The sequence below is a fragment of the Oenanthe melanoleuca genome, chromosome Z (assembly GCF_029582105.1).
Source record: "Oenanthe melanoleuca isolate GR-GAL-2019-014 chromosome Z, OMel1.0, whole genome shotgun sequence".
NCBI lineage: Eukaryota > Metazoa > Chordata > Aves > Passeriformes > Muscicapidae > Oenanthe > Oenanthe melanoleuca.
Genome location: NC_079362.1, coordinates 17,747,082 through 17,818,372, shown reverse-complemented (window position 1 = coordinate 17,818,372; position 71,291 = coordinate 17,747,082). Strand labels below are relative to the sequence as shown.

The window sequence follows — 71,291 nt, the reverse complement described above, 5'->3', positions numbered from 1 at the left end:
GTGCATGACAAAGGAGAGAAAGATTGGAGGAAATGTGCACAAAGACTGAGAGGACGAGAGAAGAGAGATTAAAAAGCTACTCATCCTTTTCCATTATTCCACCTGAATGAACAACTTGCTGTGCAATAATTACAGCATAATATAACAAAATGATCAGCCACAGCATTAGAGATTAAAAGGTTACTTTATTTTAACAATACACTGCTGCTGTGGGGATGGGGCACATTGTCACTCATTATTTCAACTGGATTCTGTCCAGTTGTGCGTAGTGTGCACTGTACTGTGCGAGATAAGTTGAGTGGTCATTGCTATTTTAAATAACTTCTAGTGTCAAAAATAGCAGTAAACTTCTGGTACCATTTTTATTAATCTTTAATTTCAACTTGTCTGTCAGATATTAGCCTCCTGGCCCTGGAGATCATTGAAAAACATCTTTTGATTGGATCAGAACAACTGACTCAACCATCATAAGACTGTTTGCCCTTGACCTCACATTCACTGCAGAGTCTTTGCAGAGCAAAGGCACTGCTGCCTAGCAACTATTGGGTTCTGGTTTAGGTGCTTACAGACTTGAACAATCTATATCAAATTAGCTCACAAAACTGCAAGAACTAAGAAGTTTAATGGAATCCTATTTCTCCATAGGTTTTTTTTGCTTCTTGATTCAGACTTTCCTTTCACAAGCCAAATCATATATGAAGCAAGATTTTCAAATGTGCTTGCATTTAAGGATGCCAGACTCAGCTACCGAGGGATTCCAACATTCATAGATTTATTCAGTCTTCTGGCTCTGTAGGACTGACCTAATGGAGACCTCACAAATGCCTTCTGGAAGTCAGACCTGGAAAGGCGTAGTCACTTCCCAAAGGCGTCGTGGACTGCATTGGCCTTGGATGGGAAATGGGAAATGAAGGAAGAGATGAAGTTTCATTATGTAATCTGAAATGATGACGAAGTTCCCTTAGGGCTGCAGGGTTGAAGTCAGTCCCATCACAGCCTCTTGCTGGGCTGGGAAGAATCCAGAGGCCTAGGGGCCTTCCTCTTTTGGGCACATGGGGTCACCCCAGACAAGCAGCTCCTGCCCTGACTGAGAGCAGAGGGGCCTGCCATTGCTGGCTGCTCCGGCTGCTCCGGCTGCTGCTGGGGCTGGTCCCCCTCTTCAGGGTCAGGCACAGGTGGGCAGTGGCTGGGAACCCCGTGCTGAGTGACCTCCGAGGTACCAGCGTCTTCCTCCACATTGGAGCCACTGGCAGGGGTGCTCTCCTCACAGCTGCTGGAGCCGAAACTGCTGGAGTTGGATCTGCTGGAGCTGGTGCTGTCTTCGTGGCTGTTGTCCTCATCCCCAGCACGGCGAGAACGCAGAAGCCTCTGGGCCTCCTTGCTGCACTGGGCTGCAACAACCTCGACAAGGCCGTGGACCAGCGGTGCTGTGTGCCCGCCAAGGAAGACCAGCAGCCTGCGGGCCAAGGCCTCTGCATCCAGACCACAGATGCAGAGGTAGCGCAGGATGCAGCTCTCCGTGGCCTCAACCAGCCACCACCGGCCCCAGTATATTTGTTCCAGCCTCTGGCGCAGCCAGGGCCGCATGGGCTCCAGGAGGTGCTGGTTTTGCTGGAATAGTCTGGCCCACACCTCGGGCAGGAGGCCACCCATAGGCTCTGGCCCTGCAGCCCCCTGCTCAGCTGGGGACAGTGCTCCCTGAGGAGAAGGCGGAGGGGACACCTCAGAGCCATGCATGCTGCTTTCATCCACGTGATTGGGAGTTCTCCCTGCCTGGCCACGGCCTTCTGGTGGCTCTTCAGAGGTGGCGATGACCAGTTGTACGTAGTCCCATTCACCCTGCTCAGAAAACCTGATGGTCTCTATTGGTGTCCTGCAGAGTGGGCACGAGGGATTCCTGTGTGCCCAGCGCAGGATGCAGCCCAGGCAGAAGCGGTGGCGACAGGGCAGAGCAGAAGCCACATCCTTCTGAGAGTCCTGGCAGATGGGGCAGTTGCCTTCTGTCTCTGTGGCCATTTTTGTCTCAAGCCAGGACTGGCCCACACTCTGCTGACATCCAGATACAAGCAGTGAGGTGTCACAATAAATCACTCGGAGATGTCACAATGTGACATTCAGTGATGTCACCACCCATGACTCAGTTAAATCACAATGAGATGCCCACCCCTGCAGACATACAGCATCAGGAAAAAATGAAAATACCAATTCCTTTTTTCAGTTTCTATATTTGCCTGTTGCTTTGCCACATCCACCAGCATCATATTTCCTTGGCCCTGTGTGTCATCCCACTCCTGATACTTTGCCTAGGAGGTGGTGGGGCCACTCCACAAGTGTAGATATGTCTTTTCTCACTGTACTCCCAAATCCACTCATCTGCAGTGTGCAGGGAGCTGTAAATCAGTGCAGTCAGGCTCCCAGCAAGGTCTTCTCTGCCTCCCTGGCTTGCTGAGTTTTCCCACAGCTCAGGGGAAGTGACCAAATGAGTGACAACTGGAAGCCTGACTTGGGAGGAAGAGAGTGTTTTAAGTAACAGGAGAGTGTCTCTACCTCTCCATTACTATCTTCTTTGATTTATCTTCTCAGGAGAAAGCCCTGGCCACATCACAGTAATCTGAACAACCCCACCCTTCTCAGCCCTAAATACCTAACTTCTCCCAGTGCTGCCAAGCAGGTTCTTTCTGAGGTCAGTATGAGCTGAAAATTCTAAATGAGAGCTCCTACTGCTTTGAAGAATGAGCCTGTTATCTCAGGTTCTGCAGCAGTGGTGTGGTCAGTCTGAACATTGCCTCTACTCCTTCTCTGGACCAGCCCCACACAGTGCCAAGGGCAGCACTGAAAATGTCACCTGACCTGTTCTGGATCATTCTCATTCCTAAGGGCAGGAACTTTTAAGAATCCATAGAGGTTCTGACTGTTTAGGGGAGGAAAAAACCAAAAACCTCAACCACTTGTCTCCTCTCTGCAAATCACTGGAGATGAGGATCTCAACTGCCAGACCCTGGGTTGTCCTGTCCAGCTACCTGCTGTTTACAAGCAGGATGGGATGCATTTGTCTGGGAAAATTTGCATTTCCAGCAAGATATTATTTACTGAGCCCTGTAACTGTTGGTTCTTCTACTTGTGTCTGTCAGATTTACATCTACATCAGGTGAGGGTACTCCTTTTCAGCTTTTCTTTCCTATGTGATTTTTTACAAATTTGAAAGTTCAGTTTGTAGAGAATTTTGAATCATAGAATCAAGCTAGAATACAATCAGATTGTCAAAGATCGCTAAGATCATCAAGTCCAGCAGTGCCAAATCATCAAGTCCATCACCAAAACATATTCCCAAGTGCCACACTTAGGCATCTTTAAATCCTTCATTTATGATGGTGACTCTATCACTGCCCTGGGTAATTTTTGACAGGGTGAAGATATTTTCCTGCTTTTTGCTCTGGTGTTGGGAGGACATAATAGCACTGAGTGTCAAGGAAGTTTCTTGATTGGGAAAGGAATTAAAATACCATTTCCATTTCAGGATACAATCATAATCCTTCAAAATCACTGGAAAAGGATGTGACATCTCCCAGTCAGAACACTGCAGCAGAGTTGCTGTTACATACTGTTATTTTCAAGACATGCAACAGAACCCATGACAATATGTCTGAAGCACCATGTTGAAATGAAGTTTTCCATTCCAGAATTTGTTTCTGGAGAATACCTTCCTGCAGGTTATGATACTCATGTGTAAGAGCAATTGAAACCCAAAATCTGCCCTTAGTTATACTGTGAAACTTTAAGAGGTGAAGGTTAAGCCCATGGGCAGCCAAGAACCCTACACTCACTGCAGTCAGCAGGAGAGGGAAACAGTTGTGAGTCTCCTGGGAGTGCTGAACCCTTTCTGGCAAAATTTTAATAAATTTCACTACAAGTAGTGGTACTTCAGGGATATGTGGGGATAAACCTACTTTTTTCCTCCTTTTGGGGTTCTTTGGATTATATACTTAATTGTGCTCTTTTGGGGATGCGAACGATTTGCCTAAAGTGCACATGAGTGCAGAAGGATGTGAGGAATTTTTTCTCTCAATCCCATTATATGTGCTCATGTTCACTGATCTGAAAAAAAATGAAACTTTCATCCTTTATTGGCATGTATCACTTAAGTTTTGATGTTTTGTGGTGTTGATTGTAAACATGCTGCTGCTTTTGTGGGAGGTCAGGGGAAATTAGATGCTTGTTGAAGTGCCTAGCACTGTTACCGGTCTTGGAGCAGCATGGCACTGAATTATTTCACTAAGTGATTACTGGTAGTGTCTGCAATTCATATGTGCTGACAGCAGGCAAGCCTAAGAAAATAAAGTGGGAACAGATGCAGAAATCTCCTCCTGTGGTGGTGAGATGGAGATGCTTGGCCTGGTTACAGGGGATAAGTAGATTTTACTTTCTCAGAAAGCCTCCACCTTGCATGAGATCCCTCTTCTCATTAAAAGATTAATGTTCATCTGTAAGCAAAAACCACATCTGCTCTTTGCTCTGTTGTTTAAAGGAAAAGGTATGAAAAGAAAACACATGATAGTTAAAATCCTTTCCAGCTCTTGTTATTATATGTCCTACACATCCCTATGCAATGACTTCTACAGTAGATACTGGGAGAGTGTCAACTCCTGGTGGCACATCTGCTCTTTTTCCCACCAGAGGTGACAGCAAAAGTGCCCTTATTTTTTTCCCCCCATCATTAGATCTGAACTGACCACAGAATGCAGAAAGAAATTAAATCAAAATTCAGAATAGTCTGCTTGAGAATATAGTCTAGTTCTTCATTGAGTTGGAATATTTACCACATCTGTGGTTTTAGACAGAGGAGTTTTGATTCCTACATAAAAAAAAAAAAATAATAATAAAGCATTGTCTAGCCCAGAGTCACAGTCTGACAGCAGAGAGCATCAACAAAATGCTTCTGGAAAGATATAAAAAAAACTTGTAATAGAAAACTGTTGCTTGACTTAGGGTTGAGCCTTGCTCTGGGTCACACCAGATCTTCCTGTGGGGTGCCCTGACCCTTCCTCTGACTTTGATAATATCTGGTAGAATACATTTTCAGCTGGTGATGATGATATATTGACAAAGTCCTCTGAACAGTTCTGAGTGGTTTCCATGCTGGATTTCTAGAGGGGAGCTGGTTTGCATCCTTTCTGATCACAGCAGCTAATGGTTGGTCCAGCAGTCCTCTGGAGGAACTATGACTGTTTCTGCAGCCATCTGCAGAAAGTAAATGATCATGGCAGCAAGCTACTAATGCTTGGTAGCCTGAAAAAATACATGGGTGTGCAAAAAAGTGGTGTGGTAATACCCAGCTGTAACCAGAATTTTGATAGTTAAGTTAGTGGTTGGTTTGGGATTGTGATGACTTTCTTCTACGAAAATAAACCACTTCTGTTGCTGTTAAGTAAAACTGCTGAAGACATATGAGCCAGGGACATAAAGCAAGATTAAAGATTGTGTGATAAAAGACTCTCAAGAACTGCAGTAGCTGATTACAGCAAAAAGATGCTTTTGAAGTCTACATGAGTATAATTTCTGCATGATCAGATTCTGTAACTGGTCACATAAACTGCTCAAATTGCTCTTTTTCCCTCTGGAAGCTGGATCTTTTAGAGGCACTTATGGTGCAACTTTCTTCATGTTCTATGTAACGCCACAACAGTCTTATTTGGAGTTGAAATCAATGCAAGTTAAAATCTTCAATTTGTTTTCAGTTCTTAAATAAAAAAAAAGGTCTTTCTAGTCTTTCTAGCTAATTATTTAGGAACAACAAACAAATTAATGTACATCAGGATGTATTTTTTTGCACACTGAAGACAAATGCTCCTAGAATGTCTGTTTAAGTCTTAACATAATTTGCTAAGCTGGTTTTTTTGGGTTTTTTTTTGTTTGCAAGTCAAACATATGACTTCCTTCTGGTGGTCCTGGGGAGATATTACCTTGAACTAGTACGATATTGCCTTGAACTGTAGCACGACCTGTGCTTGTTCTAATTTCTCTACTTTAATGACTTCTTAGAGGACTCATTCACATTGTTAGTGTATTTGGCATATACCCGATCAAGACATAAATAAATATAGTTTTCCCTGACACTGAACTTTACAATGCGGTTGATATTCCTCCAAGCTGATGAAAGAGTTTAATGCCTTTGGCTGACATTTATTCATACAAATGCACTGATTTGCCTTGTAAAGAAGAAAGGATATTCAAGCCATCTCATAGGCTCGATGGCAATGCCAGTCAGACTGGGATGCTTTGGAAAACGTGTCTATCACTTGATGTGACTCATTATGCTCTGAGGAGACATTCGAGCATCTGTTCTGCAATGTAACCATAATTCGGGTCTACTGGCAACTCAACAAGAATATCAAAATAGCACTGAAGCCAGAGGAATTAAACGTGTGCTTTATTTTATGCTGTGTACAGTGATTCCATTGAGTTAATTTAGCCTCTCAGTGCATTAATCTGTGGAAGTCTGGTGTTTGTTTTCAGGATTTAAGGACTACTTGTGTGTCAGCTGTTGAGGTGTGGGAGGCAGAATCCCTCCTCTTTGGAGTTCTGACCTATGGAAAGGGTTCTCCACCACATCTCCAAGTCAAACACTGGTACTCCTGGATGACAATGCTGCACAAAAAGCTGTTTGCCAAACTGTTTAGGACATGAATATCCTGTTGTTGAATGAAGGACCCTCTGTGGGGGAAGTCTCTACAAATGCACAGCACAGCCATAAGCTACTGATTTTCTATTTGGTAGAGGCTCTCCCATGGCATGCTGGAGCCTCAGCTGCTGCATTTGCTGAGGATGGAGAAGAATAATGCTTGGATCCAAGGTTACAGAATTAGTTTCTCTAAATACAATTCCTGATCTCTCTGCTGTCTGAGATTCAGCAAATAAAACACTCAGCAAATAAAAAAATATTCTCTCTAAGTTAAATATTCAGAATATTCATTTTATTTTAACAAAAAATAAAGCATATTTGTTGGGATGAAGGCTCAAAATTCCTGCCAGTATACGGGAACATCAGTGGGGTTCAGTGACCAAAAGAGCAGTGCTGAGATACCCTCATTGCTGAGATACCCTCATTGTCAGGAGCTCTCATTCCCTCATTGTCAGGAGCAGAAAATGGTCACAGAGGGGCCAGTTTTGTCCTATCACCTTTATGTACTACACATACGGGTAAGAATATCAGGAATCAGTTTATAAAACCATAAAAAATTTAAACAAGCAAAATAGAATGTCACTGGCAAGTACTATTAACTGCAAACAACAAACAAACAAAACCTGATGCAATTTAAGTGGCTTGAGGTTGGTTTTGTATGACATGCCTTCAGTAGGTGGTTCTTTGGTGGGAAGGTATTGATTTCCCTGGAGGAAGGACCAGGATATGTCTCTGGTGATTTTCTCCCTCTGTCCCAGCACAGCCATGGTTGTGATCTTGGGATATTGAGGGTATGAGGATTTTGTATTCTATCATGACTAACACATGTGACCTTCAACAAATCGATAGTAGTCTTGGGCACCACCCATCCAGGGATAAACTATCTGTATCTCATTAACACTCTTAGCATAAATGTGTTAATTACAGGAGATGCTAGATACATGAGAGAAATATTTGACACATGCAAACCACTCCTTTATAGGACTGAATTCCTCCTTCCATAGCTTGGCTTTATGCCAGTTATGATCATAAAAGAAACACCTGTTTTTATGACCTATTCACTTTGACAATAATGCACAACAGACAATAATACACAAATTAAAACAGGACCTCTTGGGCTTCAGCTTTCCTGTAACATGCTACAGTCTCTCATTTATGTCTTCATTAAATAAGAGTGTAGCAGGTAAGTGAGCCAGAAATGCCACAAGATGTCATAGTGTCTTGCCCTAAACCAGGACAAACATGCAATTAAATAGTTCCTCTTCTTCCTTGCATCCTGGCAGAAGACATGTGAATTTAAAGCAGAAGTGATTTTTCAAGGTTTCTAATTTGATATATGCCTTGCAGTAAAATTTTTGTGATGAAAACCACGGGATGATGTGATGTAAGGTGAAGTAACACTGAGGTGGATGCTTAAACAGGTCTGTCCAGACAGGAATAATTTCAGTCTAAACATTTACATGGTGCTTTGTGCTGTCTCTCTCTACTCAGACTCCAGCTTTCCTTCAGTCACAAATTACAAAAATTACCAGTGAAGGCTATTTCATGGAATTATGTGACACTTTAGTCACAGGTCTCTTGATCCCAAATTAACCAAGGGTCAGATGATTCTGGCAAATTTTGAGTGTCATGTATATGTTGTTGTGCCTTGAGCTGATTTTGGACAGTTGTATCCCAAAATCACAAATTTTCTGTTTATAGAAAATATTATTATTGGCAATTCATTGCAGCATATCACTCCTGCCTTTTTTCCAAGGCCCCTTTGCTGAGATGAAGCCACAAATGGTAAGATATAAATAATTATTTCTTCTTGCTTCTTCCATTAAAAGAGACGTAAAACTCACAAAACAAATACTGGCAAAATAATTGCTCATGAAAAAATACAGTGCTGATGCAGGAATGTGTTGGTAAATCAATCTTTTTTGTCCCCAAACCAGTGCTTTGAGAGAAAAAAGAAGAAATCATTGAAGTGTTTTTTGATGTTAGAAGAAGCACATTGAAAGAAAAATGTTCATTATATATTATAAGGGCTGTGAGAGTATGACTCATAGACAATACTCAAAATCAGTAGCCTGTCTGACTTGCTTGAAAAGTTCTTTTTCAGGATCTCTTTTCAAGAAGCAGGGTATAAATCTTAGGTGAGAAGTCAAGGAAAAGGATAATTTTTTCAGCCCATTCTTTGTCCTGACACCCCACAAACAGTGCAGAAGCTTTGTAGAGCTCATCAAATACTGAGGCTCTAGCTGCATACTCCTCCCTTTCCGTATGGTTCAACTCTGTCACACACTTCTCAGTTTTCCATGGATAAAAGGATTTAGGGGGAATCTTTTCTTTTAATGTCACTCAGGTCATGATTAAGAAACCTCTTTTCTCTCTCAGTATTTAAAACACTAACCAGCTTGTCAGTCATGTTTTTGAGCCTCAATGTCTAGGCTTAGTTCTTAAAAAGAGAGTTTTGTTCAGCATACCTTTGCTTTATGCCTTGTTTTCCCATGCTGAATTCCTGATGAATTATGAATGCTCAGGGAGCAGAGAAGATAATTACAGGGAGTTTGGTGTAGCTTGGCAAGCCATGTTTCAGGCCACTATTTCAGTGACTGGGAATCTCAGAGCTACACTTAGTTTTACCTGGTGAATTTTTCTAGCAGAGATATTTTTCTGTGATGCCAAAGTGCTGCTTGAAGAGAAAAGCCCTTTTCTATCCACCCATACATCAGGATCAAGAAAATAAATATGCTGTCATCACATAAGGGAACTGGTCTGGGTTTGTAACTCCTGATACCCCCAGTAAGTTTGGCTGGTAACTGGGATTTTAGATACTTAAGTGCAATACCAAGTTATGACTGCAGTTATGAGGAATTCAAATTATTCAAGATCTCCCCAGGGTGACAATTAACCAGAATGACATTAGCAATGGACTGTGCAAATCTGGGTAATGGAAATTAGATGATAAAAAGCAGAAGAATTAGCAGAGTGGTGGTGCTCTCAAAGGTTTGATTGCCAGGTTTTATTTTTTCTGATTAGAAATACCATGTGTAGATTTTGGAGGAATCGAGACCAGCAGGGTTGAGTGCTGTTCACACAAAAATCTATGCAAAAAGATTGCAATTTGTAAGGACTTGGGAGAATGATCTCACTCAATGGTGGTGCGCAAAGTAGTGGGTTCTGTGAGCAGCTAACAAGCCTCACACAGGTTTGTATGTGCATCATAACTTGCCACACATAATTTAATTGTTCATGCTTTTGTCCTCAATGACATCCTTAATAACCTAAAACTTTGGATACCTTAATGTATGTCCCAGATCTGCTGGTGGAATATTAGCATATTCTGAATAAAAGACATGAAATGGCCTGCAGGTAAAAACAAGGGCCTTCTTGCTCCTGAACAAAACACTTGTGGCTTTTATGTTGTCTTTTTCATTTCATAATACACCTGACCATTTCCAATCGCATCAAAATATAGGAATGATACCTGCTTCTCTTTTTTCCCTTTCTAGTTAATCAAATCTTCACCAATAATATGCTAACTGTAGAATTCCAGAGTTAGAATATGTTTTAGTATGTTCTAGTCTTTGACAAGTGCCTGCTTTTTCAAGAAGTGTAAGAGGAATTCAAAGAATCTCCTTGGACTATGCTGAAAAAAATGTCAAAATCCCAAAATGCCATAGGTAGAACATAACTGTAATTTCAATGGTAGGTAACTAAAATATTTAAAGAGTTCTGTGTTTAAGTGAAATTTGGAAGTCATTTTCTGTTAAAGAACTTCAAGTAAGAGATGAGAAGAAACTTTTCTATATTTTGAAAGCTAAACATACTCACTACAAAAGAATATTCAGTAAGAAAGCTTGACTGCATAAAAATTAAAATAAACTGTTCCCTCACTGCCATAAAAATAATAGTTTCTGCTCCTCTAGAAGGGCTACAAAATCTTCTTAAACTTTCTGCATTAAGTCTGAAAATTTAAACCAGAAAATTATCAGAAACTACTGCCTCCTTCTGAGTAGTTTGCTGATCTATAATTGGAGCAGTAATTGGAAAAGAGGCTGTAGAAACTTATGCTGTTCTAATTAAATGCAAAGTTTACATATTTCAAGGCATTAAGCCCTAAATGAAATCTTTCTGACAGAGAAACAAATAGTAATGAACTTGGAGATTATCCCCCTCAGTCTATTGTGAGTTCCACTTAGAAAATAAATGAGAAATGTTTAGAGTAAAGCACTTCAATAGGGCAAATCTGGAAGCTTTTGGATAATTCATGCTTGTGTATAAGCATACATGCTTTAATTTCTTTGTTTCCTTGTTTTTCAGAGTTTCTCAGATCTCAAGGGGAGCTTGAGTGCTTTTTAAATATTGATGGGTCAGTTTTAATCCTGTTGTTGAACACAGTGTGGAGCTGGTCTCAGAGTGCAGCCAGTGGAGATCACAGCACCCAACAGGTTTGTCCTTGCCCCAAGGCGACCAAAGCCACTCCCACAGGTTGGTGCAGGTTGATACAAATGGATCCCTAAATGTCCAAAGAAGTGCAACATTTTCCATGTCTCTGTAACCCTTATCATTGTAGGAGTCACAGAATTTTGCAGCTTGAGGGTTTATAACTTTCTGGCTCCTGAAGCTGTACACTTCCAAAATCTGCTTCTTAAACAATTGATGTTTCTGCATCTACAACTGCCAGAGGGAAGGAAAGCTTTTGAACAGCAGAAAAACACAGAATTGTATGTACTGCCTGGTATTTGACTGGAAATCCTAAATTTGGTAGGAGCAAATTGAAATAGTGACTCGAGGCTGCTGGTTTTTCATGGGATTAGGTTGCCTGTAACACCTGTAACCACAGGAGACTGGTTTCATCAGTGCAGGCTTCATAATTTATGTGAGCAAAATACAAATTAATTCTACATTCTACATTTCCCTTATATTGTACACTCTGAGAGTAAAGCAAAAAAAGTGCACTTAAGCATGATTATTGAAAGACCATGAGATTAAATTTATTAAATTTATTTATTTTTATTTGATGAAACTGAACCCACTTTGGGAATATGAATGCCAGGGAGCTCGGCCATTGTGAAAAGCCAGTTACAGCATTTATTGTTCAATTCAAATTGTTAGGCACTACACTGCCAAACTAAATGGTAGAATGTGCAGTGCAGTTGGATCTGTGCTGCAGCATTACTGTTGCTTTATTTTTAATAAAGAGCCTCTTAGAGGTATCAGTGACAAGTGATGAAGGGGGAAGTGTTCCTTCAGCTGGCTCTTCCCTGGAGCCTCAGCCATTGATACCTCTGCTGCAGATCCCTGTCCTGAACGGGGATTGCAGCCTTTTAAAGTCTTTATAAAGATACAAGGCCACCCAAACAGGCAGGTGTTCCAGGATCTCTGTTCTGCAGAGGAGTTTCAGAGCTGCCTCTCCCCACCCTACCAGAAAAGAGGGTCTGCTGAAAAGAGGGGTCAGTGCTCATAAAACTCTGCTATTGCTGGTCAGTGACCAGAAGAAAGAGCAAGGTGTTACAGCTTTGCCTTTGCCTTTTTCCAATACCTATTTACAAGTTTTTCCTCCAAATGCTAAGCACTCCAAAGTGTATGGGAGTGTTCACTTTGCCTGTCAGGACAGGAGCCAAGCAGAAAGCTGAAGAGGAAATGTCTGGAGCTTACCCCTTCTGTTAGAAAGTGGATGTTTATTTTGGGATAGGTTGAACAAGTGCCTGGATAGGTTTATATTAGCACATGAACCTACCTACCTGCATTTCCATGGATAAAAGAGAGGGAATAAAAGCCCTCCATTGAATTTGTACCACTCTGCCAGAAAGACCTGCCTTTACTTTGTACCTTGGGAATTCGGCAGAAGTCTGAGGATAATGTGTTTTGCTGTAGGTCTCTAAGATATTCTGATTTATAAGACATGGGTTAGCTGTGCTTACTGTGTTTGCAGGCCTGGAGAGTTCTTGAATGTTGTTAAAGGAGATCTGCAGTGACACTGAGTTAAAGATCTCATGTACAACATCTGCCAGGCTGGAAAGACAAATAAATATATGCAAGATACAGAGATAACTAGGAAAATGTGCAGAAGGGCATGATTGGCTTTTTTCATGCACCTTCAGATTACCATAAAAGAAGGCAAACCCTTACTATTATAATGGCAGTTTCTGGAGTCCTGGAACAGGGTGAGAATTTGGAGTTAGCTTGCAGAGGTAATCTTTGTGCACCTGTGCACAGAATTGTTGGGGTGGACATTGGCAGATAAGGGGACTGAAAAAAAGGTGGTGACTATGACTTGCTAAAGATCATGGGGAAAGTCAGTAGCAGAACTCTTCCCACCCCAACATGAGATTTTTCCACTTTGCTGGAGGGTCCTAAGGCTACTTTGTCCCAGCAACATTCCCATTACTTTACTAGACAAATGACCTCGTGTTGAGAGAGTGGAAAAAAGCAAGTTCCTGTCAATTAGAAGATCACTGATGAGGGACACAGTTATTACCGCCAGTTAAAGCAACATCATGCAGGAAACATTTTTCAGTGGCCCATCTGCAGCAACAAGAACCTCAGCAGAAGGTTCTCATACCTGCAATTGATGAGTAACTGTCATTGTCTGATACATGGTGAATTATTAACCCTTGAACATTCTGCTGCAGCATGAGATAAAAGCTGGGGTGTGCACAGGTGGGACCCACATTGTGTCTGACGTGTCTCCTGCAGCTGTTCAGCCCAGACTGGCCTCCTTCACTTCACACACAGAGGTCATGTCACCTGATGTTTTAATCACCCTTAATCTCCTTGATTAATGACAACTGAGTGTGCTCTGTGGCAAGGGGAAACAGCCAAGAGGTTGGTTGCAAGTCTGTTTCTAACTTACCAGGAGTCAATCTTATTGAGTATTAAGGAAGCAAAAGGAATGGTGAAAGTAAAAGAAGAAAATGGTAAAACTGGACCAGGAAGAGGTAATATTTTGAGACCTCATTCTCTTGTCTCAAGTGCAATCAACAGTTCCCAGCTGGGGCTTTGGAACTGGAATTTAATTTGTGTTGTCAGAGCAGAGTTGTTGCAGATAGCAGAAATTATTCTTTAACAAGTCTGACTTTATTTCCCCTCATTTTTTAGACCCTGCTTTCACTGGCAGGAACATAGCAGAGGCCATAGTAATGCTCATGATGCCCCAATAGTTTTTCATTACCATCCAGGTATGAACCTGAGCCCACAGCTTAAGCAGGGTCTGGAGCAAGTGGCTGGCACTGGGCCACCTCTTTGGGCCAAGTCCACAGAGAAAGTCATACTGCTGATTTAGATCTGGGGGAAAAGAAATATTCTAACGGTCACTTGGATTTTTCATTCCTGCAAATCATTAGGGTTTGGAAGGGCTTCCCTCCAGCAAAACAGAATAATTTATTGATCTGCAGGCTTTAAAAAAAATTATTTATTTATTTTTCCTCTTCAGAAAGGTAGTGATTTCTTGGGTTTGGCTATTGTATGCTGGTGCATGATGAATAGGAACATGACTATTTTTGACAGTAACTAAGCACTACGAACTGAAATGTACCTTTTCTCTCTCTGTCACTGCTATATCCAGTCCAGCAGGATGAAACAACAGCAGCAGGTGTTAGGAAGCCCATTATCAATTTCTCTAATGCTTCATGGTGCAATCACTCATCTGTCTCCTCATCAGCCAGATATTAATGTGACATCTGTTCTACCTAATTCCCACCCCTATCCATATTCCCTGCATGTGAACAATGCATCCTGCTTACAGTGTCAGTTTCACAGAGAATGTGCCATTTCTGTCAGCATAATGGCGTTATTTATTAGAAGAAAAAACTTTAAAGGTTAAGGATGACACCCTTACAGACTTCCAGCAGTATTTCAAATGTATGAAGCCATTTTAATAGAATAATCAAAACACAGAATCCCAGAATAGTGTGGGTTGGAAGGGACCTTAAAGATCATCTTGTTCCACCCCATGCCATAGGCAGGGACACCTTGCACTATCCCAGGTTGCTCCAAACCCCATCCAACCTGGCCCTGGACACTTCCACAGATGGGGCAGCCACAGCTTCTCTGGGCAACCTGCTTATCCAAATGTGTTTTTCTAAATGCATTTATCATCTCCCCCATGTATCTATCTAAATAATTGCCACGAATATTCAATGAGATCCCTGACTGCAGCTCTAGTGGTGAGCTCTGATGAGTCTCTAAATCAGCATCAAGCAGACGGAATTACAGTTATGTCTTACGAACACATTAGTTTGCAATATCTGATTAGAGCAAAACCATTATGCATGGTCACTAGGAGCCCAGCCATTCCACTTCAGTTGATTTTTCTCATTATATCTTATAACTAATATGATAGGTGCTGGTAGAATACTTCATCACCAGCCTTTCCAGAGGAAGTTATGTCTGGACCGAAAAAGTGTCACATAAATTCAAGCACTATCCTCTTTGCATAAATATGCAAGGACTCTTGACCCTGGTCAGCATTATTCCAGAGCAAAAAAGAGAGATGTTTTTCCAACCTTCATGTTTTATCTTCTTATTTTACTGCTTTCTTATCCCACAGAAGATAACTGAGGGGAGCACATCAAATGTGTTTTCTGGTAAAGTGTGATTTTTTTTACAAAAACATGTTTTGTCTGGGTTGCAGCACACTGAAAACCTTCTGTACAGGGAGTTACAGAATCCAGCATAGGACAGGCCTTTCACCACAGTTTTCTCTCAGTGTTGTTTGTTTTAGAATAACTAAGCTCTGCCTAGACCAATATCAAAACTGAAACAATTTTTTTTAAAAAGAGCACTGTAAGGTTTTATTATTTTTCTTTCATAAGTTTGCACGGTATATATAAAATGATAGGATGATATGCTAAATATATACATTGTTTCAATCTATCATTAAAAGATTCTTATGCAATACTTAAAAACTACTGAAGCTGTGATTACTTTCCCCCATTTTAAAACTGTCATTTTAGGTGATGCATTCCTGCAGAGTAGGCCTTTTAATTTCAAGTTATCTACATTTTAAATAGAAACTGTTCCATCAAACTGAATTAAAGACCCTATTAAAGAGATCTGTCTCTCCAGAAGAATGCATAGAAAAGAAAAAATGGGTAAACTATTTGAAAGCTTCCTTATTCAAAAACTGCTGTGCTTTATTTGAAAATAAGTTTATTTACAAATACTTATTTACAAGTCTGGTGGATTTTCAGCTAGATCAAAGATATTAAGCAGTATGTCGCTTGCCACATTGTAAGACTTTGTCCCTTATAATATAGGATGTAGGAAATGGTTGTCTCCTTGAGGCCATGGGTATGTAATCAATTAAATTCTCCTTCATTTTCTTCAGTGAGACAAAGGTTTCCACTGTGGTTATTTATCTATTTACAGCACTTTTCCTCCAGGCAATAATCAGTAATCAGAAGTTCATTAAAGGTTTAATGGCTGTTTAAGGACAAGCAAGAGGCTTAATTAATTTATTCTGATTTAAATATTGAATAATGGAGTGATTTATAAAATAATCCCAGAGGTTTACCAGCTGATAGATCTTCAAGTAGTATCCTCATTTCTGCTTCTAGCTGCAGTTTCAGAAATATCTTGTACCTAAAATAACCTTAAATCAGAAATGGGCTGACCCAAATAGAAATCGGTAGAAAGAAATTTATATCATCTGTTCTTTTACAGGGGACAGAGCAGCTCTGGGGTATGAAGACTTTTTTGTACTTTTTGTTGCTGTTAGAAACACATTTAACACATGCACTTCAGCAGGGAAAATTATTTAAGGTGAGTCTTGTCATGGTTGTGTGTAAATGACTTGTAGAATGGTTTATATTCATGAAATGACATAATTAGGCAAAGTTCTGCACACCAGACATGGTCTCCTTGGTCTCCCCTTGGAAGAAGTAATGAGAGAAAATGAATGATGGAGCAGCAAGAGCTGAGGCCCCCAGCTCTGCAAATCTTTCAAGCTAGGCAGCTCTGCACTGGCTCAGTGCTTAAATATGAATTAGTGTTTGCAATAGTGCCCTGGATATACTGTTTGCATTCTTCATGACCTCCATTCACTGTGTTACTTCACATTTTCATTTAAAAAAACCCAAACAAACTGAGAAGGGCTTCATCCCTCATGACTGAAACTACATAATTGCCCTCATGTGAGTCAGTCACTGAGCCTTGCTGGATCACGGCCTTTCCTTGCCATTGGTTACTTCAGCTGCAGGCTCTGCATTCCTTCAAGGGCTTGTCTTTCTGAGCCCACATTTATTGATGGCCCTTGTTTGCACAGTGAGGTGGTTTTAACTCAGACAGACATGTGAAGAGCAGAAGACAAAAGCTTCCACAAACTGATTTCCTGCATTCATTAGACTGTGCTTCAGCACCTCAAAAATGACCGTAGTAGAAGAGGATGCCCAAGCAGAAACTGAAGGATGGGAAAGGGAGGGATTTAATGACTCTCTGAGCTACATGTAGGTAGGCTTAAGTGAATTAGAAGTTCTCAGCCACTGATTTGCAGGAAGCTGGAGGCTTCTGAAGGAATGTTGTATTCTTGCATTTTAAAGGCTGATGATGTCTCCTTGTCCAATCTTGTAACATGGTACAGAGCAGGAACACACTTGAGGTTCCTTCCTAGACCCTCTTTATCTTGCAGAAGCATAGGAACAACTGTATTTCAACCTGGGTGACAACCAGCCAGAGCTTCATTAGGAATTATTTAGGTGAAAAAAACATGGCACTTATAGTGAACTTTGAACTGGCCTGCTGAGCCAGCATCATCACCCCAGCACTTTGGAATGGGAAGGTCAGAAACCATTCATCTGGAGGCCTTAGCTGAGTGAGCAAGGGCAAAGAATTTAAAGGAAGATGGGGAACAATTTCAGAGAGTCTGTGGCTGCACGAAAAGTAGGGATTGTTTAATTGACAAAAAAAAAGAAAAAAAAAAAAAAAAAAAAAGCCTAGTAGAGTCAGGAAAGCATTCAAATGTTTAGAAGGCTGCTAAAAATGGGGATGAAGTTGATTGTCCTTTGTTCCTCATGGGTATGACAGGAAGCAGTCAGTTCAGCATAGCAAGGGAAGTTTGAGGTAGTGAGACTGGAACAAGGGGGCTGTTATGGAGCAGACTGGAGACTGAACACAATCTGTGAGTGCCAGGGATCAAAGGCAAAGATCAGGCAAACATCAATGCTTTTTCCTTACCTATGGCACTGAGCAGTCTCCCTGTGCTGTGTTTTCAGCTCACCCAGTACTTACATAGGCATTACTGCCTTCTGAAATGCAAAATAAAAAATGGTTAAACAGGTGAATCTGCTGGCTCTGGCTTTGTGTGTTTATGTTCTGCCCTTACTTTGTGCCTGTGGTCACTCAGAGATAGCCTGAGGAAGGAACTGAGCCCAGGCTCAGAGCTGCTGGCTGCCAGCTCTGCTCTATATACCCACACCTGTTTGGAGGGGTCTGTGGGTTCCCAGGAGAAAGGAACAAAGACACCATAATTCCTTTAAAAGAGGTAAGTGGAAAGAGCCATCACAGGGCTCTTATTGACCAAGCCCACAGACACTGGGAGATGTGCTGCCCTACTCCTTGGGGAACAGGGAGACAAAAGGGTCTTGGAAGGGTGTTAGAAGAGTCAAGTACAGAGCAGGGTGGTAACTTACAGTTTATGTTCTGAGGTTCTCATTTCTCATTCTGATAAGCTCTGTGGTAATGAGAATACGAGGAGGTAAAACACAATTGCTGCTATGAAAAGGCAAAACTTTATGGACTTAGAATGAATGGCAGAATTTTTATGTCTGCACTTCAGTTTTATAGCTGAAACATTGCCATCCTTGGAAGACATGGCAATTTGTCATTCTGTTGTCTATATCAGACTCCGCTGCAGCATTTTCCTTTCCTGTGCAGTTAACCAGAACCAGAAGGACACAGTGCAAATGTTCCTAAATGTCTTCAGGTTTTGGAGAGGAACAAAACATTTAAAAAATATCAACTACTATTATCTTCTGCGTCTCTCTCCCCCCACACTGCTGCTGCAAGAAACCTCTTGCAGTTAAGAGAGTAATCTCAAGTCCTTCTCTGGAAATAAAAGAAACCAAAGCCTTTCCTGCAAGAGTCACAAAAAGGCACCACTTTGTTAAGGTATCAGCTGTGTCAGTGTGTGGAGCAAGACTGCTTTAGATGAGGCACAGCAGTTTTGAACAACCTTGCATTCAGTGCTGGTGCATTTAAGATTAGTTTCTAGGAAAGGACAAGAGAATTGAATAAAAATTTCACTGTGTGTATCTCTGGATCAGAGGTATTCTTGCTCTTAAACAGTGCTAGGAGAAAATATCTTCTGGAGTCAAAGGCTTGGACATCCCATGGGAATCAACACGTGCTTAAGAGGTTTTTTAAGATGCTTTTATAGAGAATTCTCAAAGGGAAACAATCATGACTGTCATAAATCCCCCTGTGGGTTTATGTAGACAGAAATCCAAACTCAAGCTGCCCTTTGGACAGCAGAAGGAGATAAGATTAGAAAATCCTGAAGAGAAAAGGGGGTTCTGGGGAGCTATGAGAATCCATGCTTAGAGTGGGAGCAGTTATTTGAGTTGGTAGGAGCTGAACATGATCTAATGAGTGGAGACACTTTTCAGGGATGCAAAGTGGAAATTCTGCATTTGGTGGAGGCTGTTGAGGAGGTGTTTGCAGCCTGAGCAGCTTTAGCAGTTGGCTGGTGGGACAAGACAGACTGGCACTGCAAGGACAGACAGCCTGCTCCACTCGGGATGGACCACCTCATTCTTGGGGGCACCTTACAGAGCTGCTCTTGTTGCTACAGGATTGTTTTTACTACTGTTTTTCCCTTGTAGGAATGTTTGCCTATATGTTGCTGTAGGTCTTTCCTTAATTAATTTTATAAAAATTTGCAGACTAGGGGCATTTAGCACCAATCTTACATGTGCCTTGGCCCTACTGTTGTGTAACTGCATTGTATTTTATAAACTGTCTGTGTGAGATTAATGCTGCAATTAATGGCAAAAAGCAAGGCCCTAGGTCTCAGGAAAACAGCACTCCAATGCACTCCTCAGATTTTTCTCCCTGTCTGCTTCCCAAAAGTATACCCTACATTTCTAAGGGTCAATGAAACTTCCAGCTGAAAACCTGCTGTTTAGAGACAGTTGTTTCAGAGTGGCCTGGAGGTCTGTCCTAAGAGGTCATTCAGAAGCAGCTAGCCTGCACACCTCTGAATGATGGCTGCTAGAAAACAAAGCTGAGAGAAAGCTGTGCTAATTGTGCCCAAAATTTTATTAATTTTGGCCACAGCTGAAAGAATTGCCCAGCTCTAAACAAACCACCAGTCAATTAATTAACTATGCCACCAGCAGCTTGGGAAAGATGACAGTAGAAGCCCCCACAGATAAGTACCACAGTACTTCTTGCTGCTGGCATCTCTGGGAAACAGAGTGCACTTGTCATTTGACTCTGGAGAGAGCTCCCACTTCTCTAGAACAGCCCAGGAGGGACTGAGACATGAGCTTTCCTCTCAGGAAAAATAAAACAAAAAAACCAAAACCAAAACAAACAAACAAAAAAACCCCCCTGATTTACATTAGGAAGCAAATATTTTTTCATCCTTAGGTTCTGGTATGAATGGCTGTGACTCAAGGGATTGGAAGGGGAAAATTGTTTTTCCTTCCTGGAGTGCTCAGAAGTCCCTGAAGAGCCTTGCTTCAGTGGCTGACTGAATTCTGTCATGCTCCATTGTTGATATGGCCTTGTGAGAATGCTCTAACTCCTCCTGAGGGTCTTGTTCCTTGAGTGCCACTGCAGTACAGTGAAATTTGCATTGGTCTCCAGGTGAATAGAATGTGACATCAAATGTGCTGCAACAGCAGCATGAAGATGAGTGTGACAAATGAAGCAAGGAAAATATGAAGTAAGATTTAAGGAAGAAGGAAGCTAGAATGAAGGAAAAAAAAGAACAATTCACAATGCAAGACATTAATGAAGTAGTCTAGGAGCAGCAGCATGCAAGGCAAGGTGCGTTTGTCTAAAAACCAAATCTTGAAATTGGATTGAATTTGGGATTTAGGGGAAGGGGATGGTGTAACTATTGAAGAGGGCTTTTCTTCTTCCATTTCATCTGAAGAACTGGCCAAAAAACTGTATTCCCCACTCTTATTAATTAATGAACCCACCTGAATGTGTTCCCAGGAACTGATAAGCCCAGACTCTCTGCTTTTACCTATGGAAGAGGATTTAACTTTCAGTAACCATTTAATGTTCTAATGCTTAATTTCTGTTCTGACAGCCTTACACACACACACACACACACACACACACACACACACACACAGAAATTGTTTAGGAATTTCCAGCTCAACATTTTTTAACAAAAGAAAGAAATAAACACAGTAGAGTGTTTTCCTCTTCAATGGGGATTGTTTGAACCTTGTTCCAAGCGCCAAAGCTGAGATATTTTCTGATCCACAGCATCTCCATGGTTCCTTGAATAGGTGTAATTCTAGTGCTTCATGCTCAGATTCTCTTCTAGAAAAATATTTCTGGTTCAGCTAAACTTTCACCTGTGCCTAAAAGTCATCCTTCTGTATTTTACGCAGGCAGTTGTACCCCAGTGCTCCTGACTCATACGTACCTTAACAGGAGAAAGCTGACTTAGCTGTGGTTTGGAGATCTTTGAGGAGTACGCACTTGCAATGAAAAAAAAATTAATTTAGTTTTCTGGTTTTGTTTGTTTGGGTTTTTTTTTGTTTTTGTAAAAATAATTTAGACAACAACTAAGCAAAGCCTTGTTAACTGTTCCTTATTACATTACAATAAATTTGTTCTAGACAGGAAAATTTTTATTGCTTTTTTCCTGAGTTAAAAGACACCTTGTGTCTTCTGTACTCCAGATATTCTCAATGGGGCTATTTCCCTTTAATCTCATATATGACATAAACCAAATCAGCTCTAAAGCTGATATCACTTGGAAAGGCTTGTAGAGGGATTGTAGAGGGCTTAGCAGGGGCAGGAAAATTCAAGGGAGCTGATTCCTTGCCTGAGCTCTTTTTTATCTCTCTGCCAGAGCTGTTCCCAGCTGAGCCACCCTCAGGGGGATGCAGGTGGAGGAAATCTCTTTCATCCACAGATCTTTTATTCATGACACTGCTGAGTATTTGGCTTAAAAAAAAAAAAGAGAAGAACTCTCCTCAGGCTAAGTTGCCCCTCTTCCAATTTTCCAGTGCACTCTAGGTCTCTTTCCAGAGCAGAGCAGCTGTCAGGGATTTGGAAGAAGGTGTCCTGTCATCAAACAGGTTAATTAAATTTTGTTTCTTGCCTGGACTGCACAGAAAATCATCTAGATAATTTTAGCCTTGCCTGGGTTTGTTTTCAGAATTTAAGGCCTGTGAGACACTGGGTGAGATGGTATACAGCTGTTCCCATCTGGGACATGCTTCTGTTGACCACTTTCAGATCCTGGATAGTTTAGGTATCTCAGGGTAACTTCTTCTAGAAGGAAAGGAAGGCAGGCCTTCACCTCTCGTGACAGAGAGAAGGAAGGGGATGACAAAGGCGAAACTCCCTTCAGGCAGTGGTAGAGAGGGTTTAATTGTTTGGGTTAGATCACTGAATACTCATTCCTACATGGGTGTGAGCTCTTTGAGACAAGGTTAACTCCCACAAGGACAGGAATTGGTGATTTCTGGGCAGGTACAACTTAGCAAGTAGAAAGTAATTAAAAAGAAGACAGCTTTGTACTGGTGCTTGCTATTCCAACAGCACCACAGGCTATGAGTCACAAACCACCAGGCCAAAACACCACAGAAGCAGCTCTGGCAAAGTGCAACCTGTGCCCTTTGGGGTCACTTCCAGCCTGTTTGGCTCCAAGGCTGCTGCTGAGATCTTAGTAACTTAGTACAAGGAAAATATTATTCATAGAGCTAGGGTATTTTTTGAGGCCCTGGACAAAGCCAAGAGCACCCAAAAAGGCAGTGATGTCCAGAGAAGGGTGGGCTGAAACTAAATCTATTTTATACTCCTAGGCCATTTTCCCCTTTCCAAGTGTGACAGACAGGCAGGGCAAGAGGCACAATAAATTCTTTATGTTTATGAAGACTTCATCAAGACTGAAAGAGAACATTTGGACATGTGCTGGTTTTGCACATTTCTCATCTGGTGAGGAGGTAAGAAGCCACTCACAGAAATAATTTTTCTGAGAGGAGCTGCTGAGAGTTTCCTCCGCATCTGACAAAAACCAATCCGTGACTGGTTTTGGGAACTGACAACCTATTAAACCACTGAGAAAGCTGAACATGCCTCTATGAACCCACAATTTAAAACTAACAAGCCCCAGGAAGCCCTCTTTCCCTTCCGGCCTGAGTGCAGGTAACTGGCTGGGCCGCGTCCTGTGCGGCCTGTGGGCCTGGTGGGGCCGTGCCGAGCCGGGCCCTGCTGAGCCAGGCCCTGCCTCTGCTGCGGCGCTGGCCGGGCTGGGCTCCCCCACAGCGGGGCCAGGCGGGCCTGCAGAGTGGCTGAAATGCTGCCACGGCTGAGTTTTGCCAGAAACCATCAGGCAGGGGGAGAGCAGATCCTGGCTGCTTCCCCTCTCCCCAGCACAGCCTGACCAGCCTGCAGCTTGGCTGGAATGCTGCCAGTGCTGAGTCTCCCCAGAAAATAGGCCCTGGGACAAGCTGTGGGCCAGACCTGGTCCCCTCTGCTGTGGCCTGCACAGCCCGGTGGGGGCCGGGCAGGGCCCTGGTGGCTGCCGGGCAGGGCCCTGGTGGCTGCCGGGCAAAGGGGAGGGAAGACCATCAGCCTTTGGCTGGAATTGAATGCAGCAAAAGCCAGAAAACAGTCATGCAGCCACAGCAGCCACCACTATTTCATGCTGGGCCCCAGCTATCCTGGCACAGCCCCCAGCACAGCCTGAAATACTCTACCCCAATTGCTCCAGCCACTGCCTGGGCAGGGTATTAACTTTTTCATTGTGCAGATGAGACCTATGGACCTTCCATCCTCTCTTGAGTGGAAGAAAGGGAGTGAAAGACATGCAGATAAACAACATGGAGACATTGAGGTCAGACAAGAAGGGTTAGGTCCCAGATGGGATAAGGAAGATGAGGAGATGCCTTAAGCTGAAATTCTCTTGTAAGCTATTATACATTAAATATCCCTACAAGTCATAGACGAAGCATGAGGGGGGGGGGTGTGAAGCATTCACATTGTAGATATAGCAAAAGCATTCTTGCCAAACAAGCAGATGTTGAAGTAGCTGTGATCCCAGAAGAAGTTTGAACAGAGAGAGAGAAGAGTGATGAAGACCCTTTGCCCCCAGGGAAACAGAAGACCTGTGTTCCCAGAGATGAAGATGAACTCAGAGACAGACTGAAGAGAACCTTTGCTTCTGAACTGCCCATCCTTAAAAGTGTACTGGCCATTGGCCAAAGAGTGAGGCCTCCAAAACAGTTGTGGGAAAAGCTGTAAGTCGAGGGGAGAGACTTTTACACTGTGATCAGATTTCCATTCTCCTGGGTGGCTCATTCACTGTGACATTCAAGCCATGAGAGAACTGTTTTCTTGTGAAGAAGTCTCCATAGATTGAAGAGAGTTTCCTCTCCCTACATAAATTGGAGAAAGACTATTTTACAGATGATAAACACACTGATTTGTTTCTGTACATTGCCAGTATGAGAGAAAAGAGGGTGCAGGGAGAGGAGAAATATTCTGAAGGTTTTATTCTGATTCTTAATAAAGTTTTTCTTTATACCCTTCAAAGTTTGAGCCTGCTTTGCCTTCCCTCCTAACCTATCTCACAACAAGATATGAGTAAATAATCCTAGTAAGTGCACTGGCAATTTGGCCAGCACTAAACCCACAACATGAATTGGTGCACTGGCTGGGAATCGAAAAACTGGTGAACCAAAACCTCTGCATGAAATTGGTGTTTCCACTCAGTTTCGAACAAAAACCGCCACAGGGCAAAGCAGGATTTTGTCTGCTGAAAGATGCAGGGAAATTAAAAGAACATCTGCAGCAAGTAGAGATTTGATGCTAAACTCAGATTTGTTTGTGTCAGTGACAGCTCTTTTAATATAAGATGAAAAATGTGTTAGGGACTAGATCAAGAAATGCAGTGATAATGAGAAAATGCATTAACAGAAAATTACTAAAACATGCAAAGCTCAGACAGATTCATCTGCTGTGGCTGGACAGAAGCACTGTTGAATTGTTTTAACCCCTAATGGGACAAGTCTGATAATAAAAAGATCTTGAGAATCATATCTACTGCTTTTGAGGGAAGGTAAAAATCCATAAATGAGGAAGAAAGAAAAATGATGCTAATTTGCTGGTGTAGAAATTTTCTGACAGAGAGGGACACTTTGCTATGGAGATGTCTCGGCCAGCAGTGTTTCTCTGAGAGTATTTCTGATCACTCCACTACTCTCCAGTGTCTAGGAAAGGAAAAGCTGGAAGCCATACAACCCTCACATTCTGTCTGAGATTGTACCGACCCCAGCAGATGATAACCCCATCCTTGATCTCTCTGCTCTTTCTCTGAAATACAAATATCTCACTTTGCTCTGGAGACATTACATAAATTACAAAAAAATCTGTTTTCAAAACAGGAAACAGGGGGCAAAAGAGAAAAATTATTTAGACAAGTTTGAGTGTGAAGGAAAACAAAGGCTCTTGGCTGTAGCTTTCTGCAGCAAACTCCAGTAGGCATTCAATTGCTGCAGTTCCCTTCCTACTCATACACCCAGAGGTGGATGTGGACAACCTCCCAGAGAAGTGTTCTTGTGCTTATTGAAGGATTAAGTAGAAAAACAAATGTAAGAGAGAGAGGATGTCTCTTCATGTCAGAGAGAAATGTTGAACACTTGACCAGAAACAAAGCTGCCTTGAGAGGTGGCCGTTGCTACCCACCCAAGCCAGCAGTTGGGAAGGATGCTTCATCAGGAAACAAAACTATCCTACCATGGCCTCAGCTGAGGCAAATGACTGCTAAACTCAGGTTATTTAAGTGCCAGCTTCTTCATCTGCAAAAACTGAATCTGCCTTTCCAGCTGCTCTTAGGGCTGGTAGCATACTTCCTAATACTTCCTAATGCCCATTCTGTGCCATTGCACTCTAAATATATAATTCTGCAAGTGTTTAGGAATGTAAAAGTGATTAAGAAGATGAATAGAGCAGTACACTCCCTGTGACTAATTCTCATTTAAATATGCAATATTGTGGCTAATAAGAATGCTGAGAAACTAGATGTGATTCTCTGATGAATGCACTGTTTTCCTGTAAATAGAGATATTTCAGAGAGGGTGACTGCTTATCTGGGAATAAGGGACTTGTAAATAAAGTGACTATTCTATTATTGCAGCACTTGGCAAAGGAGAACAAAAGATCATATGCACCCAGAAGGGGAAAAACAACTGAATGGATGTGTCAGAAGCATTACTTGGTGAGCAACTGGAGTGATTGGCAATGAGTAGGAGACTTTGTCACGTTGAATTAGAAAATGACTTTTAAAAACAACCTGAACAAAACCAGAAAAAGGTCTCTATTTAGAATAGAGTTTTTCTTTAATGTGACTATTTGCAATGGATATTGGATTCAAAACCCAGTTTAACAGAAAATATAAAAAGTAAAGTGCCCATCTGCAATGTTCAGATTATTGCAATATGATTCAATTTGGAAATCACAGGAAGCTGTACAGAACATCTGTTGTCAGACAGGACTGTCAGGCAGTTCTGTCAGGGTTCTGAAGAACAGACAAAATTATTAGATTGTGGCCAGAATCCATGCAAAGCCAAAATAAACTTTTGTTTCTTTGAGGGCAGAATAGTTGTTCTGGTTTTAATTTTCTTCTAAAAACAGAATCTGATCGCAGCCCAATGGTGAGCTGCCTGTCAGCAGGGAAAAGAGACTTTTACTGAGTGTTTTCACTGGAAAAACCCTTTAGAAGATTTATTTTTTCCTGTGAATGGAGTAATGGGAGAATTGAGATAGAACAGTGCTGATGGTATTCCCTGCGGCAGGACCAGAGTATCGCAAATCCTTTTACAAAATTCGAATCAAAAGGCAATGGTCCAACACTTATTGGAAGCACCTCAATGAGCCTGCAATGGCTTTTGCATGCAAGAGCTTGGGAATGAAGACATTTCTTTGGTGTATTTCACAGGTTGTTGGCAAAATGTGCAACTAAATATTAGTTTATATGTAATTGTGTGCTACTAAATGCTTCTTTTATGGCATTGGGCTGTCAGCTTTAGTTAGCAGAAATTTATCTCTAAGAGCCCGCTGTGTAAAATTACTTCTGCCAGCCTAGATTTCTTTATTTTAATAATCTGTTCCAGGAAAGGGCAAAAATGGAGCAGTCTCCCTCTGCAGAATCAATGCATATGATGACCACAGATAATCTTACTATTATTTTTCAGAGGAATATAAAGAAGTTTCACTATATAATAAAATAATGTTTTCATTTTTTAAATACTTGAAGGTAGAGATGCCCAGTTACACATGGTGGCAAGCAGGCATTGGGATGTGCACAGGGCAGGTGCTTATCAAAGCAATAGATGATATTTTTAAATACCCTGATGTAGTGAGAAGTACTTCAGCTCTGATCCACAGAGACAGCTCCCAGCAGTATTTTGTATTTCAGAAAGTGTTTATTGTCTACACAGAAATATTGCAAGGGCAAGACTCACAGCATGTGCTCATCCCTCAAAGGAGTGCAACCCAATTAAACCTCCTGGAATTCTTCTTGATGGAAGTCAGCAGGTCCCACCACGGAACAGTTTTCTGTTTTGTGAGGCTTGCAATGTGCAAGATATAGGCAAAAGAGCTTATTCTATGTGGACAATACCAAATGAATGATAATAGAACATATAATGGAATTGTAAGGAACAAACAAAAATAAGCATATTTCAATTTAATTTAAATAATAATCAGGTCTACTATGTTAGAAATAAATTTTAAAAAGTGGTTCACACAACTTTCCTATTTCCATGAACATATTCCTGTTGAAGTGATTAAATGAAAATTATACTGTACTTATTGTAAAATAGTGTGCTTCCATATCCATACATACAAGGAGTAACCATTTAGTAAGAACTCTTTCAGGAATGCAGAATATACAGAGGCCATGCCCAAAGCAACGTGGAAACACATGTGGGGGAAGATGAGCTCAACCTGGAGTGCTTGTGGTGAAAGGACCAGAAACAATTCAGCCTTGACAAAATATCCTAGAGTGTGTGCTGGTGCTTCCCAGAAAACCTATAAATTTGGGGAAATGTCTTTGGATAAGAGAGGCTTCCACAGGATCCCCAGTGAGTTGGGTGCAACTGTCTCCTTTTGGGTCCCTGTGGTCCTTTCAGTGCTTGAGGCCTGCTGCACTTGGCAGAGGGGCAGGAGAAGGGAGAAGGCTGTGAAGAGCAGCTTTGGCATCTGCCTGGGCCTGCGCAGACCAGCCCAAGCACCTGCAGCAGAGTGTGTTACTGCCCTTTCAGCAGAGATCTGAGCTGGATCATCTCTGTCCAGCTCAGAGCCCCAAAGCTCTCTTTTGATTTCAAGGGCCTTTATGCACACCCTAATGACATCCCCCTTATCTGGTGTGTTTATCTCTTGCCAATATGCATTTGCATCTTGCTTGCTGGCAGCTGCAAGTGCCAGGACAGCACCAAGCTGGGCTGTGGGCTCCCAGCACCGTCCAGAGTCCTTCCCTGCGGACTTTGCTGATCTTGGTGTGTCCTGGTCCGTCTTAGGTACTCGGGGCAACGGATTGCTTCTAAAATGGAACACTTTGGGCGGGGTGGGGTGGAACTCAGGGCACGTGGCAGCGTGTCCAAGGGCCTTGGTGACGCGGGCGCTTGGCAACACAGGTGCTGGCAGTGACGCGGCCACGCCACAGTGCTCGGTGCATGTGATGGGACAGGACGTGCCAGAGCTGTGCTGTGAGGAGCCCCACGCAGCCAGCTCGTTCCTTGCTGACCCAGAGCTTTTCCGAGGCACTGCTCCTGTGGCTGGCCTTGCGGCCAGACTGCAGCACTGCTTGACTGGCAGCTTTTCTGGAGCATCTGTCCTGAAGGTGCCCTTGAGGGCAGAGTAGGATGGCAGGCAGAGCGCTCAAACTGTTAAGAGTGTTTAGGGGGATGAAAATTCCAGGCCCTGCAGTAGTCCTGGCCCAGCAGTCTGAAGAGCCAGAGCAGTTGCAGCCACTGCTGGATGGTAAGTGGAACAGCTGCACCACAGGGCTTCTGCCTGCAGCCAGATTGGCCCTATCCCATGCCATGCCATGCCATGCCATGCACTCCCCTGTGGACATGGCCATGGACAGCACCAAACAGAGGCTGGGCTCACCTCCCTGGTGGTAGCCGTGCTCCATCCCCTGGCCATCCTGGGGCTGTCCCTGCCTGGGGAGTGCAGGCCTCGTCTGTGTTCTCCGAACTCTCCCAAGCCCCTCAGCTCTGGCTGTGCTCCCTCTTTGCTAGATGCAGACATGGAGGAGACACAAGAGCAGGACCCTGCCCGTGGCCACTTCCACAGAGCAGCGCAGGTACCTGCAGCCAACCCCACCTGCTGTCACTGCTCAGCCCAGCATCACACCTGGAACTCTCTATGGAATGTCCCTCTCTTCCTGCCCCCTTTCTGCTGCAGACATTGAAGAGGTTCCTGCATACCCGGCGCAGGAAGTCCACCACTAAAGCAACTGAAGGCGCAGCTGAGGCTGACTCCAGGCTGAGCGAGAAGCAAGCAAAGCCTGCTGTTAGCACAGCATCCACAGAGTGCACTGAAAACTCTCACAGGGCAATGGTTCACACGGCAGTGACTCAGGATGTGGCCATCATGAAGACTGACACCGAAGTGGCTCAGGACATCTCAAGCACTAACACCACGCCCACTCTGGTTCTTGCTCCCTCACCTGATCTTTTCAAGCAGATGGGTGTTTATTCTCAGCAGCAGGTAAGCCCTGAGGCCAGGCCTGGAGGCCTTCCAGGATGGCGTGGCCCCTCAAACCACTGCCACTAGGCACCACGGCCTTTGAGGCCAGCACTGTGTGGTGGGAAGGGAATCATTTCTTGGGAGAAACTTGGGACGTTGCTCCCTTGGACTGCACTTCAAGTCTCCCCATGCCTCCCCCAGGTGCCAGCCATGGTGAGGGACATTCACCAGAGGCTTGTGTCCCGTGGGACTGTGGATGCCCACACGCGCATGAACATTCTGAGTCTGGCTAAAAACCACCCTGCTCAGGTGGTGCTGACCCTGCTGCGCTGTGCCCCATCGTGTGACAGGTATGGAGCATAACTGCCTTGAGAGCTCAGAGCTCACCACTTTTAGAGCCCATGGCCCTGTAGAGCCTGTCCAGTGGGCTCTGCCAGACAGGCAGAGAGCTCCAGCACTCACAGGTCCCTCTGCTTCCTGAGCCCGCTGCCATGCTCCCTCCCTGCCCCTCGGGGCACCGCGGCTCTGTCACCCAGCCTCATTGCAGCTGCACAGGCCATGGTACTGGGGCTGAGATCCCTTTGACATGCAGCTCTGGTCCCACAGAGCTGCTGCAATGATGTGGAGAACCATAGGATCATGGGGACCAGCGGCTGAGAGTGTCTTTCCAAGACTGCTCAGTGTGATGCAGGACTGGCCACTGCACAGCAGATCCACTTCCAGTGGGGACAACAGGGCTGCATTTGCCTTGGCTGTGAGTTTCTGAAACTCGCCTTTGCTTGCCCCCAGTTCGCCTTTCCAGAAGCTCTCCACCCCATCCCCATCCTGCATCTCCCTGCTTAAGGCACTGCTGAAACCTGGCCTAGGGGAAGGCTCAGGGGCAGCAGGCCGGGTGCTCCCCCTGCCAGGCCCGGCCACATGGACACCCCGGCACTGAACGCTGTCTGAAGGTGATTTGTGTTTTGCAGGCAACTGTGGTGCTGTGGGTGATTGCCAAGGTGCCCGAGTGCCAGCACACAATAAAATTTCATTCCGCCCACCTGCTGGTGTCTCTGCTCTTCCAAGTTTTTGTCACCACAGAGCAGATACCGGAGGAGGTCGATAACTTCTGGAGAGTGTGCCGGGAGGAACACTGCCTTCCCACTAAGCCCAACAGGTCCCACTTGTCCTGTCCTTCCCACGCCCTTGTGCCCAGAGCCAGTGCTCCCAGCGTGACCTGGGCTTTGCTCTGCACACAGATTTGTGGTGCAGAACATCAAGGCACTGCTCTGCCGCCTGTGGTGTGACGATGAGGGGCTGTTGGCTCTGGAGCGCAAGCGTGTGTGGGACACCCTGCTCTGTGCCGACACCCACCACTATGCAGTGGGTCTGCTGGCCAGGTGAGACTGTTTCTCCTTGCAGCCCCTGGCATTTGTGCCCAGAGTGCCCCACACAGCCCCTGTGGTTGTGGGCAGGAGGGCCTTGTCACTGAGGGACAGCAGGGCAGACTGGAAAAGCCTGGGAGAGGAGGGTGGCCGGGAGCAGCCACATCCAAAAGGGTCCACGTCCCCTCGCAGGGTGCTGGGCAAAGATCAGAGCTCTGTGAGTCAGTCCTGGCACAGGTTTGTCTGCCTGGCTCAGGGCATTGGTGCCTTTTTCCCCCTGCCAGGGAGGTGCGCCGTGGCTTGAGCCGCTTATGTACCCCCATGACAATCTGCCTGCTCAAGCTGCTCACCAGGGAGCAGCCCCACTGGGATCTGCCTGGCCTGGCTCTCCTTGTGGAGGTGAGCCTGAAGGCCAGCGCTGCCTGCCTGAGCTGCCTGCCAGCTCTCTGGCCTCTTGTAGCCGCAGCCGCCTGACACGGTGCTGCACCTGGTGCTGCTGCCTGGGCCTGGCTCTGGGCAGCTGCAGGCTCCTGCCGGCTGCTCCCCTGTCACTGCCCTTTGCCTTTCAGATCCTGGATGTTCTGGATTTGAATGTCTGTGCTCGCAGGATGCTGACGATCATGGCCAAGCACCTGCAGAGCGAGTGCACGGCAAGGCGTCGCCTGGCGCTCAGAGGCTTCGTGGCGCTCAGCAAGTCTCCCTTGATGGTGAGAAGGGGGCAGTGGCTGAGGCCGCACTGGCAGCGTGGGGCTGGGGAGCAGAGCAGCTTGGGCTTGGCTGGGCATTGGCAGCTGAGGCAGCTGCTCCCAGCTCTCCTGCCTCCTGGTTCTGCTGCCCCAGTGCTTCAGGACGCGCCTTTGGCTGCTGGGCCCTGCAGCAGCAGCAGGGTGCAGTGCCAGGGCGGTCTCAGTGCTGAAGCCCTTCATGGATTCAGAGCACAGCCTTGCCTTCCACACAGGCCGAAAGCCTCTGCGAAATGTCTCCAAAGTTCCTGGAGCTCCTGAGGCATGCAGACGGAGAGGTGGTTGGGATGACCCTCTCTGTCTTCATGAATGTGCTCCAGGACAAAGACATCCTGGTGTCCACCAAATGCAGCACCACTGCCCCGATGCTGGCTGAGATGCTTGTGCCACTCTTCAACAATGTAAGGCTCTGTGCCCCTAGCCACAGGCACTGCATGCTGCCCAGAAACTTTGTGCCCTGTGGATTTTGGGCTTTTGCCCATGTGAGGTGCGAAATGTTGATCTTGAAATCTCTTGTCATTTGCCACCAGGACAACAGGCATGTGCAGCTGCTTTCCATTCAGCTGTTTCAAATGGTAATGGAGCTTAGAGTGAAGAAGGGAAAACAGCTCCTGAAGGCCATTGTGAAGGAGAGCCTGTTGTCTCTTTTATCTTACTGGCACGATGAGAACCAGGATGTGGCAGAGGTGACGACTTGTGGGCTGCTCATGTCCCCCAGGGAGCAGCTTGGCTGCCCAATGCCCTGGCCCCTGCTGGGCTCCAGCCTCCCCCTCGGCAGAGGGATGCAGGTTGTGCATTGCCCTGGGCTATCGTGCCACCTCCGGCTCTTTGCTCCTCTCAGGCCTCTTACAAATCCCTGCTTTGTGCAAGTCGGCTCCTCAAGAGGAGGGATCTCGAGCAGCTGCTGACGAGGGGGCAGGCGCTGAAGTTCAACGATGGCCTGGTAAGGGCAGCCTGGAAGCCCCAGGCGCAGCCTGGAGAAGCAGCCTGCCGCCGGTGTCAGTGTGTGCGGCTGGCAGCTGTGCCCCTGCCCAGTGCCACAGCCAAGGGCACCGGCCTGAGCCCCACACGCTGCTCCCTCCCATGGGATGCGCAGGCTCCTGCCCGGGCTCCTGAGGCTCCGAGGCGGTGCCAATGGAGCCCCGGCCCAGCCGGGCTGCAGGGCGGCACCACGGCTGCCCATGCAGAGCCCGGCAGCAGCGGCAGCCGCTCGGGGCTCAGGGCTGTGTGGGCAGGGGAGGCCAGCGCTGGGTGCAGGCAGCGCCGGCCCAGGGGCAAAGCCCGCGCCAACTCTTCCCTCTGTGCGCTCTCTGCAGCCGGGAGAGGACGAGAGCCGAGCACCCGAGCACCTGAGCCGGGCCCTGCTGAGCCTGCAGAGCCCGCCGGAGCGCCAGCGAGGGGCGGCCAGGAGGTTCATTGGTGAGCCACGAGCCCGGGGTCCCTTGCCTGCCATGCCGGCCTGGTCGCGGCTCGGCCCCAGCCCAGGTGCTGCCCCGCAGCGGGAGCCGGGCCGGGGCTGCTGGAGCCGCGGCTGCCCTCAGGGCTGCTGCCGTTCTCTCCAGCCGAGCCTCGGGCGGCAGCATGTGCCAAGGGCCCGGGCTGAGCGCTGCCGGGGCAGGAGGGCGTGCGGCCTCAGGGCTGGCTGCGCCCGTGGGGGCAGCTGTGCTGCTTGGGGCCGCGACAGGCTCTGTGTTCCCAGGGATCTTCAGGCACAAGGTGACGGGGCAGCAGCAAGAGCTCCAGCCCATCCGTGAGGGTGAGTCAGGGCAGTGCGGTGTCGGCAGCGTGTGGCGGGGGAGCTGCAATCCCTGTGCGGCTGCTGAGGGCTCTGCTCCCCGTGCACATGAGGGACGGCGTGGGCAGAGCGCTCAGAGGTTTCAAGGAGCCGTGGGGGATCTGCGGCCAGCACCTTGCGGCTGATCCCATTTTCTCCTGCTCCTTCCAGGCCATGGCAAGAGCTGGCTGGCATGGTCCTGGCAGGAGGTTCTTCTCGGGCTCTTGTGCGGATCCCGGCTCTGACCATGGCTCTGTTCCTCTCTCTTCCAGCCCTTCAAGTGCCTGGCAGAGAAGAGGTGTCTCCTCCTCTCAATGCTGCTGCAGCTCCAGACTTAATTGATGCTGCTCCCAGCTGAGCCTGTGAGGAGCCCCACAAGCTCCTCCTGCCTCCCTCCCTTGTGACAGCTCCCTTCCATCTCATACCTTCGCTTCGCTCTGCTTTAATAAAGTTTGTCTTGTTCACTTTCCCGTCGTCTCTGTGGAGCTATAGTGAGTACAGTTTAGCCCTGACACATAAGGGCCCTTGCTCTTGTGTTCTTTCATGTTGTGTTGTATGCAGTCAAACCCGGGAACAAGGGCAGATGAGGCTGAAAAAGTTCCTGTCCTGCAGGTCCAGTTGCACAACGTGTTGCAGTTTGTCCTGGTTTGAAAGACAGGTGTCTGCTAAGAAAGCACAAGCCTTGCTTGAAATGGAAAATGTAAACTCTCTCCCTCCAAATTATTAGAATTTTGAAATTAAGGCGCTTTCCGGCAACTATATGGGAATTGAAATAACAGTTCCAAATCTGGACAATTAGAATAAAAATTCAGTGATACAAAACAACCGAACATTGACAGAGTTAGAATACACTCTGACGCCCCGTCAGTCAGTCAGGGTGTTGGTGGCAGACCAATTAAATGGTGGCTGCAGTCTCCCTGGAGTGACAGATGTGGGTCTCTTGAAACACTGGTTCTGTAGAACAGTGCAGATTTCCACTGAAGGTCCAGCCATGATGTACAAGGACCTGGTTTTCCTCTGGAATCCAATGGAAAAAGTTTGCCTTGGTGTTCCATATCTCAGTTTTTATCCAGATAGGAAAGGCTTGGCTCCTCTCCCTAGTTGGAACATCTCCCAGTGCTGTTAGGGAATTTTATCAGTCATGCAGTGGGACTCAATGGCTCATTAACAGAGGAGATCTTCCTAGAGGAAGGATGGGTTGCAGAAAAGATGAAGAGCTCTGCTGAACCTGGTTTTTAACAGCTGGCCCATTAGCAGAGGATATCTGCCACGGAGATACAGATCACTGCCCCAACTGGTTTCAGCAGATGCTGATAAAACACATACTTTTGGTCACATCCTGTATTGGAACTTGAGGCAGAGTTAAAGGTCATTCTGATCACGCTGAAGGGGACAAGGACCCTGGGTTTTAGAAGAGGAAACTTGAGTATGCTCTGAATCCAGCTCTGAGGGATTTCACAGCAAGCATCCACAGAGGGAAAAGGAGCTTGGAATGCTGGAAGTTTTTGCAGAGAGCTTCCTGCAAGCACAGCAATGCTCCATCCCTGCACAGGGACAGAATGAGGGCAGAACAATGGACCATCGTGGCCTAACAGTGAGCTTTGGACATGCATAAAAATAAAATAAAGCAGTAGTAGCAGCAGCAGCAGCAGCAGCAGCACAGAGGCACGACCATGCCAGTGTACAGAGCAGTGTCAGGCAGTGCCATGATCCTGGGTGCAGTTCTGGAGGTTCTTATCCCCACAAGCCTACCCCCACAAGGGAGGAATCACAGCCCCCACCTAAGGCCCAGTCATAAAGCCAAGAAAGGGAGACCAGAGGAGGGGACCCTTCCCATCTCTCTTGGGCACAGCTGCAAAACAGCCCCTGTGTCTTCCTGTGCCTGTGATGGGAGTCTGCTGAGCCTAGAGCTGGCCAGCTTGTTTTCTGTTGTACCAAGAGTGCTTGGGTGGGCATGAGAAGTGCTGCTTGCACAGCAGAGAGTCCTGGGAAGTCGCTCACAAGAGCGTCCTGTGGGAACAGGGCTCTGCTTTGCAGCTGGGAACAGCCTGGGTTTTCTGCCATGAATGCAGGCAGGAGACGAGACACGTGAAGTGGCAGCTGGCAGGTCGTGTTTCTAGGGGCCCAAAGTGATATGTGGAAACACACTTGAGGGAAGATGAGCTCACGCTGGAGTGCTTGTGCTGAAAGGACCTGAAGCAATTCAGCATTGCCAGAATTTATGTGTGTTGTTGGCGTTTCCCAGGCAATCTACAGGTTTGGGGAAATGTCTTTGGATAAGAGAGGCTTCCACAGGACCCCCCAGTGAGTTGGGTGCAACTGTCTCCTTTTGGGTCCCGTTGCTCCTTTCAGTGCTTGAGGCCTGCTGCACTTGGCAGAGGGGCAGGAGAAGGGAGAAGGCTGTGAAGAGCAGCTTTGGCATCTGCCTGGGCCTGCGCAGACCAGCCCAAGCACCTGCAGCAGAGTGTGTTACTGCCCTTTCAGCAGAGATCTGAGCTGGATCATCTCTGTCCGGTTCATAGCCCCAAAGCTCTTGTGATATATATATACCATATTGTAATTCGTGTTTTGTATAAAATAAGTCTGCAAAATAAACGATCCACAGGTAACGGCAGTGATTGCCTCAGAACTAGGTAAATTAACATATCTACAGATCGGACTGCTACCGATAAGCACCTATCTCCTGGGGAAGCCTGGAAACTCACAGGAGAGCAGCATTTCCCGAAAAACCCATCACCAGGACTGCATTCCCCGACTCTGGTCCCCGTAAAGATGAAATCAACCACCTAAAAGCAATACACAACGGACACAAAATCTCATCAAGGAGCAGGAAGGACTTTGTCTTGTGTGGACACCAGAGCTGAATTTGAAAGAAACAAAGGACGGTCCCGCTCCAGGCTATGAAAAACAGTATAAAAAAGAGGCCAACCAAGACAGCGACGTGAACACCAGGGGAACCCAGTGCGATAGAGGCTGGGTAACATCGTGTGTTCACCCAATTCCGACCCCGGGCTTGGTATTGTTTTTTCCGGTTGTGGCTTTCCAGGACCGTATTTTGGTCGCGAAAATAAAATTTGCCAATTTAACATTTTAATTCGGTTTGATTCGTTTATTACCTATAACAATCTTGGTGACTCCCAACGTGATCCTGATTTTGGGTTCGGGGGGGGGGCCCCTTTCCGACCAGGAGGCGCCTCGCTGATTTCAGCGACCTGGTGGAATTGGGGAGTTCTCCGAAGCCGGTCAGGATCCCGAACTAAAAATCCGAAAAGCCACAATCGGAAAGGGAAAGTTGGACCCCGAGCTCTCGGATAACCGCGGCAACGTTTTTCACTCATAAAACTCGACGTGCACGAAGAATCCACGCAGGAAAAGGAGCCGTAAGTATTGCGTGGTTGAGTGAGGTGTGACTGAGCGCGTGATTGAGACGTGATTTTATCACGAAGCGAGTGCGGACCCCAAAACCGCAGTTCCATTATCCCGCGAGGGGTGTGGTCGGTTGCGGGGGAAGCGAACGTAACGTGGTATTAGCTCTCTCTCTCTCGTGTCAAGCCTAAAACTTGGGAAGTTTTGGGGGTCGGTCACGGGGAGGATCGGGAGGGAAGGTACGTTCCCCGGAATTGGGAATTGGTAAACCTCTCAGATCCTAGGGCAGGACAAGCCCAGGAAAAGGAAAAGAGAGCTCGCCTCCTTTCGAAAAACCCCACGGAACGGTTCTCCGTGTGAGGTGAGTAGATTGGAAACACTGAAATAAGTTTAAACTTCAATACGATTGTACCCGGACCCGGCGGTGGTCCCGGCGTGAAACACGGTAAGTAGGCATAACAAAGGTGGCTTGGGGGGAACCTTTTAAAAAAAAAAAGAAAAATGGGACAGAAAAAGAGCAAACCTCAGGGAAAAACCCCAGAGAAGTCAGCTAAGATAAGAAAAGGTAAGTTACCCGAAATCCCCAGGGATAGTTCGCTGGGGTGGATGTTGGAATACTGGGAGCAAGGTCCAGATAAAACAACCAAGTCTAAGGAAAAATTGATACATTATTGCATAGAGGTTTGGTGGGGGAAGGAGATCAAGGAACATGTAGTGTGGCCCATCTTCGGTACATTCGAAAGATGGGTCTGCCAGGCCCTAATTACCCACGGGAACGAGAAAAACCCACAGGTAAAGGAGGAGAGGGATTATGCTAGACTATGGAAACACACTAGCACTGGGTTATACCCAGTTAGAACCTGTAAGGACATTACATCTGTAAGCGAAACATGGGAACCCCTGGACAATCTCCCACCCCCGTACCTAAATCCCACTCCTCAACCTCTTCCTGTACCACCCCCGCTTCCCGCACCTACGAATCCCTCATACCAACCTATGCCTCACCCCTCCCCCGCCCCATTTCCCCAGGCACCGGCTGCAGCGGCGCCTCACCCACCCCCTGCTCCCCACCTCCCGGGACATAAAGTAACAATTCCTGCTGCTGGAAAAATTGGATCCCCGCCAGCAAGCAGGACCCGACATAAAACAAAAGGGGTATATAATGACGATAGTGGGGATAATACAGACGGACATCAACTCCTTCCTTTAAGGGAAGTGCCCATTGCCCCGGGGGTCATCGGATTTGTACACATACCAATTAACACCGCAGACGTAAGAGCATTTAAGAAAGAAATGGGCGATCTAATGAATGACCCGATAGGAGTTGCAAACCGGTTAGACGAATTCTTAGGAACTAGCGTTTACACGTATGATGATATTAATGCTATATTGAGGTCATTGTTCAATACTGAGGAACGGGACATGATAAGGCAAGCTGCGATTCGGGATTGGGAACGCAGGAACCCCCAGGGAGGACAAGGGGATCAAAGGTGGCCGAGCATGAGACCGTCGTGGGACGCACAGACAAAAGAAGGCAGGTTAAGAATGATAGAATTAAGAAGCATGGTGATACAGGGTATACGGGAGGCCGTTCCCAAAGGGCAGAACATGAGCAAGGCACTGGCACAATGTCAGGGAAGGGATGAGACGCCAGTTGAGTGGCTTGAGAGATTGAGACAAAGTATCCGAATGTATTCAGGGACGGATCCTGACTCTCCTATAGGGGAGGTCCTCCTGAAAGCACAATTTGTGGCAAAATCGTGGGACGATATATGGAGAAAGCTCGAAAAAATGGACAATTGGCAAGAGAAAGGACTGCAGGAATTATTGAAGGAGGCGCATCGGGTTTATATGAGGAGGGGAGAGGAACAACAAAAGGCACAGGCAAAGGTTTTAGTGGCTGCCGTGAGGGAGGCACAAAAGCAGGAGCAGACTTGGGACAGCTCAGGACCGGCACCGAGCCAGCAGACCCAGGGGAAGCGAGGCCCCTCCCAGACAAAACAGGCGGCCGGACAGAGGGAGGATCTGGAGTGCTTCTACTGTGGGAAGAAAGGTCACTTTAAGAGGGACTGTAGGAAGCGGATGAAAGACGAAAAAATGTTCCAAGAGGATTAGAGGTGTCAGGGGCTTTTTCATTTAGGGTCCAGAACATCCCGGGAGCCCCTGGTAAAAATAAGGATAGGACCCGAAAAACTAATTTTGATATTTTTAGTAGACTCTGGTGCTGAGCGTAGCACCGTCCAACAGCTGCCTTCAGGATGTATTATAAGTAAGGAAACTGTGATGGTGATTGGAGCAAAAGGGGAGCCTTTTAGGGTACCGGTAATTAAAGATGTTGAAATAGAATTTGAAACGAGGTTTTGTTTAGGGAATCTGTTGTTAGTTGAAGAAGCGGATTACAACCTGTTGGGGAGGGATTTGATGGTAACATTGGAAATAAGTCTAATTGTGGAAAGTTCTCGGCTTGTGGTACGTTTATTTAGACTAACAATAGAGGATGAGAATAGAGTTGATTCAAGGGTTTGGCACACACAAGGGGAGGCGGGGAAATTAGAAATAGAACCCATACACATAAAAATAGATAAACCTGAAGAACCTATTAGAGTTAAGCAATACCCCATCCCCCTAGAAGGAAGGAAAGGATTGAAACCTGTCATAGAGGACCTCCTTAATAAAGGAACCTTGGAACCTTGCATGTCGAGACATAACACTCCTATCCTAGCTATTCGGAAAGCTGATGGTAGCTACAGGCTGGTACAAGATCTTAGAGCAGTAAACAGGAGAACTAAGAGCTTGTTCCCCACAGTCCCAAACCCATACACACTTTTGAATAAAATTTCACCTGAGGACACCTGGTATAGTGTAATAGATTTAAAAGATGCATTTTGGTCCTGCCCCTTGGCGGAGGATAGTAGAGACTATTTTGCCTTTCAATGGGAGGACCCGGATACCAGTCGTAAGCAACAATACCGATGGACTTCCCTATCTCAAGGATTCGTGGACTCACCCAACCTGTTTGGTCAGGCTCTGGAACAGCTGCTAAGCCAATTCGTGCCGGTAGAAGGGACCAAGTTATTACAGTATGTAGATGATTTATTAGTGGCTGGTCAGGAAGAAGAGGACGTCAGGACAACCTCCATAAGATTGCTGAATTTCTTGGGGGAAAAGGGGTTAAAGGTTTCTAAGCCAAAGCTGCAGTTTGTTGAGCCTGAGGTTAAGTATTTAGGACACTGGCTGGTGAAGGGAAGAAAGAAATTAGACCCGGAAAGGATAGCAGGAATTATATCCCTTCCCTCCCCCCCGAACAAAGAGGGAGGTCAGGCAGCTGCTGGGACTCCTGGGTTATTGCAGGCAATGGATTGAGGGATACAGTGAAAAGGTGAAATTTTTATACGAGAAATTGACCACTGACAAGGTAAAATGGACAGAAAGGGACGAGGAGGGGGTTCAAAGAGGTAAAAGAAATCCTCATGACAGCTCCTGTGTTAAATCTCCCAGATATAAAAAGGCCATTTCAATTATTTGTGGACGTTAGCAACCAGACTGCCTACGGAGTCTTAACACAGGATTGGGCAGGAGCTAGGAAACCGGTGGGATATGTATCAAAGCTGCTAGACCCAGTAAGCAGGGGTTGGCCCACTTGCCTACAGGCAATTGTAGCAGCAGCATTACTGGTGGAAGAAGCAAAGAAAGTGACATTTGGAGCCTCGTTAGTGGTGTATACTCCTCATGATGTGAGGAGTATATTACAACAAAAAGCAGATAAGTGGCTCACGGATGCTAGATTGTTGAAATATGAAGCCATACTAATACACTCACATGATTTAGAACTACGGACAACCACTGCATTGAATCCAGCTCAATTCCTGTACGGGGAAGCATCAGAGGAACCAACCCATGAGTGTGCAGAAATAGTGGAATTGCAGACAAAAATCAGAACAGACTTGGAGGAGGAGGAACTCGAAGGGGGGGAAAAATGGTTTGTGGATGGGTCAGCTAGGGTAATAGAAGGAAAGAAAAAGTCGGGGTATGCAATCGTAGATGGGAAAACAGGGGAAGTAATCGAATCAGGACCCCTCAGTGCAAGCTGGTCGGCTCAAGCATGTGAATTATATGCGGTTTTTCGGGCATTAAAAAGATTAAAAGGGAAAAGGGGAACAATCTTTACAGATTCAAAATATGCCTTTGGGGTGGTCCACACTTTTGGGAAAATATGGGAGGAAAGGGGGTTAATAAACACTCGAGGACGAGGATTAATTCATGGGGAATTAATAAAGCGAATCTTAGAAGCCAGAGGCAATCTCAGTAGTACATGTAAAAGGACACCAAACAGGAATACAATTTCGGATCCGGGGAAACAATTTGGCCGATAAGGAAGCCAAAAGTGCTGCACTAATGACAGTAAGTACCCCAGAGGTTGGGGAGAGCAGTACTTGGGAATATCCCCCTCGTCCCTCTCCAAAAGAGGTTGAGGAATATAAGAAGATAGGAGGGACATTAGAAGATGGTAAGTGGAAGTTACCAGACGGGAGGGAATTAGTATCAAAGGACTACACCAGAAAAATTCTGAGGAGATTGCATATGCAAACTCATTGGGGATCCCAGGCTCTGGCAGAACAGTTCCTGAGATTCTTTGGGTGTAAAGGGATTTATGAGCTGGCTAAACAAGAGGTGCAAGGGTGCCTAACATGCAAAAAAGTAAACAAAGCCAGGACACGACAGGTAATCTGGGGTAGTCGCCCTATAGCCTATCGTCCCTTTGAAAGAATTCAAGTGGATTTCACTGAATTACCCAAGGTTGGGAGGTATAAGTTTTTGCTAGTATTAGTGGACAAATTAACTCATTGGGTGGAAGCGTACCCAAGCTCTAGGGCTACTGCCCAGACAGTATCTAAAGTCCTTCTGGAAGAACTCATCCCTTGATATGGTATAATCAATCATATAGACTCAGACCAAGGAACACACTTCACCTCAAAAATTATTAAACAATTAGCGGAGGCTCTGGGAATTCGGTGGGAATACCATACCCCATGGCATCCTCAGAGTTCTGGACAAGTTGAAAGGATGAATCAGACACTGAAGGCCCAGTTATCAAAATTAATGATAGAAACTAAAATGTCCTGGCCAAAATGCCTCCCCTTAGCATTATTAAATATCAGGACTATGCCTCATTCTGAGACAGGGTTATCTCCTTTTGAAATGTTATACGGTATGCCCTATGATCATGGCATGCCCGTGGGACACCCAAAAATAGAAGATGGACAAATACAACCATACCTAATAACCATAAATAAAAATTTACAGGATCTTCGAAAGCAGGGAATTGTCACACAAAATGTTCCTCTAGGGTTCGCCATACACAAAATCCAACCTGGGGATTACGTTCTCATAAAAACCTGGAAAGAGGTTTCTCTCTCTCCTCACTGGGAGGGTCCTTTTCTTGTCCTTTTGACCACAGACACAGCAGTCCGGACAGCAGAAAAGGGCTGGACACACGCCTCCAGAGCGAAAAAGATCGAGAGAAGAGAGGAGACACCCGAGTGGAAAGTGATCTCCCACCCTGGAAACCTCAAGCTAAAATTGCGCCGGACAAGTAAATGAGCACCTTAGATCAGATAAGGTGTTCAGTTCCTGAGTGCAGGTGTTTTTCCTTTTGTTCATTTCAGGTGCCAGATTTGTCGTGAGGTTTGGGTCACACATTGTATATGGGGAATCAGGCCTAGAGGTCTCTGTACTAAGTGCCTTGAGAAAGAGCTGTCTCTGACTGACCGAATTCTAATACTTGCCACCAAATTGAATAATATTGTACCGGAGTTGATCCAGTGGTTTCGCTTGTACCAACACGGGATTAGGGGAAAGCTAAATTGCAGGACGGTAATTTTGGAAATTGAGTGCCAGAAAGCAAATAAAGCACCTTGTTGGACAGATACAGTAAAGTTATCAAGGTGGGATGCCTTTAAGGGACGGGATGCAGTTTGGACTTCACATTGGTCCCCTGAAGAATACTTCTGCTGCCAAGAAGATGGTTTCCCTCGCCGCCAGCAGCAACCTGGTGGGCGTAGGCAGAGGCAGAGAAGTACACCTATGGGGAGTCCTGGTGAGCCTGAGCCTAGTCATGTATCCTCTGACTAATGCATACCCAGAGAATGCCCTGAGCCCTGCAATACAAAGCCATAATGAGTGTGGGGAGTGCACACGAATTAGTACCCCTGCTCACCCTGTCCTAGCTAATTGCACCCCTGAGGGAAAGGAGGAGCACTGCACCCTTAACGGCACTCAGTATGTAAAGTGTAAACTGGGGGAGAAAATGGTATGCTATGATCCCAAGGCAAGAAACAGAAACGGGCAATCAGAGACATTTGCTCATAACATTCACAAAAGAAGTGCAAGCCAGACACCTCTTCCCACATGTGAACAATGCAATCGTACGGTTTGGATAGGGGGAAAAAGAAAATCGGTATTTGTGGCTTATTTTCAGGTGAATCAATTGTGTTATGACCATACTAAACTAGGAATGTGTGTCATTGAAGGAAAAACCTACTGGGTGGGCAAAAATCTAAGGTATGAAAGTGGACTCATCTCAGACACTAAACCTGTCATCATAGACCTTCTCGAGGAAGATGATGACCGGATCTGTGCCCAGTTTGATAACACTTTCTGTTTTTCTAGAGATAGGGAAGGCATGGATCCTGAGAGCAAAATAAAACAGGTAGCCATAGAAATAAAGAAACAGGAGTCAGAGATGAGAAGAAAGAGAATGGAGCAGGAAAGATTGAGGACCCTAAGTGAACAATATGATTTATTGGAGAAACAATATGATAAGTGGGGTTTATCTGGCTCAGACAAAAATTTGTTTATCGATTTAATGCAAGAGATTGCAACCGAATTAGGATTGACCAACTGCTGGATTTGCGGAGGACTTAAATCAGCAGAAAAATGGCCCTGGAAAGGTGAGAGCTTAACTCCAGAGCAACTCCTAAGGGGGGATAAAACCCAAATTTCAAAGACACTTCAAAGACCTGAGGGCTGGGTCTTAGATAAAAGAGTGATCGGATCAATTTGTATCAGTCGGGAGGGAAGAGAATATACTGAGGTAGTGGGATACACCCCGTGTGTCTCCACCTTAACAGTAAATTCAGATAACAAAAGTAAAATTTGGCAGCCAGAGTCCCCTGCTGGGTACTGGAGCCTAGAAAAGAAAGGCAATTGTGAGTGGAGTGATAAGGTTGGACTTTGCTAGAATAAAGGCTCTGGAGCTAACCCTTACCAGTCACTAGGAGAATTAAGTACTTACTAGGCTGAACCAGGGAGTACAAAAAGTACATGGAAAGCTCCTGATGGGATATACTGGGTATGTGGGAAGAAAGCATACAGTGAATTACCACAAAAATGGAAGGGGTCATGCACTCTGGGGATCATTCAGCCGGTCTTCTTTACTTTACCAAGGTCCGGCAGTACTTTCCTGGGGGCACCTCTCTACGAGACACTGAATAGAGAAAAAAGGGAATTAAGAAAGAAGCTCCCTGATGTGGGTGGCAGCCAAGTTTGGGGAGGGGAAGAGTGGCCAGCTGAAAGAATAATAGAATACTATGGTCCTGCAACATGGGCACAAGATGGAAGTTGGGGATACCGGACTCCAGTTTACCTGTTGAATAGGTTGATAAGGCTGCAGGCCGTGGTAGAGATTGTGTCGAATCACACCTCAGATGCCCTCGAATTGTTGGCTAAACAGCACTCCCAGATGCGAGCTTTTGTATACCAAAATAGAATAGCATTAGACTATTTGTTAGCTGAAGAAGGGGGAGTCTGTGGGAAATTTAGCGAATCTGAATGCTGTGTCGAAATCGATGATTACGGAGAAACTATAAAGGGTCTTGCAGCAGAGATAAAGAGGGTAGCACACGTTCCAGTCCAAAAATGGAATTCCATTCTCCAGGCATCTTGGTGGGACCAGTTATTATCAGGAGCTTGGTGAAAAAAGGTAGTGTTCTTTATTGTGTGTTCATTGGCAGGAATAATATTCATACCATGTTTAATACCTTGTTTTATTAGACTAGTACACTCGGTGGTACAGGGCATGCAAATTGCAGCTATGCCCATGGATCCTGAACTTGCATCAGGAAGGGTGAATGGTAGAGCCTCCAAAATAATGAAATTAAGGAGAGGGGAGATGAACACCAGGGCAATAGAGGCGCTGACAAAATTTGAAGAACAGATAAAAAGAAATCAGCTCCCATATACAGATTATCGAAAAGAGTCAGAAAAAAATGGCAGTGAGGAATCTGAAGAGGATTAAAAAGGGAACACAAATTAATGTGTTTATATAGAAGGGGAGGGATTGTGATATATATATACCATATTGTAATTTGTGTTTTGTATAAAATAAGTCTGCAAAATAAACGAGCCACAGGTAACGGCAGTGATTGCCTCAGAACTAGGTAAATTAACATATCTACAGATTGGACTGCTACCGATAAGCACCTATCTCCTGGGGAAGCCTGGAAACTCACAGGAGAGCAGCATTTCCCGAAAAACCCATCACCAGGACTGCATTCCCTGACTCTGGTCCCCGTAAAGATGAAATCAACCACCTAAAAGCAATACACAACGGACACAAAATCTCATCAAGGAGCAGGAAGGACTTTGTCTTGTGTGGACACCAGAGCTGAATTTGAAAGAAACAAAGGACGGTCCCGCTCCAGGCTATGAAAAACAGTATAAAAAAGAGGCCAACCAAGACAGCGGTGTGAACACCAGGGGAACCCAGTGCGATAGAGGCTGGGTAACATCGTGTGTTCACCCAATTCCGACCCCGGGCTCGGTATTGTTTTTTCCGGTTGTGGCTTTCCAGGACCGTATTTTGGTCGCGAAAATAAAATTTGCCAATTTAACATTTTAATTCGGTTTGATTAGTTTATTACCTATAACACTCTCTTTTGATTTCAAGGGCCTTTATGCACACCCTAATGACATCCCCCTTATCTGGTGTGTTTATCTCTTGCCAATATGCATTTGCATCTTGCTTGCTGGCAGCTGCAAGTGCCAGGACAGCACCAAGCTGGGCTGTGGGCTCCCAGCACCGTCCAGAGTCCTTCCCTGCGGACTTTGCTGATCTTGGTGTGTCCTGGTCCATCTTAGGTACTCGGGGCAACAGATTGCTTCTAAAATGGAACACTTTGGGCGGGGTGGGGTGGAACTCAGGGCACGTGGCAGCGTGTCCAAGGGCCTTGGTGACGCGGGCGCTTGGTAACACAGGTGCTGGCAGTGACGCGGCCACGCCACAGTGCTCGGTGCATGTGATGGGACAGGACGTGCCAGAGCTGTGCTGTGAGGAGCCCCACGCAGCCAGCTCGTTCCTTGCTGACCCAGAGCTTTTCCGAGGCACTGCTCCTGCGGCTGGCCTTGCGGCCAGACTGCAGCACTGCTTGACTGGCAGCTTTTCTGGAGCATCTGTCCTGAAGGTGCCCTTGAGGGCAGAGTAAGATGGCAGGCAGAGTGCTCAATATGTTAAGAGTGTTTAGGGGGAAAAGAATTCAAGGCCGTGCAGCTGCCACAGCACAGCAGACTGACGAGCCAGAGCAGTTCCAGCCACAGCAGGATGGTAAGTGGAACAGCTGGGCCACAGGGCTTCTGCCTGCAGCCAGATTGGCCCTATCCCATGCCATGCCATGCCGTGCCGTGCCCTCCCCTGTGGACATGCCCATGGACAGCACCAAACAGAGGCTGGGCTCTCCTCCCCGGTGGTGGCCTTGCTCCATCCCCTGGCCATCCTGGGGCTGTCCCTGCCTGGGGAGTGCAGGCCTCGTCTGTGTTGTCCGGCCTCTCCCACAGCCCCTCAGCTCTGGCTGTGCTCCCTCTTTGCTAGATGCAGCCGTGGAGCAGACACAAGAGCAGGGCCCCGCCCGTGGCCGCTTCCGGAGAGCAGCTCAGGTACCTGCAGCCAACCCCACCTGCTGTCACTGCTCAGCCCAGCATCACACCTGGAACTCTCTATGGAATGTCCCTCTCTTCCTGCCCTCCATTCTGCTGCAGATATTGCTGAGGTTCCTCTGCATCCGGCGTAGGAAGTCCACCACCAAAGCAACTGAGGGCGCAGCTGAGGCTGACTCCAGGCTGAGCGAGAAGCAAGCAAAGCCTGATGTTAGCACAGCATCCACAGAGTGCACAGAAAACTCTCACAGGGCAATGGTTCACACGGCAGTGACTCAGGATGTGGCCATCATGAAGACTGACACCGAAGTGGCTCAGGACATCTCAAACACTAACACCACGCCCACTCTGGTTCTTGCTCCCTCACCTGATCTTTTCAAGCAGATGGGTGTTTATTCTCAGCAGCAGGTAAGCCCTGAGGCCAGGCCTGGAGGCCTTCCAGGATGGCGCGGCCCCTCAAACCACTGCCACTGGGCACCTCGGCCTTTGAGGCCAGCACTGTGTGGTGGGAAGGGAATCATTTCTTGGGAGAAACTTGGGACGTTGCTCCCTTGGACTGCACTTCAAGTCTCCCCATGCCTCCCCCAGGTGCCAGCCATGGTGAGGGACATTCACCAGAGGCTTGTGTCCCGTGGGACTGTGGATGCCCACACGCGCATGAACATTCTGAGTCTGGCTAAAAACCACCCTGCTCAGGTGGTGCTGACCCTGCTGCGCTGTGCCCCATCGTGTGACAGGTATGGGGCATAACTGCCTTGAGAGCTCAGAGCTCACTGGCCTTTAGAGCCCATGGCCCTGTAGAGCCTGTCCAGTGGGCTCTGCCAGACAGGCAGAGAGCTCCAGCACTCACAGGTCCCTCTGCTTCCTGAGCCCGCTGCCATGCTCCCTCCCTGCCCCTCGGGGCACCGCGGCTCTGTCACCCAGCCTCATGCAGCTGCACAGGCCATGGTACTGGGGCTGAGATCCCTTTGACATGCAGCTCTGGTCCCACAGAGCTGCTGCAATGATGTGGAGAACCATAGGATCATGGGGACCAGCGGCTGAGAGTGTCTTTCCAAGACTGCTCAGTGTGATGCAGGACTGGCCACTGCACAGCAGATCCACTTCCAGTGGGGACAACAGGGCTGCATTTGCCTTGGCTGTGAGTTTCTGAAACTCGCCTTTGCTTGCCCCCAGTTCGCCTTTCCAGAAGCTCTCCACCCCATCCCCATCCTGCATCTCCCTGCTTAAGGCACTGCTGAAACCTGGCCTAGGGGAAGGCTCAGGGGCAGCAGGCCGGGTGCTCCCCCTGCCAGGCCCGGCCACATGGACACCCCGGCACTGAACGCTGGCTGAAGGTGGTTTGTGTTTTGCAGGCAACTCTGGTGCTGTGGGTGATTGCCAAGGTGCCCGAGTGCCAGCACACAATAAAATTTCATTCCGCCCACCTGCTGGTGTCTCTGCTCTTCCAAGTTTTCGTCACCACAGTGCAGATACCGGAGGAGGTCGATAACTTCTGGAGAGCGTGCCAGGGAGGAACACTGCCTTCCCACTAAGCCCAACAGGTCCCACTTGTCCTGTCCTTCCCACGCCCTTGTGCCCAGAGCCAGTGCTCCCAGCGTGACCTGGGCTTTGCTCTGCACACAGATTTGTGGTGCAGAACATCAAGGCACTGCTCTGCCGCCTGTGGTGTGACGATGAGGGGCTGTTGGCTCTGGAGCGCAAGCGTGTGTGGGACACCCTGCTCTGTGCCGACACCCACCACTATGCAGTGGGTCTGCTGGCCAGGTGAGACTGTTTCTCCCTGCTGCCCCGGGCATTTGTGCCCAGAGTGCCCCACACAGCCCCTGTGGTTGTAGGCAGGAGGGCCTTGTCACTGAGGGACAGCAGGGCAGACTGGAAAAGCCTGGGAGAGGAGGGTGGCCGGGAGCAGCCACATCCAAAAGGGTCCACGTCCCCTCGCAGGGTGCTGGGCAAAGATCAGAGCTCTGTGAGTCAGTCCTGGCACAGGTTTGTCTGCCTGGCTCAGGGCATTGGTGCCTTTTTCCCCCTGCCAGGGAGGTGCGCCGTGGCTTGAGCCGCTTATGTACCCCCATGACAATCTGCCTGCTCAAGCTGCTCACCAGGGAGCAGCCCCACTGGGATCTGCCTGGCCTGGCTCTCCTTGTGGAGGTGAGCCTGAAGGCCAGCGCTGCCTGCCTGAGCTGCCTGCCAGCTCTCTGGCCTCTCGTAGCCGCAGCCGCCTGACACGGTGCTGCACCTGGTGCTGCTGCCTGGGCCTGGCTCTGGGCAGCTGCAGGCTCCTGCCGGCTGCTCCCCTGTCACTGCCCTTTGCCTTTCAGTTCCTGGATGTTCTGGATTTGAATGTCTGTGCTCGCAGGGTGCTGACGATCATGTCCAAGCACCTGCAGAGCGAGTGCACGGAGAGGCGTCGCCTGGCGCTCAGAGGCTTCGTGGCGCTCAGCAAGTCTCCCTTGATGGTGAGAAGGGGGCAGTGGCTGAGGCCGCACTGGCAGCGTGGGGCTGGGGAGCAGAGCAGCTTGGGCTTGGCTGGGCATTGGCAGCTGAGGCAGCTGCTCCCAGCTCTCCTGTCTCCTGGTTCTGCTGCCCCAGTGCTTCAGGACGCGCCTTTGGCTGCTGGGCCCTGCAGCAGCAGCAGGGTGCAGTGCCAGGGCGGTCTCAGTGCTGAAGCCCTTCATGGATTCAGAGCACAGCCTTGCCTTCCACACAGGCCGAAAGCCTCTGCGAAATGTCTCCAGAGTTCCTGGAGCTCCTGAGGCATGCAGACGGAGAGGTGGTCAGGATGACCCTCTCTGTCTTCATGAATGTGCTCCAGGACAAAGACATCCTGGTGTCCACCAAATGCAGCACCACTGCCCCGATGCTGGCTGAGATGCTTGTGCCACTCTTCAACAATGTAAGGCTCTGTGCCCCTAGCCACAGGCACTGCATACTGCCCAGAAACTTTGTGCCCTGTGGATTTTGGGCTTTTGCCCACGTGAGGTGCGAAATGTTGATCTTGAAATCTCTTGTCATTTGCCACCAGGACAACAGGCATGTGCAGCTGCTTTCCATTCAGCTGTTTCAAAAGGTGATGGAGCTTAGAGTGAAGAAGGGAAAACAGCTCCTGAAGGCCATTGTGAAGGAGAGCCTGTTGTCACTTTTACCTTACTGGCACGATGAGAACCAGGATGTGGCAGAGGTGAGGACTTGTGGGCTGCTCATGTCCCCCAGGGAGCAGCTTTGCTGCCCAATGCCCTGGCCCCTGCTGGGCTCCAGCCTCCCCCTCGGCAGAGGGATGCAGGTTGTGCATTGCCCTGGGCTGTCGTGCCACCTCTGGCTCTTTGCTCCTCTCAGGCCTCTTACAAAACCCTGCTTTGTGCAAGTCGGCTCCTCAAGAGGAGGGATCTCGAGCAGCTGCTGACGAGGGGGCAGGCGCTGAAGTTCAACGATGGCCTGGTAAGGGCAGCCTGGAAGCCCCAGGCGCAGCCTGGAGAAGCAGCCTGCCGCCGGTGTCAGTGTGTGCGGCTGGCAGCTGTGCCCCTGCCCAGTGCCACAGCCAAGGGCACCGGCCTGAGCCCCACACGCTGCTCCCTCCCATGGGATGCGCAGGCTCCTGCCCGGGCTCCTGAGGCTCCGAGGCGGTGCCAATGGAGCCCCGGCCCAGCCGGGCTGCAGGGCGGCACCACGGCTGCCCATGCAGAGCCCGGCAGCAGCGGCAGCCGCTCGGGGCTCAGGGCTGTGTGGGCAGGGGAGGCCAGCGCTGGGTGCAGGCAGCGCCGGCCCAGGGGCAAAGCCCGCGCCAACTCTTCCCTCTGTGCGCTCTCTGCAGCCGGGAGAGGACGAGAGCCGAGCACCCGAGCACCTGAGCCGGGCCCTGCTGAGCCTGCAGAGCCCGCCGGAGCGCCAGCGAGGGGCGGCCAGGAGGTTCATTGGTGAGCCACGAGCCCGGGGTCCCTTGCCTGCCATGCCGGCCTGGTCGCGGCTCGGCCCCAGCCCAGGTGCTGCCCCGCAGCGGGAGCCGGGCCGGGGCTGCTGGAGCCGCGGCTGCCCTCAGGGCTGCTGCCGTTCTCTCCAGCCGAGCCTCGGGCGGCAGCATGTGCCAAGGGCCCGGGCTGAGCGCTGCCGGGGCAGGAGGGCGTGCGGCCTCAGGGCTGGCTGCGCCCGTGGGGGCAGCTGTGCTGCTTGGGGCCGCGACAGGCTCTGTGTTCCCAGGGATCTTCAGGCACAAGGTGACGGGGCAGCAGCAAGAGCTCCAGCCCATCCGTGAGGGTGAGTCAGGGCAGTGCGGTGTCGGCAGCGTGTGGCGGGGGAGCTGCAATCCCTGTGCGGCTGCTGAGGGCTCTGCTCCCCGTGCACATGAGGGACGGCGTGGGCAGAGCACTCAGAGGTTTCAAGGAGCCGTGGGGGATCTGCGGCCAGCACCTTGCGGCTGATCCCATTTTCTCCTGCTCCTTCCAGGCCATGGCAAGAGCTGGCTGGCATGGTCCTGGCAGGAGGTTCTTCTCGGGCTCTTGTGCGGATCCCGGCTCTGACCATGGCTCTGTTCCTCTCTCTTCCAGCCCTTCAAGTGCCTGGCAGAGAAGAGGTGTCTCCTCCTCTCAATGCTGCTGCAGCTCCAGACTCTGCTGATGCTGCTCCCAGCTGAGCCTGTGAGGATCTCCACAAGCTCCTCTTGCCTCCTTCCCTTATGACAACTTCCTCCCTTCAGCCCATCCTCTTCTTTCCCTTCCAGCTTATGCCTTTGCTTCATTTTGCTTTAATAAAGTTTGTCTTGTTCACTTTCCCCCACGTCTCTGTGGAGCTATGGTGAGGAAAGTAAAGGCCTGGGACACAACAGCCCTTGTTGTTGTTTTCTTTCAATGTGGTGTTGTGTCCAGTGAAATAGGGGAACAAGGGCAGATGAGGCTGAAAAAGTTCCTCTCCCACAGGCCCAGTTGCACAACGTGTTGGAGTTTGTCCTGGTTTGACAGAAAGGATCTGTTTAGAAAGAAGGAGCCTTGCATGAAATGAAATACGGTTTCTTGGGTTAGGGTAGAGTTAGGGTTACTGTTAGGGTTAGGATTAGGGTTAAGGTTTGCGTTCAGGTTTCCCTGGAAATCTATACATTATGGGAAATGTCTTTGGATAAGAGAGGCTTCCACAGGACCCCCCAGTGAGTTGGGTGCAACTGTCTCCTTTTGGGTCCCGTTGCTCCTTTCAGTGCTTGAGGCCTGCTGCACTTGGCAGAGGGGCAGGAGAAGGGAGAAGGCTGTGAAGAGCAGCTTTGGCATCTGCCTGGGCCTGCGCAGACCAGCCCAAGCACCTGCAGCAGAGTGTGTTACTGCCCTTTCAGCAGAGATCTGAGCTGGATCTTCTCTGTCCACCTCAGAGCCCCAAAGCTCTGGGAGCTGTAAATGTAACGGCCTTTATGAAATGCACTGATGTTTTGGTTTTTGCCTTTTTCCTTTTATATGTCCTCTGAATTCTACGCCCATGTAGTTGAGCTCTATGGCCTGTTGTATTAATGGTTATTTTTCCAAGTAATTTTCCATGGTCTTTCCCTAACCAGAAAGACAAAACAAATTCCAGAGCTCCAAGCCGTACAGGGTGCATGGCCCCAGTACTATCTTGGTTCTTCCTTGGAACCATATTAAGAGTAATTCTTTGAGACAAATTTTCATGGACAAGTGCAACCCATGCTGGGGGCGGGGTTGGGACTCCAGAGAGAGATTTGACCTGGGGGGGAATTGTATAACCACTTATCTTCCTCATTGGTGCTTCTTATCATTTATGCTGATTTCCTAACACCTATAAAAATGTACTCACCCTGCAGAGGGGGGCTTTTGTGGCCATCTTTCCATAACTCCTCCTGAAAAGCTTCAAATAGCAATCCACTTTTATATTACCTCCTTCCTAAAAGTATCTTGACTTTCATTTCCAGGTTGAGAAAAAGACAACAGTATATGCACTATATGCACATTAACATAAAACCCCAATGTGATAAATGTATTCATTTATTACTACAATTGTGCAAAATTTATAAGTTACAATGTTATAGACAAGTATTTGTAGTTAACTATTATATAGTCCTTTTTTAATATACATGTTTATTTAGGGAATATATTTTAGTGCTGTACCCTTTGTAAAACCTTCAGTTTCCCATAAATTGAGTAGGGCTCTGTGTCCTCTCCGTTTTGTGGCTGCCAGAGATGTGAGCTCTCTGTCTTTCTCCTCATACACTCCTCAGGGATCTTTTCAATGGAGGAGGCTTAAGAGCAACTTTCTTGTCAGTCCTACAGAGCTCCTGCTGTTGCAAAAGGCACATCCAAAAACACAGCCTCATCTCTTGGAGGACAGAGGGACACACTTCCATGGCAGGGGATATTTAATTTTGTTCCTCATGTTGAAAGCATAAAGATATGTCTTGAGAAAAAAATATTGGACCTTTGATTATCTTTTTTGTTGTATTATTTTCCTTTAAGGTACCTTTGATTACACTGATAATTTGGTATAATTTGCTTTTACATCCTTGTCTTAGCATTTTTTTGTATCTATTTGTAGATATATTATTTTTATGATTTTTAAATATAACAAGTTAAATATACCAAGTTAAATATAACAGACTGGTGACTACTCCATGCAATTGTTTTTCCACATCATTCTCTTCAGCAGGAATTTGTGTTTGGGGTCCAGATCTGAGTGGCCATTTACAATGCAATTTTACATTGAAATGCCTCTAAAATACAACACAGTGGCTCTAAAAAACAAAAAACAAAACAAAACAAACAAAAAAAAATCACCAAAACAACCAACCAACCAATCAACCAACCAACCAACCAAACCATCAAAACAAAAACAAACAAAAACCAAACAAACCCCACACACCGGCCCCAATAGTTTTTCCCTTTTAAATTGACAGAAAGGATACTTTAGAGAGTGATAAAAGCAAGGGTATAGGAAGGTCCCTGAGAAGGCCTCCAGCCTGAGTTGTGTCTCACACAATTCTCAAACAGAGCAAGTTGCCTGAAGATGCCTCCAGGTGAGTTTTCAGTGGCCCTGAAGGTTTAGACCCCACAGCTTCTCTCCGAGCATCTGTCCCAATGTGTCCCGTCTCCCACTATAATTTATTTGTTTTCACATCTACAGGTGCCATTTTTTGTGCTCCCACCTACTCCTGCTGCCTCTGTTCCTCAGAGCAGGGAGCTTTATGAAGGCTGAAGATAAAAGGTAGCAGGTCTTTTGTGGTTTTTCCAATGCCAAAATAATTGTCTGATATCTTGTTCTTAGATAAAAATACCTGACTAAATGGTTTTTACTTTGCTTTTTATTGGTGATAGCTTTTCTCTGGAAGTAAATGGATTAATTATAGTCCAGTAAATAGATGAACAAGAAAACAGTGCCTGCAAAGCCAAAATAGAGTGATGTCCATTTATTGTAACCCATAAAGTCAATGCAAGCCAAAAATTAATATAGTGCTGTGTGCCTCTTGAGCATATTCACTGTAAAATAAAATACTACACAGTTCACCACCAGTCCTCTGATTAAATTCCTTTATATAAGACTGTAATATTCCTTGTAATGCCATCTAAACTTATCCAGAGAAAATAAAATCAATAACTCAATGCAACTAAATGTCTGTCTCTAGTCTTATCTGCATACACTGATTAGGTTATTTTAATTGCCTAGCTAAGCTGTATTTATGTCCTTCCAGTTAACATTTATTCAAAGAAATGGAAGAGAAAGTGCAAGGATTGGTTTTGCAGGTGTTGATGACATCTTGTCCCTGAAACTGGTTCCAGTGTTTTTAAAAGAAAGGGCAAAATGCCCCACTACTTCTAAGAGAACAAAGACACTTTTGAAGAGGACTTATTCTAAGTTTTGGTTAAAAATAAAAATTAAATAATTAATTTAGGAATTTACACATAATACAGTCTTGGTTTTAAGGGAAAATGAGAGAAAAAGACGAAAATGAGAGTAGAGTTGTGAGGGTGGGGGTGGAGTTTAGAGTTGTGGTTCCATAGCTAGAGAGCAGGGGACTGCAAAGTTGGTGGGTTGAGGAGGACAACCAATGGGAAATCCCAAGGCAGGAGCACTCCAGTAGAATTGAAAGCAATGAATGTACAGGAAAAGAGGAACATTCTGGGGAAATTTCCTATCTGGGAAAATGGGGTGTCCTGGTTTGAAGGACAGGTGTCTGCTAAGAAAGCAGGAGCCTCTTTTTTTTAGATGGAGAATGTAAACCCCTTCTCTCCAAATTATTATAATTTTGAAATTAAGGGGCTCTCAGGGGCACTCCACACCCCAATAAGGACCTGCCTCTAGGGATGAAGCCAGCTGCCAGGAATGAAATCAAGGATTTTCAGACATCCCCACACATCTCTGGTGAGAGACCATGCAAAGGATCACATGGCTTTTTCATGTCATGTTTGAAACGCCAGGATGAAGGAAAATTAATGTAATGGGGTGGTTCAAGTTCCAAGAATTTCCCAAAAAAAAGCAGGATAATTTTAAGTGAATGTGCTCTTCCTGCAAACTTTATTCTCACCATCACTTCATTACAGGCTCACCACTGTGATGTCTGTAGTCATTAACAGAACGAGGATGGGCTGAGGAACTTTTGAGTTTTCAAACACAGAAATCTGGCCTTGAAGGAAGCAGGAGAGATGACAGATATTTGTCTTGTGTCACCTAGTGATGCATTCTGTCAAGGCAAGTAGGAATGAGCCAATTACTGCCTTGCGTTCAGATCTGTTGTTTCAATATTTTGGTTAATAACCTTCAACCAATATTTAGGTGTATCTGCACCTCTGCCAAGTGGTAATCAGATTAAAACCAGGTTTTCACTGCGTAATTCTCCATGCTGCTCGGGCTCCCATCTGAACAGAACGTTTTCTTCAGGCACAGATGTAAATAGGCAGCACGCCCCTGTGCTGACTGAGAGCAGCAGAAGGGAAATTATTGCCCTCTGGAAGAACTGGAAAAGTAACCAGAGCTGTTGCCTCTTTATTGGTCTCTTCTGGGGTCCGAGTCGTACTAAGTCACGCTATGCTAATTAAATTACCTAAGGTCATCAGTTTATCGTCCTTGATTAGCAGATAATGACAGTGGTGGTGGTTTAAGCTCCAGCTCCTCTACTGGCACACAGAGACTGCTCAGCTCCCAGAAGGGTTTGAATGTGATGGAAGAAATCCTGTAAATCTTTCTAGGAGAGCTGATGAGGGAATTTCACACACCCAATTTCACCCAGAACAAGATCTAAACAAGGGAAAAATGTTAATTTTAATTTTTCTTGGTCAGTTTTATGATAAGCCATGACAATAAATGCTAAGGAATAGTAAGTCAACAATTTCAGGAACTCGTTTGCCTTTGTGGGAGAGCTTAGAGCATCACCATTGGTAACTCCGTTCCCTGGATTTCTAAATTCAAGATGGCATTTCCACATTGACAGCAGTCTTCACCAAAGGACTCCTGCCAATATTGGTTTGTTGGTCATGTGTCTGTCAGGGTAAAAATATGAAAGGTGTCTACTTTATATGCCTTAAATGGACTCTATAATGTATCTGCAGCCTTTCTGTGCTACTGGACCAAGTAAATTTATGTGCTAGTAATACGGCTTATCTAAACAAGTAAATGACAAGAAATAAAATACAGTCTATTGCTGGTTTGTGCTACCAATATAAACTAGTATAATGTTCAGGAGACCGTATTTTAAACCCTCAGTTATTGCATCATTTAATATCAAATGATCAATTTCATATGTTCTGCCTTCTCAAAGAAGCTTTCTAACAGGTGCATTTATCACAAAGCACCTTTTTGTATCATTAATCAGCAAATGAAAGCAATTGTCTTTAGTAAACCAAATCAACCCTGGAGAACGGAATCAGATAAAAATTAACAACTCTCACCATAATTGTCCTCTGTCAGTCCTTCTTTCCTACACATAATTAATGTGGTCAAATCTTTAACAATGCTGAGGACAACAACTATTTAACTCCATCCTCAGCAGATTTGTCTTTTTTCCCCTCTCTAAATCTTCCCCAGTCTGGAGGCTTTCAGTTATCCAGGCATCAAAGATCATATTGATCTTTAGCGGTTTTTATCCACGTATATATTTAACCCATCATTATTACTTCCTTTTTATCAATGGTTAAAGGACTGATCCTCCACAGCCTTCTAGGGTTTGCATCCCTGATTGTGTCTCATTTTCCTGAGATGCCTGCTTCATATTTGGGAACTAGCTGAAAATCAGAATGGTCTTTCTTCTGTGCTATTTGCAGGATCAGTAATTTCTATCTCTGAAGGAAGATACAAGATGCTATTTTCAGTAAATATTCTATTAAAACATTTTTTTGCTTAATCTTTTCAGTAAAAAGAATCTTGTCTCTTTCCCTGCTTACTTGCATTTTTAATCCCACATCTCTATCTTGCTCACAGACATAAGGATCTCATTGTTAAGCAGCACTGAAGCAGTTGTGGGGTGAATGACTCCTTACAATAATTATGTTAATTCCCTATAAACCAGGTAGATTTTCACTTGTGCAGTTAACTTTCCAGTGTTGTCTTTAAACTACTCAAAATAATTTTGCTTCCAAAAGTTTGGGGGTTTGTTTTGTTTCAGTATTATCTAGAGCCCTCACATCATCTACAGCTGACACCGTGTCACACACTGTCACCTTTGTCAGTGCCCAACTTCCTGCGTAGACACTCTTAACTTTTGTGACATTTCCTAAGAGTTTTTTGAGTAGCTAATCAACTGTCTTACATTTTCTTTAGGGCATAGTTTTTCTCCAAAAAAGGTCTCTTTAAGAGTATTTGCAGTTGAAAGTTAAATGCTGGTGCAGTGAGATAAGCTTTTGTTTGAAGAATGTTTCAAAGAAAATGTAATGCCAAGTGGAGCAACAATTCTACCTTTGCTTGTGAATACTGAAGGGTCTTTGACATTGTTCATGTAACTAATTATTTCATGGAACAGGTGTGTAACACAATCACCTTTCCTCCCCTAATTATATTTTCAGCTGAAGTAGGAGACAAAAAGAGTGCTGCTGGGCATGCTAAGGATATGAATAAATAGAATAGCACTTATTTTATGGGCTTGTGTGGTTGAGAGTCTGAGGATGAGAAGCCTTGCCTGCCACAGAGGACACAAGTGAACAACACTGATGTGATCCTGAGCCAAGGAACTTTGTAGAGTGATGAGTTGTGTAACATCACTTCTGCATGCATGTGGCACTAATCATGCTAGAACAGGGGCAAAGGGAGCTCACATCAGTCTGGAAAATCCCAATTACTGAGAAAATCCTAATTACTGAAGGTATCCCCTTTGCTGTATGACATGAAGGGCTGTGCTGTTTGCTGTAGAGCCCTGTGCTGCCAGTGAGTTTGGTCAGCCTGAAATGATTCCTGCCTCTTTAATCATTTAAAACTGCAGAGTGTAGGATCCAGCAGGTCCATACCTGAGGAAGGGGCTGGAGGAATAGGGGCAGACAGAATTTGCTGGCAGGAAGAAGGGCAGACAGAATGCAGTGAGGCTTAAGAGGAGGGGAGGGTAGGGGAGGGGACACCAGGCAAGGTTCTTCCCTCTTTTCACAGCAGTGAGTGCTGGAGCCCATGCTGGAGACAGACTGAAATGGAAATTTGCAGATCTGGGAGTAGTGTTTATACCTGAACAGAAGGATTCAACTCCATTCCATTTCCATTGAGCAAAGTTCCTTGGAAGCAGTTATTCCAAAAGTATCTGAATGTATCTGAGGGCCTCATCACAGAAGTAAGGAATTTTTGAGCTTTTGGCAATCTGGTGGTGATGGCCATTTCATGGTTTAGACCTCACGGAACATTAGTTTGTTCAGTGGGAATATTTCCAGCCCTTTGGAATACTTGGATGTTTCAACCTCTGTCAGAAAGCAAAGCAGGTTTCAAAGTGTGTTTTTGGTGAGATGTTGCCCACTTCAGGCTCCTTGTGGCCATTGGTGTCTTGTTTTCCTCTGAACATCTGGATTTAAGGACAGAAAATTGGAACTGGTTTGGAATTTGAAACACTAGCCTCCCCCTCATAGCTATAATAGCTATAACCGATGGAAATGGAAATATAAAGCAGATATTTTTGTCAACACAAATTCAAAACCAAATAAGACTCTTGTAAGGTGTTAGTCTGTAGATATTTTAGTTCTTCCCCCACCTCTCCCCTTGCCCACTTTCCATTTTTGATCCTTTTAGAACTGCTTAGAAAAGTGAGACCTTTTAAATAAACAAATAATAGGAAAAAACTTCACCTGGAAATCCAATCAGTGATATTTTTATAGAAATTACCATTTTCTCATTCACTGCTCTTGGAATTGCTAATTTTACAACATCTGTATAGACATAGGACTTCCATATCTGCCTAAGTAAACACTTTGAATTTTTATTTCCACTATATATGTCAGGGGATAAATAGGTTACTATTTATGAGATTCATGAAAAACTTCAGTTTCAAAGGCTCTTTTTTATTAGATGTCTTAATCCAATTCTCTTTATTGGATTGGGAAATGAAAAATCAAAATAAAATCTCTTGAGCACAAATAGTAAAAGGCAAAAATAAAATTGGTGTGTACACAGCTCAAGCTAATAATAAAGAACTAGCAGAATCAGTTTAAAAATTGATTTGTCCCAAGCAGTGGTTGCAGGGGCCTGGAGGTCTGGTACCAGAACTAAAGTTGCTTTGTAGAAATTTCCAACCTTCTCAGTTTAATTTACTCTTTCTGTTTGAGATTTTTTCTCCCTAGCTGAATTTTGATTCCCTTGAGATGTTCTAGAGATATGGATCTGTCTCATTCCTGGCATGTGTCAATATTTTCATTTCTCTTTCAAGACATTCTGTTATGCATGCTTTTTTTTTCCACAAATTGATTTTTGTCTCCTGAGACTTTTCATTTCCTTGTTTTAAATACAAGCTGTTTATTCACAGCTATATAAATGGTAGGAATGGTTAATGGCAAGATTATATCTCTATTTAGGCAATTGTCAGGAAGTTTTAAACATTTATAACAAATGTTGGTAGAAACTTCAGCTTTCTGCAACTGGAATGGAAGAGGAACATGCTGGCAAAGCATACTTGCAATGTATCTGAATATTGCAGTGCAAATTATTTTATTTTCTTGAAACTGGCTATTATATGCAAAATGATTGAGTGCTTTGGAAATGGGGGTGGACAGGGGAGCGGCTTCACCTGCAGATGCAGGAGGCAGTAACCCAGAAGAGACCATGGGAGGTGATGTGTCAATGGGGTTATTCCATAGCAGGTCGTGTTTCTGGTTCTTGTTCTCAGTTGGTTCAGGCCTGCTCACATAAAAGGGCATGTTCCTGGTCTGTGTTTGTGATTGGACCTTTGCCCAATATACAGATACCCCTGTATGTTGTTATGCTTGCCACATCCCTGGGTCTTTGGACAATGACCCTTAAACCGTGCGGTTTCTAAGCTTGTTATCTTATCCATTAAAGTTCTTTATTTTTCAAGCCAGTTCATCGTTTCAGTTCCTCTTTTTGCTCCACAGACCTCCCAGGCTGGCCAGTCCCTGTACTGCTGCCTCAATGGCAACCATAGTTTTCATTAGGCATGAAACCATCCAGTATTCATTATGCAAAAACAAACAAACAAACAAACAAACAAACAAGAAGAAAACCCTAACATGCATTTTTCATTTTCTTTCAACAGAGTACTATAATCATGAATATGACCCAAGTCTTTGCTTGATCCCAATAACCTCAAAAGTGCTTAGACCTGGAAAAAGGTTTGATCATGTCATTGAATCAAGGTCCCTGCAAACAGGTGACTGGTGTTAAACCTCACTGTGAGTGATGTGCTCATGTTCTGTGAGATGCTGAATTCACTCCAGGGATCTGTGATTAATATGTATCAAATTTTTCTTACTTACAATGCTCCAGGTATGAGCTACGGCTGAAATTCTTTTGCAGTATTTATCAGGACTGTGTGAAGTAATTATAAATCATATGGAAATAGTGGGCCTTGAGAGAAGAAAACTCTCAAGGATCTGTAAATGAAAATCAAATCTAAAAGCATTTAAAATATTCTCACTGAAGTGTTCTGAAAGAGTATCAAATAGCTGTATTGCTGAAATGTTTTGTGCATGAGGAGATTTACTCTCCAAGGGCAGGTTATGCTATTTCTGTATAAAGCCATTATTATTACCTACAGAACGTCAAAGAGTCAATACTGTAGATAGTTATTTCCTTGTTTCCTTAATTAAACAAATTCTAGTGCAAAGAAGCAGAGAAGTAGATTATCTAATTTTTTGCTTTTAATAGTGTTGGAAATTAAGCATATTTAAATTCCTCGAAGAAACTTGTGTCTTGCTTAAAACATAAAGGAAGAACATATCCAGCAATACAAAAAAAAAATCACATTTGATGTTAAAAATTGTGTTAGTGATGGGCTATAGACAAATCTGTAACAGACTTCTCATTGTGCCCCAGATTTTTATTTCCTTTCTGCTTCATTTTCTGTGGCAGGGGTCATCAGTGTGGTGGTGGTTTGGGGTGCAGAAGGCCAGATGCAGGGAATGCTGCCTCTCCTCTGTGTGTCTCTGTGCCAGGACAGAAGCTCCAGGAGCAATCTGAGCATCCTCCTTCTTATACTTTGATTTTCCTCCTTCTGCCTGTGCAATGGGGTGTCACTTGCTGCCAGCAGCCACAAATTAGCCCATTACCCATGCTCTTCTGTGGGGATGACTTAACTGCTCAGGCTGTCTCTCTTGCACTTCACAGAGTTTTTTATTTTTACCTTGATGAAAAGGATACTTTCCCTACATTTAGCCAATCACATTCAGGGATCCAGTAACACAACTTACCTCTATTACACAAATCCTACTCCTCTCTATGCTATGACTGGTCTAAAGTCCTCATTTTTCCTATTCATCTTCCTGAACAGAAAAACAGACTCTTGGTTTTAAAGTGTGTCTAGGAGAGAGGTCTTGCTGTTTGATGATGGTCTGGAAGTGCATTTTGTCTCTTGCACGTGGTAGCTGGAACAGTGGGAAACAATGTTGTTGGAGATGGGGCTTTGGAGGCAAAGTGATCACCCTTTGTTATTCCTTTTAAAAAGTCAGAACTGCTCACAACTCCCTTGGATAACAGTGCTTATGCTTCTGATTTCAACCCTTCCACTGTCCTGAAGAAATCCATCCCCTGTCTGAGAGGAGTTGCTCCTCTCTGGGGACGTCCTATCCTTTCTGCAACGAGATTCTCCCCTCTAGCAGAGCTTCTATTCAAGCCTTGCAGAGTAAACTTAGATAAAAGCAGAATAGTCTCCAACAAGCCTTTCCAGCCCCTGATGACTTAAGTTTTAGCTTTCATATTTTTCAGGCTCTGTACTGAGTTAGTATGTAACTCTGAACTTCACACAAAGCATTAGCAAGCTCTCTTCACAGTTTAGTTAGACACAACCATCCTTTTCCAGTCCAAGAGCCAAGAACACCATTGCACCGTAAACAACACAAATTTTGAGGAGCAGTCTGGGACGATGGGACTTCATGATCTGAAGCTGTAATTGGACAATTAACCCAAATATGTAAATGGATCAAAACACAGAAGTGTGACAACTTGTGGCTCAGAGTCTGTCATGGGTGGAGCCATGGCTGGACTCTTGTACTGCCCAAGGTGTGTCCTTTGAAAGCCTTTTAATAAATACCTACTTCATTCCTTTAACACTGCCTAGCCTCTGTTCTAGGTAGCCTGATAAGGAATTACCCCGACAGAAACAACCCTTTGTGGATTTGTGTCCAGGCTGCTCCTAGTACAAGCAGAAAAAGCTGCACTTGAGAGAATGGCAGATTTGCACTTGCGGGTGAACTGCCTCTCCTTTGGTCAGGCATCCTTTCCTGTTTCACTGTGCACTGTAAATCCAAATGGAAATATTCCCTGGTTTCAGAGGGAGGAGCAGTCATGTTTTCCTACTTTCGTATGCAGTGGTTAGAGTTGAAGGGAAGATCATGGGCCTAGGAGGAGTGATTGCATTTATTATGCCAGAGGAACAGATGTTCAGGCTTTTCATACCCACACAAAACCACATTCCTATAGACTGGTTCTTTCCCAAGCATGTGCTAATGAATCGAAACCTTTTTTATTATTTATTTTTATTTTTTAATGTACATGATCAGAATTCATAATAACTCGTTCAGGATATAATGCAGAATAGTAAGAGTGTTGCTTTAAAGAATATTATTGCTGTGAGATCCCTGCCAATTTCATCCTCCTTACAGTCTTCATGGAGTGCCCATGTTGACATGGAACTGAATCTTACTGGAAACACAGTGTGGATAAACTTTTATTTTTCCTGTCTAAAACGTTGATATCAAGTCATGGGTTGGGTGTTGTTTTGGTTTTCTTTTAAATCTCATTCTTCTAGCTAATAAACCCTTTTTTTTAAAGAAGTATGTAAAAATGTTATATGTGCCTAAATCCTCCACTGAATTTATTAGACTCTAAGGTTTCAGCCACTTCCAGTAGTCTACTGATTAATTAATACTCTAACTGATTAAACTTGTCAGACTAAGTCCTTGTCAGTGCTCTACATTAGAATTCCTAATTACTACTAACATGTTCTTCAGTCTCATAGTATTTATTTCCTCAGTAGTTTCTTTATCCGAAATTATGAGAAAAGGATGAAAATAGAATTTTATAATGTGAGACAACATTTTCACAACATGAATATAATTGGGTTTTGGCATTTCTGCTTGAATGTATTAAATGTTTTCATTGAACTATAATTTTGGATGTAAAAAATGTAAAGGGGATATAAAATCAATTTTAAATCCTGAAATGTAAAGGCTAGACTATTAATTAGAGGCAGAAAGGTCAATGATCTTCCTTAGCTTCCAAAGCATCTGTAATAATAATGCTGGCCTTCTGCTGAGAGACTTCATATCCAGCCTCAGGAAAATATCCCATTTCCCCCATCCTCGTAATCAGTCCATTTTCAATGCAGCACATGAAAATCTGCTCTTTTGCACATGTAAATTCCCCACGAAGAAATAAAAACATTTATTTACGTATGTTTATTAAGTGTCCAGTCTTGCACTAATAAAACAGATACAGTTCTGAAAATTTTGTATGCCTCTGTGAATTCCATAGGTCCTGATTTTGCAGTGACATCCTGAAACACTGCCTTTTCAGTTTTCCACCAGATTGGGTGGCAAGCTGCCTGTCAGCTCTCAGACAGATTCTATCTGGTATTAGCTCATCACTTCATAACTTGATTATTGAAAAGTCAGTGGTATCTGATTTGTTCCTGCCACCATGTGTTGCTGCTGGTTTGGGAAATACAACTTTTGGCTAATATCAGACTTTATACTCCCAAGGCATAAGTGAGCTGCCCAAAGGAGTTTGTCTGATGTTCAGCAAAAATGCATCTTTTAACTTTCAGTTTGATGTGGAGCATTTTATAGCCTACAAGAAGCAGTTTTCCAGCCTCACAGTCTTCTCAGAGAGTGGCAATTACCTGAAAATATACATGTTTATAAGGAAAATGTGCTCTACGGTGGAGACTTTGATATTTCATAAGCTGGTTCAAAAGTGAGCATTGCTTAAACACAAGATCTTCAACTCCCTATGAAAAAATAAACATGTCTGAGGCTAAATAGTGTAAGGCTCATTTTGTTGTAGTTATGGAAACTGGAGGCATAAAGAAAGCAGAAACAAAAGCTTATTTTCTGATAGAGTGCCTAGATTCTGTCAATTTCACTAAAAAAGGACTACTTTTATTAGTGGTGCTTTACAGATTCAAACTGCATTGTGCAACAGAAGTGGTTTTGCCAGGGGAGTGCTCTTCTGAGTCTGTCCACTCACACCAAGCCTTCCCAGGGGACCACGAGAGCTGTGATTTGCAGGAATTTTCAGGTAAAACTCTCCCGGGCACAGCTCACCTTGCTCAGTGCCATGAACAGATCATCCTTAGGAGTGAGTTCCAATCCAAATCCCAGCTTCTGAGAGAGCTGAGATATAGGATTTTTAGGGAAGGTGGATATGTCCCCCAGCTCAATGGTTATGACAAAACAAGAATGAAGGGCAATAGGAGCTAAAATCAGAAGTTTCATCCCACATCCTCGTCTTGCACCAAGACAGGTTTCAGGATCAGTGTGGAAATATGTGATGGGAGTGCCAGGTGGTGAACAGAAGTGGGTAAAGAAGGGAGAAAGAGCAAAAGGATGTGGCACACAGAGCTCTGCACTGCCAGTAGCTAGTCCTCTGTGGACATGCCCTCCACCTCATCCCAAATATCAACATAAAAAGAAGAGCAGGCAGACACAGTATCTTCATCATGCTACCCTGCAAAGCTGTAGGCAGAACTCTGCCTTTGTCCTGATGGAACCTGAAAGCAATCCAAGGACTGCCTGGGAAGTGAACTGTGGCTGGACTGGTCAGGATACTGGGGCTGCACAGGTGTTGATTGAGGACAGCTGCACAGGATGGAGCAGGACACCAGCCCTGACGTGGGATTTTCCACACGATTAGTCAGGATGTGGACCCACCCAGCATTCAGGGGAAAAACAGATGGTAATGCTGGAATTCCTGTGGTGGTGGCTTTTTGGGGTGTTGAGAAATAACATGTAAGCATGCCAGGGATTAAAACTAGTCATATCCAGGGAGTTACAGTATTCCCTCTCTTTTTGGATCCACAAAACCCAGTGAAACTCAGTTCCTAAGTGTGTTGTCTCATCTCCTGCCTGGATTTTATCAGTCCAGATTAAGGTGACCATAGTACATTTCATATTCTCTCAGCTCAGACCAGCAGTGAGAATGACATTCTGTAACATATGCCCAAGAAAATACCTCTGGCACCTGACTTTTGAGACAGGATCTTGTTCAGGATGACCTGTTTGCATAAGGGGAAGGACAGAGCTTTGTCTGACCCCTGAGAGGTACAGGGTGGCCCCCAAGAGCCAGGGTGATGTGCCCCACAGCTTGGTGACAGGGAGAGAATGCTCCCGATGCCACGAGCAGCAGCCAAAAACGTGGTGGCCAGGCAGCCCTGAGTGTCCCTTCAGGTGGACAGGGATATCTCTCTCTGCAGCCCAGTGCCCCAAAGCCAGTGGAACCTTGCAAGGACACGCGATGTGCTGCTGTGCTGCAGACCCAGCATGATTCTTTCCAGGTGATTTAAAATTAATAACACTTTCAGCTTTCTCCTGAGGGGGAGAAATAGTTGGTAGACAGGCAGCCTAATGCCTAATTGCTTTGCAATTATATTTTCCAAGGAGATATATTAATATGTATTGCTAAATCTCATATTCTTACTGCTATAATTAAGGGTCTGTCATAGTTTCCATTACAAAACTATAATTTTAGGGATTTATAACTATTCCCAGGCCACAAAACTTTGCTTCAGGCTGCAATTTGGTGTACAAAGATCTCAAGTTAAGAACAAATTTATTGACAAAAGCTTACAAATATACAATTTCCCTGATTCTGATTTATTTTTGCAAGATGCAAAAAGTAATGTATACTCATATATATGTACATATCTATAAATTTGCTCGTGCATTTTTGCAATTAAGTTCAGATGTAGGTAGTGTATTAATCCAAAATTGAGTTCAAATGATGAGGCAGTTGAGTTTTATTAATTCTTCTATTTCTGACAACAGCACAAATTTATAAACTGAAAACATCTCATGATTTTTATGCAACCACTGTCAACATTTTTTCTTCTACAACTCCAGAAAGAAAACTTAATTTCTCTCACAGGCACTTCACACTGAAGTTACTGCAGGTCTCCAACTGTCTGGGCAAATAATGCCATGAACCTTGTTCCAAAATTCCTTTGATTTGTGTTTGAGTCAAGAGTGTATAGAAGCCGAGGTGGGTTTTCTCTTTGTCTCTCACAGAGAGAGAATTTCTTTTTATGCTTTTCTCTTTTCTAGAATTCACTATTACCCCCAAATAAGTGACAGCACTTGCAAGACCAGTGCCCTTGGATTAAACCTTGCAGCCAAAGGCTCATGTTGCTGCTTGCTCTGGGATGCTCTCTTCCTTCCTTCCTTCCTTCCTTCCTTCCTTCCTTCCTTCCTGTCCCTTTCCTTCCTTCCCTCCCTGGAATCCTTCCTGGAATCCTTCCTTCCTGGAATCCTTCCTTTTGGGTTATTGCCAGTTAAATATAGGCTATGTAATTAACTTTCGTGGAAAATCAGTCGTGTTTGAGGCTTTTAGAGGAAACATCCATGACACACTTGCACAAGAACTTCTGCTTTCAACAAATAGGATTTTATCTGTGAAGAGTGATTAGCATAAACCCACAGAATTACTGAAATGTTGAAAATGCAGCTGCTCCTGATACGCTGTCAGTAACTCATTAATTCCATGAGTGGTTCTGAGTACAAATCTTGTGGATTTAACCCAAACCACATGTTTTGCACTCTTGACAGCTCTGCTTGAAGCTGCTCAGAATCTTGGCTTTGGCAATCCTGAAAGGCAAAAATTCTCACTCTCTCTATTTTGCAATCAAATACCAACTCAATGCCAGACAAAGAGTTTCTTGTAGGAATTACTACATGACAGACTTGTTGTCCCAACAGACACCTCCCTTTTCTAGGAAAAAAGAGGCTGTATCTTTATGAGCTAATTTATTTTTTACCTCTGTTGGGGACATAGTGCCATTACTTATTTTGAGAGCAAGCTGGTGAAGTGGTTGTGGAAGGAAAGGATCCACTAGATCCAGGCATCATCAGTATTAAACTTCACAGATAATCAGAATATAGATATAGGTAGCTATAGATATAGCTACAGATAAGCAGTGAATAAATACTGTCCTCTGTGAAAAAGGAAAAAGCTAAAATTCACTTTATTACTGGCTATATTTATGTAAGATTTGCATTAAAAATAAACCTCATTACTCTTTCTCACATATTCACTACAGCGTGAGCTAGCATCCATCACCCCTCTTGAATTGCCAAGAAGTTGGCTAATCATCCATTTCATTACTCTTTCTGGCAGCCATGCAAGATGGCACACAACAGGAAATGAGCTCTTAAAAGTTCCAGAGTGTTCTCTGATTAGTGGGAATTAATGTGAATCAGGACTTGAAGAGCCAGCAAGCAGATTGCAGTTCATAACGTTTTCAAAGGAAACCTGATTTCTTACTGGAAAAATGAACAGGGTGAGTGATGTACCTCGGATTAGCTTGGTGGTAAGAACCTGGAGGCTCAGGGACTGTCTTCTTTGTTTTCACTCATACCCTGGGTGGTTGCAGCCACCTTTGGGTGTCAGTTCCCAACCAGAGGATTGAGCTGATTCTGGGGACAGAGCCCTGTGGTCATGCACACTGGGCACCTTAGCTTTGTGGTGCCAAGAACATCCCTGCATCTGCAATGGCTGGATGCCAGGCATCCACCAAAGCTTCTCCTTCACTCCCCTCCTCAGGTGAACAGAGGAGAGATAATATAACAAAGAGTTCATGAGTTAAAGACTAGGAGAGATCTCACAGCAAATACCATCAGAGGTAAAACAGGCTGAACTTGGGGATATTAACTGAACTTATTACTAAATAAAGCAGGGCAGGATAATGGGAAGTAAAATATATCTTAGAAACATGGGGCATAGGGGTTAGGTCAGTTCATCACGTGTTTTTTCTCCAACTGCTCAGGGAGAGTTGTTGTTGTTCTCCTGCTGCACCATGGAGTCCCTCCCATGGGAAACAGCTCTCCCTGAACTGCTGCCATGTGGGTCACACTTCCATGGGGCCAGTCCTTCAGGCACCACCTGCTCCAGTGTGGGCTCCTCTCTTCACAGGGTCACAGGTCCCTGCTGGGATCCTGCTGCAGCACAGGCGGCCCACCATGTCACAGTCTCTCTCAGGCATCCTCCTGCTCCAGTGTGGGGCCTTCCAGGGGCTGCAGGTGGATCTCTGCATCCCTGTGGATTTCCATGGGCTGCAGGGGCACAGCTGCTTTGCCATGGCCTTCACCATGGGCTGCAGGTGAAGCTCCAGCACCTGGAGCACCTCCTGCCCATCCTTCTCCACTGACCCTGGGTTCTGCAGAGCTGCTCCTCTCACATATTCTCACTCCTCTCTTCAATATCTGCAATTACATCTGCACAATAACCTTTTTTTTCCTTCGTAAATATGTTTTCCCAGAGCCATTACCACCATCTCTGATGGGCTCAGCCTTGGCCAGGGCTGGGTGCAACCAGCAGCATTGGCTCTCCTGCACTTGGAGAAGATTCCAGCTGCTTCTCACAGAAGCCACCCCTGTAGCCCCCTGTTTCCAAACCCTGGTCACACAAACCAGATTCAATCTCTGGGCTGGGCTGTTAGCAGTGGCAAGTGATCCAGGGCCAGCAAGGGGGATGAAAAACTTCAGGGCTTGGTAACCCCAACACCTGGACTAACTGAATTAGCTCTTTATTTTCCTCCAGAGACCAAACTGAACCATTGCATTAAGCACATGCCTTTCCTGGTTGGGAGCAGCTCCACCATCACATTTTGGTGCTCTCCCATAGTCAGTTTCTGCAAGACATTTGTGTTACAGAAACAGGTTCAGCCCATCAGGGGCCATGAATGCTGCACTTGACATTGCACCTGGGGTGAGATCCTGTGTGGGCAGGTGTGCCATCACAGAGCTGGGACCATGGCTGGGGCTCTCCAGCTCGCTGTGAGAGCAGAGGAAACTGCAGGCTTCTTGGCTGCTGGCTGTGTGTGCTGTCCTGGTGCAGCTGCTGTTGGATCCTGTGAATTGTCTGGCAGCAGAATTCAACATAAGGATTGATTCAAAAACAAGTAGATGGAAGACTAATGACAAAACATAATAAAATACTTCCCAAAACCACATCGCCTTAAGCAAGCACTTGGAAGCTGCTTTCAGTTTCTTCTTTTAAAGGAGGCTTTTGTCTGGAATTAGGTGCTCCTCTGAGTTCCGAGTTGACGCTGGAAAAGCTGCCAACTGCACAGGACAACATGTGAGATTAAAGAAATATGTTGTTTCCTTGCTCTGCAGTTCCTGGGAAAAGCATGTGAGATTAAATAAATATGTTATTGCCTTTGCACTGCAGTTCCTGGGGAAAAAAAACATCACCAGTAAATCATCTGGGCCCAGGAAAACAGCCAAGAAAACACAGAGCATTGAGCTTGAGTGTTGTTGAGTTTCTTTTTTTCCCCCAACAACCTTGTATTACACATCTGAAATGATGTAACTGAATTCTGCAGAACAGTTATTTTTTTCTCTCTTGTTGGCAAGACATGTGAGAAATAGATTTGTAAATTATTCTCAAAGCATGACTGAAAGCTCACACTGTCTTGTACATCTGTATGCAAACTCTGAGATGAGGTGTACTGACTTAGGAAGGCCATGGAATAGAGAAGACATTGTTGAGAGAGATTGAACTAGAAACAGATTTCAAACAATGGCATTGCAAAAGGACCAGATATTTTTGAGAATTAGAACAGTGAAAGATGCATTGTGGCAAGACCACTTAGGGTAAAATAATACGTGATTGGTGTTAGAAGCATTAGCAACAATGTGTGGCAAAAGCTTATAGGCTGAAAAAGATTTATAAGGTATTGTAACCAGGAAATAAGTTGGCTTCTGATAGAATGGCACTGAGTTTTACATTTCTTATGTTTCACCCTTCAGTGAGACTGATAATGGAATAAAATCTTTTAAAACACCTCTCGGTTGGCTTGTCTCTGTAGAGGTGGGATTTTCCAATAGAAACACACAACTTGACAGTGTGGTTGATGAGGTGAGTTCACACACCTCAGGTCACAGGCACTCTCAGAGAAATGGATGTATTTCTTTCAGTCAACTGCTTTTATGTTCTTTTGTTGTTACGTGTTCTTATTTTGCCAATTAACAAAACAAAGACGAATTATATTCAGACCAGTTTCCTTTTGCTGTTCCTCCTTTTCTATTTTTCCAGAGGGGAAAGAAATCATAAAAGTTCACTTCCCAAGCAAACCTCCTTAGATATTCCTTTGCTGTAAGAGCAAAAAAAAAAAGAAAAAAAAAAAAAAAAAAAAAAAAAAAAAAAAAAGAAAAAAAAAAATCAAGGTGCAGAAAGAGCAAAATACAATTTATATGGAATTAAAAAAAAATATTTATGAACATCTATGCATTAAAATATGTAAGATAGATATATGCAAAGGATAATTTTATTTATGCAGGTCAAAGAGGACACTGCATATGCCCATGGTGATACCAGAAGTCTCATTGCTTTTCTTTATTGTGCCTATTTATTTTATAAAATGCCTATGTGTATGCCTACACACAGCAATATGTATGCAGAGGTGGATCTGTGCAGTTCTCTGTAATGCATAAATATCTACAGAGATGCACACATGCATCTCTTTTGGGTTTTATGGTATTTTAGGGGTTTATCATAAGTGATACATTTTATTACTACTTATGGAACTGAGCTCGTTTCAATTTTCTTACAATTTTAAATGTCTTTTCTGTTTCCAGTTTCTGGCTTCTGCACAGCACAGAACTGGTCTCCAGAGATTACTCTCCTTAAAACAGATGATGCACATCAAGAAGAACAAAGCTATTTAATAAATTAATCATAAAAAGATGGTTAATAGTCAGACACTATTAGACAATATGTTTGATTTG

The 71,291-nt window shown here is 45.4% G+C and overlaps 1 protein-coding gene across 2 annotated transcripts; it reads left to right on the top strand.

Moving 5' to 3' along the window:
- Positions 1–28,469: 28,469 nt before the first annotated feature.
- On the top strand, positions 28,470–51,558 carry LOC130265422 (uncharacterized). 2 transcript variants are annotated; one of them, XM_056514512.1, is made up of 15 exons: positions 28,470–28,846; positions 29,110–29,174; positions 29,276–29,581; positions 29,762–29,910; positions 30,167–30,314; positions 30,529–30,716; positions 30,799–30,939; positions 31,209–31,323; positions 31,494–31,631; positions 31,883–32,068; positions 32,198–32,353; positions 32,509–32,610; positions 32,984–33,086; positions 33,367–33,423; positions 33,714–33,909. In XM_056514512.1, the coding sequence occupies exons 1-15, from the start codon at positions 28,729–28,731 to the stop codon at positions 33,797–33,799; spliced, it is 2,058 nt and encodes a 685-aa protein (XP_056370487.1). In that variant the 5' UTR covers positions 28,470–28,728; the 3' UTR covers positions 33,800–33,909. The 2 variants fall into 2 exon arrangements, with proteins under 2 accessions (XP_056370487.1, XP_056370486.1); XM_056514511.1 differs by lacking the exons at positions 31,494–31,631; positions 31,883–32,068; positions 32,198–32,353; ... (2 more) ...; positions 33,367–33,423; positions 33,714–33,909 and adding exons at positions 49,059–49,196; positions 49,448–49,633; positions 49,763–49,918; ... (2 more) ...; positions 50,932–50,988; positions 51,279–51,558 and having other exon boundaries at positions 28,525–28,846.
- Positions 51,559–71,291: the final 19,733 nt, after the last annotated feature.

What these genes read in the sequence shown, in the direction of transcription:
- LOC130265422 (XM_056514511.1), top strand. Translation starts at nt 28,729, where the DNA reads ATGGCAGGCAGAGCGCTCAAACTGTTAAGAGTGTTTAGGGGGATGAAA. An exon ending in TGTGCCCCATCGTGTGACAG is followed by an intron (nt 29,911 to 30,166) that starts GTATGGAGCATA and finishes CTGGTCCCACAG; the next exon opens with AGCTGCTGCAATGATGTGGA. An exon ending in TTGTGCCACTCTTCAACAAT is followed by an intron (nt 49,634 to 49,762) that starts GTAAGGCTCTGT and finishes ATTTGCCACCAG; the next exon opens with GACAACAGGCATGTGCAGCT.